This window comes from Amia ocellicauda, chromosome 5, assembly GCF_036373705.1.
Source record: "Amia ocellicauda isolate fAmiCal2 chromosome 5, fAmiCal2.hap1, whole genome shotgun sequence".
Taxonomy (NCBI): Eukaryota; Metazoa; Chordata; class Actinopteri; order Amiiformes; family Amiidae; genus Amia; species Amia ocellicauda.
Window position 1 is genome coordinate 17,137,405 of NC_089854.1, and position 53,879 is coordinate 17,191,283.

The following is a 53,879-nucleotide window of genomic DNA, read 5'->3' on the forward strand; positions in this document are numbered from 1 at the left end:
ACTTTGAGAAATTGATGATCAAACATTGCTGTGTTGATCATGTCTCCTCTATAACTATCTTTTGTGCTGAGTGTGAAGATCATATTTTAAAATCTCTACTATAAAGATCACTCACACGAATTTCCATAATGACCAGATGATTCTCTTCAATATTGACCAGTTTGTATATACATAATTGCTGAGTTGACCCCCTATTTTCCTGGGCCCACATTCAGTGAGGTGTGCTTTACGTTCACCAGTCAGAACCGCTGACTCCCTGTACTTCTCGGTCTCCCCGGCCGGTGTGTGTGTGTGTGTGTGTGTTTGTTGTGGGCAGAAGGGTGGCTCACCCGGACGGCTGGAGGCAGAGGAGGAAGCGGTGTACGTGGATGCCAGCCCGGCCATGATATTCCATTTCAGGTGCGCCCCAAACTACCTGCGCTGCCTCACAACGTTCACCTCCGGCGGCAGCAACGTGACGGTGGGCTTCCTCTGGGGCCACAGGCTGGAGCAGCACCAGGTAAGACCGCACGGCCAGGAGCTGGTAGAGGGTTTTACACAGTGGCGAGTTAGCTAAGGATCAGAGACCAGTTAGTTGTAAACTCCGTAAGTACACAGTAACTCAAGTATTAAATATAGTTTTCTCTCTTAACAAGCATCTTTACTGAACTGGCTCAAGGGGTAGTTTAGGGCAAAACCAAAAGAGAATTAAATATGTTTAATGCAACTGGCCACAGGTCTAATAACCAAGGAGCACAGTGCAGACCAAAAGTAGTCCTTCAGAAAAATGTAGGTTCGTTTTGCCCTGGTGCACTCCCAGTAACTTAATCGACCAAATGGTTGACTTAATTTGACCCATTTTGTAAACCAAACAAACAGCACCAGCTCATCAGTGAACTCCACCGATTGATTTAATGGTGCAACTGGGATCATCTACTCTTTTTTCTAATCTGCTCTGGATTTAATTTCCCAGATTCATAAGATGCACTTGATTAAAGACAAAGTACCTGTATGGGATATGGAGAGTAGAAAATGTGAGTGTTTTATATAAAAAAAAAACAGACTGATTAATATCCCTATCAAATGCAGAGGCCTTCGATAAGAAATATAACTATGATTCAACACCAAGCCCCAACACACCGGGAACTAGTCCACCATGCAGGGCCTGACTGAAGTTTAGAGTCTCATAGGAGAACTGGACAATATTGTTCCTTTTTGTGGGTGGGTGCTTCAGTGTCTCAGCCACAGTGGAGCATAACACACGCTGTCCTGAGGCTCTGTATGGTGTTCTGTGTAGATGGATGTGTGGATTGAGGAGGAGCAGGGGCCAAGGCATAACCAGAGCTTCCCCCTGGAGATGGACTACCTGGTGGAGCGGCTGCTGTTCGTCCCCTGCCAGCGGCTGTTTGTGGGCTACTGCAACGACCTGGCCCTGCGTCTGTACGGGGACCTCAAGCAGGAGATGTCGCTACTGTATCGCGCAGACTGCCCCAGCTCTGTGTTTAGCCTGCACTACAGCCAGGAGAGCGGGGAGATCATCACCGGGGGCGTGGGGATCATTGCCTTCTGGAGCTTCTGGCCTAGCCCCCGGCAGATGATCGGTGTGACCCACGTGCTGGACTGGACCTGCTGCTCCCTTGAGCGGGGCACCTTCATCAAGTGCCTGGCCACAGAGCCACAGTCCTTCTCCCTGTACGCCCTGTGCGACGCTGCCGTCAAAGTCTTCAACTACCAGAGCAAAGAGGAGATGCAGCCTTACTCCGGCACCAGCAGCGGCACTCTGCTCTGCTGCTCCCCCTGCTGGGTGCAGCGGTACCTGTACACTGGAGACTCTGCAGGTCATGTGCAGGTGTGGAGCCGAGACACACACAGCCTGCTGCAGGAATTCAGGGCCCACTCCCGGGGTGTGACCGACCTGGCGTTGTGCCTGGCCGGCCACAGTTACCTCACGGTCTCAGCGGATGGCTGGCTGAAGGAGTGGAGCTACTCCGGGGAACTGCTGCATAAGCTTTTTGTGGACGAGGCAGGGCTGCAACGGATGTGCCAGCTTGGCAATGACCGGGTCCTGCTCCAGGGTCCCTGCGCCTTCTCCATCTGGAAACTGTGCAGCATCTGCAGCCTCTTCAATGCCACTGGCTGGCCCCTGCGCAGGATCTCCCGGGTGCAGGCCGGGCCAGGCCGGGCCAGGCTGCTGGTGATCACGCAGGATGGCATTGCCTGCCTGCTGTCCCCTGTGACGGGGGAGATGCTGCTCCTCTCCTGGCCCTTCCTACTGCTGGAGGAGGCCCTGGACTACGCCTACGACCTGAGAAGGGAGGAGCTGTTTGTGGCCACGGGGTCCCCTCATGTCTTGGTGCTGGACACCTCCCGCTGTCCATGCCCAGCCAAACACTTCTTGGTGACATCCAGGGAGTGGGATGATGGGGTGCTGTGTCTGGAGGCTGTGACCCTGGGCCCCCTCTCGGCCTGCCCTCCCTGCCTGATCTTTGGTGGCCACAAGAATGGCAAGATCGGCCTGCTGTCACCCCAGAAGCAGAGCGTTCCGTCTCAGAAGGCCCACAATGGCGCCATCCTGCAGATGAGCAGCTGTGTGTTGGGGGAGGGGGATCAGGCCCAACTGTGCTGCTATGGCACAGACCAGCAGCTCAGCGTGTGGGCGGTCCGCCAGAGAGAGCACCTAGTGCACCTGCTGCCCATGGCACGCATCCCCTGCTCCCAGCCGCTGCTTCTCACACAGCTGCTCCCAGGGCAGGTGTGCGCGGTGTCTCAGGACAGCACCCTGATGTTTTTCAGCTTGACAGGGGGCTGTGCCCAGGCCGAGAGGCCCCAGACTCCCGAGATCACATCCCTGGATTACTGCGCCTCCCTGGGGGTGATTGTGACAGCAGGGCCCCAGGGGATGATTGAAGTGTGGGACTCGGATGCTAAATTGCTGGCAGAGATCAGCCTAGGGGAGCCGCTGAGCCACGTCTGCTTTGCCAACCCCCGGGGTGACCTGCTGGCTAACTTCCACGGCCACACCTACCTCATCCTCAGTGTCCACTTCCTGCCACCACACTTCCTGAGCGCCCTGCTGTTCCTGGACTTGCAGGACGATGCCACAGAAGCCCCCCTGCCATTCCAGCTAGGCCCTCCTGACACCTGCTGTGAGCTGGTCTTCATTCCCAGGTACCACTTGGACCTCCTAAAGGAGGACAAGGAGCAGCAGCCCAGCCCTGAGGCCATCGCCCCCTGCATGAGCACCACACCTGTGAGACCAGCCAGTATTGTCAGACTGGTCCAGTGGAGGCAGAGGGAGACGGAGGCACTGCAGCCAGCCTTTGTCAAAGCAGGTGAAGGGAAGGAGGACTCAGTTTCAGGTGAGATTGCCTTGATTAAAAACTTGCCTGAAGAGGGAAAACATTTTTATGATTCAATTAATCTCATTAACATAAACAGGAACACCTTGTCAATTTGATCCGTTTAAATGTACGATTAGCTAGTGTATGACTGCCCTGTGAAGTGTTTCAATGTGCTCACATGCATGCTGAGTACAGTGCTCACAGTAGGGGTAATGTTGACTCAAGTTATTGGCAGGCAGCACTTTGGAATTACACTCGATCAACTGGTGTCAACACATGCTCTTGATTTCTCATATAACCCATACCAGACCCCACACGCACACTGTCCTTAGATATACAATACTGTGCAAAGGTTTTAGGCAGGTGTGAAAAAATGCTGTAAAATAAGAATGCTTTCAAAAATAGACATGTTAATAGATTATATTTATCAATAAACTAAATGCAAAGTGAGTGAACAAAAGAAAAATCTACATCAAATCCATATTTGGTGTGACCACCCTTTGCCTTCAAAACAGCATCAATTCTTCTAGGTACACTTGCACACAGTTTTTGAAGGAACTCGGCAGGTAGGTTGGCCCAAACATCTTGGAGAACTAACCACAGTTCTGTGGATTTAGGCAGCCTCAGTTGCTTCTCTCTCTTCATGTAATCCCAGACAGACTCGATGAAGTTGAGATCAGGGCTCTGTGGGGCCATACCATAATTTCCATGACTCCTTGTTCTTCTTTATGCTGCAGATAGTTCTTCATGACTGTTGCTGTAAGTTTGGGGTCGTTGTTATGCTGCAGAATTAATATGGTTGCCTCCCGGATGGTATTGCATGATGGATAAGTATCTGCCTGTACTTCTCAGCATTGAGGATACCATTCATTCTGACCAAATCCCCAACTCCATTTGAAGAAATGCAGCCCCAGACTTGCAAGGAACCTCCACCATGCTTCACTTTTGCCTCCAGACACACATTCATGTACCGCTTCAAATTTTGACTCATTAGTCCAGAGCACCTGCTGCCTTTTTTCTGCACCCCAGTTCCTGTGTTTTCATGCATAGTTGAGTCACTTGGCCTTGTTGCCATGTCGGAGGTATGGCTTTTTGGCCGCAAGTCTTCCATGAAGGTCACTTCTAACCAGACTTCTCCTGGGTGTACCAGGGTCCCACTGTTTTCTGCCAATTCTGAGCTGATGGCACTTCTGGACATCTTCCGATTGTGAAGGGAAGTAAGCATGAGGTGTCTTTCATCTGCTGCAGTAAGTTTCCTTGGCCGACCACTGCATCTACGGTCCTCAATGTTGCCTGTTTCTTTGTGCTTCTTCAAAAGAGCTTGGACAGCACATCTGGAAACCCCTGTCTGCCTGGGAGAGACCTTGCTGGTGCAGTTTAACTACCTTGTGTCTTGTTGCTGTGCTCAGTCTAGTCTTGTCTTGTCTTGTCTTGACTTTTGACAGTAAACTGTCTTCAGCAACCTCACCTTGGTAGCTGAGTTTGGCTGTTCCTCACCCAGTTTTATTCCTCCTACACAGCTGTTTCCATTTCAGTTAATGATTGTGTTTCAACCTACATATTGAATTGTTGATCATTAGCACCTGTTTGGTATAATTGTTTAATCATTCACCTGACTATATGCCTTCAAAATCCCTGACAAGCAAGTGTACCTAGAAGAATTGATGCTGTTTTGAAGGCAAAGGGTGGTCACACCAAATATGGGTTTGATTTAGATTTTTCTTTTGTTCACTCACTTTGCATTTAGTTTATTGATAAATATAATCTATTAACATGTCTATTTTTGAAAGCATTCTTATTTTACAGCATTTTTTCAGACCTGCCTAAAACTTTTGCACAGTACTGTGTGTGTGTGTATATATATATATATATATATATATATATATATATATATATATATATATATATATAACAAACACAGATGTAATTACATAAGATCTGGTTTCTACTCAGACACTGTACCAAGCATTCCACAACCAGAACTCCTGAGAGGACTTTTTAAAGGTTTCCTTAGACTAAATAACTAGGGGAGCAGGGGGCAGCAGTTGCAGTTATACAGCAACCAAAAAAATACATACAATACTTACATACCCACCCAGTTTCTAATGGCTGTATTGAATTTGTACCCTCACAATGCCTCCTGGTAATAGAGCAACAATATAAGCCTAAATGAAAAAAGTTTAATTAGATTCATATCCATTTTGGGGCAGCTTTTAAAAGTCCCAGGGCACTTTGAGAGGAGACAATTAATAAGAGAGTGGGAGCTTCTCATATTCTGGTTACAACTAAACAATGGATTATTTGATTTTTTTTTTCTGTCAAAGCAACCCTGGCTTTTTTACGGTGGCTCGTAGTTATCTCGTGATCATGACATAACTAGTTGTTTTGTTGTGATCATGAGATAAATTACCTCTCTTTAACGTTACCTCTCGCTATCAGAGAAAGTGGAAGTGATGTCATTTTCATGAGGCAGTGCTGAGACTGGGGCAGTGCAGTGTCAACACATTTGGATTTATTTTCAACAAGGCTAATGCAGACACATTGTTTTATGCCTTTCAATAATTGAAGTGATCCTGAAACTGTCGCGAACTTCATTACAACACAACTTCTTGGTCCTCAACGAGCCAACGTACTTTTGACACAATTTTCACCTTTAAAAGGTTTCAAGAAAACAAAATACAATTTTTATTATCTGTGTCACACTTTGTGAATCCCCAATTTCCTAGTGCCCATTGGATCAGTACCCCAACCTGTAAACACATGCCTGTTGTTTCAGACATTGCTTTGAAGAAACTGAATGCTCATTTCAAAGGCCAGTGAATTTAAATTAAATGGCCGCTGTTCTCTTTCAGGAGTCCCTCTAGAGCCAGAGAGACAGGCCTCTCTCCAGGCGAAGGAGGAGGCAGTGTTGGAGGACACCATGCAGCAGCAGAGTGCACCCAACACCCAGACTGTAGACCTGGGCCAGGTTCTCCAGCTGTTGCCCATTGCTGATGGCTACATCCCCAACTCTGTGATAAGGGCCTGGGGGCAGCAGGAGGGGGTCAACAATGATCAGGACAGCGCAGACAAAATGTTTTTCATCCAGAGTTTGGAAAAGCTGCCCCGTTCCTCAAGAAAGGTCCACTCCCAGAGCTCATACAACTTCTTACTGGATGGAGACACCAAGTGGAGAAAGGTGGAAGAGGGTCAGAGCTCAGGAGGCGACTCAACAGAGATAGATTTGCTCACCCAGATCGCCAACAGCCTGTGGCTCGCCAAGAAACCCAGGGTACTTGACTGGGAGAACATGATCCGGGCGCTGCTGGACACCATGGCCCTGTCCTCTTCTCAGGTGTACCAGCAGTGTGAGGAGGCCTTGCTGAACATCATGCATACCTACAGCATACCACCAGAACACTGGGACACCATCCAGAGGGGCTTGCTGGGCCACACCAGACTGGAGGAGCCCATCTGGAAGCGCCTGGAGGGCTGGAGGAGCCTGGACCAACTCACCCTGCTCTCCCCAGAAACCCTGCCGCAGCTGGCCCAGGCCCTGATGGACCCCAGCCCTGCAGTGGACAGGCTAGCCAAGGCGCTCCTGCAGAAATGGTTCCAGATCACAGAGAAGAGCCAGCTGCTGCGCCAGCTGGAGGGGATGCAGAGTTCCCTGTGAGTACAGACCACAAGAGTGATATAGTGTGCATGTAGAGTCCTGGTTTAGAAGAACAGTGTCATGCCCTGACACCTCTCCTTTACGTGCCCAGCTCCCAGGTCTCCTCACAGCTCCTTCAGAGGGTACAGGACTGCCTGACCCAGCATCTGGACCTGGACACAGGAACCCCCTCCCCAGACCAGTCACACACCCCTGCAGACTGGCAGAAAACAGACAGCCAGGATTGGGCCTCAGGTAGCACAGAGCAAATCCACAGCCTGACTGACTGACTGACTGTGTACTCAGTGCTGTTTGAGGAAAACAGCTGTGTATGTGCTGATTGGCTGAGTTGTGAACTTGGACAAAACCAACAATAATTGCTTAAATAAAACATAAAAGAAAAGAAAACGTGGAATTCATACTAATTGATAATTGCATGTTTTGTCAATAGCTTTTAAATTATTTTAAAATTTAAATTATTATAGTTGTCAATATGCTTAGACTGTAGTTAGGCACTTTCTTCTTCAGTGTCCTGGAGCCAATCAGGAAAACCCATATGAAAATCCAAAATGTGACTGCTTATAAGATTTCTAGTATAATATTCCCAATCGACCTTGGTATTTGTTTTTTGTGTTGTTTTATGTGAATTATCTGAGAATATAGCTAGAAAGCTGCCCATCACCAAACATCAAATGTCCCATATCTAACAAATTGAAAGTCAAAGGCCAGTGGATTAAATGAAACGGCTGCTGTTCTCTTTCAGGAGTCACTCCAGAGCCAGAGAGACGGGCCTCTCTCCAGGCGGAGCAGGAGGCAGTGTTGGAGGACACCATACAGCAGCAGAGTACACCCAACATCCAGACTTCAGACCTTGGAGGCCAAGAGCTGGGAGAGGGTCAGAGCTCAGGAGGCGACTCAACAGAGATAGATTTGCTCACCCAGATCTCCAACAGCATGTGGCTCGCCAAGAAACCCAGGGTAGTCGACCAGGAGAACGTGATCCAGACCCTGCTGGACACCATGGCCCTGTCCTCCTCTCAGGTGTACCAGCAGTGTGAGGAGGCCTTGCTGAACATCATGCATACCTACAGCATCCCACCAGCACTCCGGGACACCATCCAGAGGGGCTTGCTGGGCCACACCAGACTGGAGGAGCCCAACTGGAAGCGCCTGGAGGGCTGGAGGAGCCTGGACCAACTCACCCTGCTCTCCCTAGAAACCTTGCCACAGCTGGCCCAGGCCCTGATGGACCCCAGCCCTGCAGTGGACAGGCTAGCCAGGGCGCTCCTGCAGAAATGGTTCCAGATCACAGAGAAGAGCCAGCTGCTGCGCCAGCTGGAGGGGATGCAGAGCTCCCTGTGAGTACAGACCACAAGAGTGATATAGTGTGCATGTAGAACATTGTCTATTGACGACTTTAATTCATGTGAATCACCTTGGAAAAAGGTATATGCCAAATAATAAAAGAACCTACTGATCTACAGAGATCTGGAGTACAGCCCTCCGGGACCACGACTGGGGAGTCCTGGTTTAGAAGAACAGTGTCATGCCCCGACGCCTCTCCTTTACGTGCCCAGCTCCCAGGTCTCCTCACAGCTCCTTCAGAGGGTACAGGACTGCTTGACCCAGCAGCTGGACCTGGACACAGGCACCCCCTCCCCAGACCAGTCACACCCCCCTGCAGACTGGCAGAAAACAGACAGCCAGGATTGGGCCTCAGGTAGCACAGAGCAAATCCACAGCCTGACTGACTGACTGACTGTGTACTCAGTGCTGTGTATTGATTCCCTGAACGCACCCCTGTCTCTCTCTCTCTGTGACAGTGTTGTGTGATAGTGGTGCAGGCAGGGGCTCTTCCCCCCGTCTGCATTGTTTTTCGTGGCCATTGTGTCTGCGAGAGCATTTGCCTTCTGGTTGGATAGCTTGTCGATCTGATGAAGACAGCCTGCCTGATGAAATGATAGGTCTCATTAGCTTGTATTTGCCTGGGAGCAGAAGAAAAAGTATAAGACATATAGCTAGAGTCAGCACTAGGCATAAGCAGACTAAGCAATTCACAGGGCCCCCGAGACGGAGAAGCCCCTCTCACTTTTTCTTATTTTAATAAGACACTACATGGCCTTTTTAGTGTTTTATTTATTTAACAAATATGAGAAGGATAAATGTTTAACAACAGTTTGAGGAAAACAGCTGTGTATGTGCTGATTGACTGAGTTGCTTAAATAAAACATAAAAGAAAAGAAAATGTGGAATCCATACTAAAGGATAATTGTATGTTTTGTCAATATCTTTTAAATTATTTTAAAATTTAAATTATTATAGTTGTCAATATGCTTAGACTGTAGTTAGGCACTTTCTGTTTCAGTGTCCGGGAGCCAATCAGGAAAACCCATATGAAAATCCAAAATGTGACTGCTTATAAGATTTCTAGTATAATATTCCCAGTCGATCTTGGTATTTCTTTTTTATGTTGTTTTAGGTGAATTATCCGAGAATATACACTCACCTAAAGGATTATTAGGAACACCTGTTCAATTTCTCATTAATGCAATTATCTAACCAACCAATCACATGGCAGTTGCTTCAATGCATTTAGGGGTGTGGTCCTGGTCAAGACAATCTCCTGAACTTCAAACTGAATGTCTGAATGGGAAAGAAAGGTGATTTAAGCAATTTTGAGCGTGGCATGGTTGTTGGTGCCAGACGGGCCAGTCTGAGTATTTCACATCTGCTCAGTTACTGGGATTTTCATGCACAACCATTTCTAGGGTTTACAAAGAATGGTGTGAAAAGGGAAAAACATCCAGTATGCGTCAGTCCTGGGGGCGAAAATGCCTTGTTGATGCTAGAGGTCAGAGGAGAATGGGCCAACTGATTCAAGCTGATAGAAGAGCAACTTTGACTGAAATAACCACTCGTTACAACCGAGGTATGCAGCAAAGCATTTGTGAAGCCACAACACGTACAACCTTGAGGCGGATGGGCTACAACAGCAGAAGACCCCACCGGGTACCACTCATCTCCACTACAAATAGGAAAAAGAGGCTACAATTTGCACAAGCTCACCAAAATTGGACAGTTGAAGACTGGAAAAATGTTGCCTGGTCTGATGAGTCTCGATTTCTGTTGAGACATTCAGATGGTAGAGTCAGAATTTGGCGTAAACAGAATGAGAACATGGATCCATCATGCCTTGTTACCACTGTGCAGGCTGGTGGTGGTGGTGTAATGGTGTGGGGGATGTTTTCTTGGCACACTTTAGGCCCCTTAGTGCCAATTGGGCATCATTTAAATGCCACGGCAGACCTGAGCATTGTTTCTGACCATGTCCATCCCTTTATGACCACGATGTACCCATCCTCTGATGGCTACTTCCAGCAGGATAATGCACCATGTCACAAAGGTCGAATCATTTCAAATTGGTTTCTTGAACATGACAATGAGTTCACTGTACTAAACTGGCCCCCACAGTCACCAGATCTCAACCCAATAGAGCATCTTTGGGATGTGGTGGAACGGGAGCTTCGTGCCCTGGATGTGCATCCCACAAATCTCCATCAACTGCAAGATGCTATCCTATCAATATGGGCCAACATTTCTAAAGAATGCTTTCAGCACCTTGTTGAATCAATGCCACATAGAATTAAGGCAGTTCTGAAGGCGAAAGGGGGTCAAACACAGTATTAGTATGGTGTTCCTAATAATCCTTTAGGTGAGTGTAGATGCCCATCACCAAACTTCAAATGTCCCGTATCTAACAAATTGAAAGTCATCATTACCATTACTTTTCAAACTGAGGGGACAGCATGTGATTTGCACCCCTGCATTTAGTGTGACCAAACATTTGACAAAATAACTATACAGAGGCCTTTATGTCCCTTACTCAAATTAACAATTAAATAACAAATTCAAGATGTAGGCAATTAATGTATTGTTGATGTTGAAGCTATGAATTAACTATTGCCGTGCTACCGCAAATGTAATGGATCAATTCTGCACTGCTTCCAGCGTTAAACATGTTAATTAACTAACTGTTGCCCCGACATTACCACTGCGCCCAATCACCCTCTTCCGCAGAAAATGGAGTGACCGCTCTAACTACAGCACTTTAACTACAGAATTTAACTGTTGACCACTCCCTTCCTCCCCGGAACTGCCTGAGTCAGTGTGCTGAAATCGCCCCATCCCATGGAGAAATGAGTGACCCTTCACCTACAGCATTTCAATTTACAGTACAATATATAAAACGCCAAATTAAAGCTTAGGGCTATGAATTATCGATGATAGTGCAACTGCATTACTTAATTATTGCCCACCCCCCGGAATGCCATTGGTCATTTCCAGTTAGTGTGCAAAAAATATCCTCTTCCGCTGCCAAATTCATGACCAGTGCAACTACAGGAATGTAATGTACAATTAAATTAAATGGATCATGGATCATTTCTGGTCAGCATGCTGCAACGCCCCCTCCCCCTTTGACCACTGCAACTGCAGAACTGTAATGTAGAAATGCATTCAATTACATATTTTAGTCATTGGTTATTAATTTACTGTTATTATTTAACATGCCGGTTGCCTGCTCCATCCCACAGACCAGGGTGGGTCATTTCCTTTCAATGTTCTTGTGAAATGCCCTCTCCCACTGAAATAATAGTGACCACTAACCACAGAACATTAATATAGACTGCACTCAATTACGTATGTAAATGTTAGTTCATTTTATTGTCCAAATTGAAACCATATTATTTAAGTGTTGCCCCCCACCACCCATGGAATGGCATCACCCTTCTGCATAGTATACTGTTTAATTCAGCGGGGGCTGCATTTTATTCCAATGTTGTAAGTGCTTTAAGTGAGCTGGTGGGATAGTTCAAAGGTGTTATTGCCACTATTACCTTAAAAACCCCAATGGGCTGTAATATCTCTCTCTCTCCGCCATGCAGAAGCAGCAGACAGAGAGGGTGAGGCTGTCCCTGTGCAGAAGCAGAGGCCCCTGCGTGGGTGCGGGCAGGCGGGGAAGCTGGGCAGGAAATATTTCCCTGTCCTGCAGGTCTATGTCAAGAAGGCCCGGCCTCAGCAGCAGCTCCAGAAGAACCTGATCAAACCAATGAAGGAGGTGGAGTTGGGCAGGAGGGTACTGAAGCCTATCCCACTGCCCACCCCCTGGTACTCCAGGGTGGCCTCCCTGAGTAGCCAGGGCCCCTCTCTACTGAGCAGCCAGGCAGGACCCTGCCTCTCCATTCCAGAAGGGGACCCCCCTGATTTCAGCTGGGGGAGCAAGGTGGAGCCAGGGCCAGACAGGGACCCCAGGAACTGGAGGGCCAACCTATACAAACTCACCTCCCTCTATGGCTTCCGCTCCCCCAGGGCTCAGAAAGGGGCACCTTTGTTGCTGTACCATGGCCAAACCCGCTCCGTTACCCTGCCCAGGCTTACCCCTCCGCCCATGAGTCACGACCCCCTCCCTGGGCAGAGGGTCTTGTGCAAGGTGGGGGTGCAGGACCCCAGGGAGAAACACCCGTCCCGCTTCCAGCATGAGCTGCCCCTGCCCTGGCAGCTCAACAGCCTCACCCTCACGCCCCAGGGAGAGAGCGACTAAGGCCGTCTGAAAGTGAACTGAGTGACGGGGCAGGAGGGGGCACTGAGAGGAGTCCCCCCATTGCAGCTCCCAGCCCCCACGCTGACATCATGCTCTGGATAGAAAACCACGCACATGTATATGAATACAATATCTATATGTAATATGTAATAAAGTTGATACCGTGTGTAGAACACAAGCTCTATTGTGGGGAAGGTGGGAGAATGTAAGTTAAGTGGGTAATATTCTATGCTCAGAGTGAGTTTACAGCTCCGCTAAATATAATTTGATAATTCCCCCATCAATTAAAATTAAATAAGTCTGATAAGTATCTAATTCTTCTTGGGTGTCTCTTAGCCTCCGGAAAGAAATGTAATGAATTAACTCATCTGCACTAGATCGCCGCCTTCAAAATGATTTGCTACAGTTAGCCACGGACAATTAATAAACAGCTCTTCTTTTCATAGAAATATAAAGGGTTTCATCCTTGTGCTTGAAGGATACCTTAGCCCTGCATGATTTATAAGGTGCTTTAAATCAGGGGTTCACAACCCTGGTCCTGGCAGACCCTCTACCCTTCTTTATACAATTCTATACTTAATTTAATACCCCTACTGTTTAAAATCATTAAAAGGCTCTGATTTTGGAAATTATTAGTTCAATTAAGGGTTCATTTAAGTAATTGCAAGCTCGGTTGGAACAAAAACCAGCAGGGTAGAGGTCCTCCAAGACCAGGGTTGGGAACCACTGTTCTAAACTATGTGGTGCTCGAATACATTGGAAGTAAGAACCACCAAGCCAGCTTTCTGTGCAGTTATGCTAAAACAGTCTAGAATTGCCTTCTGATAGTAGAATTGTGTTAAACTCCAGCCCTGTCTCACACACTTGGTGCTCTCACTTCATAGGTGCTTTACAGCGCGCTGTCCAAACACAGCAAGCACATCAGCTCCACTCTGAGTTTGAATTAGGCATCACTGTGGAGTAATGGTTAGGGCTCTGGACTCATGACTGGAAGGTTGTTCGAATCCCGAGTGGGGCAGTGCTGTTGTACCCTTGAGCAAGGTACTTCACTTAGATTGCTCCAGTAAAATGCCCAGCTGTATAAATGGGTACAAATATAAGTCGCCCTGGATAAGAGCGTCAGCTAAATGACAACAATAATAATGACTGGCAATATGAATCCTGAACATGATCTCATCACCAGCTCTGATCAGACTGAAGTACACTTCTTATATATATATATATATATATACACTCACCTAAAGGATTATTAGGAACACCATACTAATACTGTGTTTGACCCCCTTTCGCCTTCAGAACTGCCTTAATTCTACGTGGCATTGATTCAACAAGGTGCTGAAAGCATTCTTTAGAAATGTTGGCCCATATTGATAGGATAGCATCTTGCAGTTGATGGAAATTTGTGGGATGCACATCCAGGGCACGAAGCTCCCGTTCCACCACATCCCAAAGATGCTCTATTGGGTTGAGATCTGGTGACTGTGGGGGCCAGTTTAGTACAGTGAACTCATTGTCATGTTCAAGAAACCAATTTGAAATGATTCGACCTTTGTGACATGGTGCATTATCCTGCTGGAAGTAGCCATCAGAGGATGGGTACATGGTGGTCATAAAGGGATGGACATGGTCAGAAACAATGCTCAGGTAGGCCGTGGCATTTAAACGATGCCCAATTGGCACTAAGGGGCCTAAAGTGTGCCAAGAAAACATCCCCCACACCATTACACCACCACCACCAGCCTGCACAGTGGTAACAAGGCATGATGGATCCATGTTCTCATTCTGTTTACGCCAAATTCTGACTCTACCATCTGAATGTCTCAACAGAAATCGAGACTCATCAGACCAGGCAACATTTTTCCAGTCTTCAACTGTCCAATTTTGGTGAGCTTGTGCAAATTGTAGCCTCTTTTTCCTATTTGTAGTGGAGATGAGTGGTACCCGGTGGGGTCTTCTGCTGTTGTAGCCCATCCGCCTCAAGGTTGTACGTGTTGTGGCTTCACAAATGCTTTGCTGCATACCTCGGTTGTAACGAGTGGTTATTTCAGTCAAAGTTGCTCTTCTATCAGCTTGAATCAGTCGGCCCATTCTCCTCTGACCTCTAGCATCAACAAGGCATTTTCGCCCACAGGACTGCCGCATACTGGATGTTTTTCCCTTTTCACACCATTCTTTGAAAACCCTAGAAATGGTTGTGCGTGAAAATCCCAGTAACTGAGCAGATTGTGAAATACTCAGACCGGCCCGTCTGGCACCAACAACCATGCCACGCTCAAAATTGCTTAAATCACCTTTCTTTCCCATTCAGACATTCAGTTTGGAGTTCAGGAGATTGTCTTGACCAGGACCACACCCCTAAATGCATTGAAGCAACTGCCATGTGATTGGTTGGTTAGATAATTGCATTAATGAGAAATTGAACAGGTGTTCCTAATAATCCTTTAGATGAGTGTATATATATATATATATATATATATATATATATATATATATATATATATATATATATATATATATATATATATATATATATATATTATAATTTTTTAAGGACAATTTGTTCTCTTCAACCCTTCCATTCAAGTTCTGCCTCATTAACAGGTAGTTTTCTCTTTTCAAAAGCAAAGAGGTGCTGTTCATGCTGGGGTGAAGGCAGGCTTTGTGTCCAGTCCCCTCCCCTGCGTCTCAGAGCTCAGAGCACTCAGTCCAGACCACCCACCTGCTACCCCAGAGGCTCCTGCCCCCTCCCCTCTCTCTCCTCCCCTGCCCCCCCCTCCACCCCCTCTCTTCTTGCCCCTGGCTCTACTCTGGCTCTTTATGTGCACTCAGCAGGTCAGCCAGGCTGTCTTTGTGTGCTTCCACTAGGGAGCACCTGTCTGCAGCACAGGAACCCATCCAGTGCCAGCTGTCAGGAGCTCAGCACACAGAAGCCAGGCAGCTGCTTGGCAACAGAAGAGACAATAGCTCCCCCTCCGGCCTGCCTCCCCCCTGACAGATGGTAGGCAGGGGCCACGACCTAACCTGTCTCCCCCCGGTGTTCCACCCTCTGTCCTGCTGTACACTGCTCCATCACACTGACCATCACCAACCACCAATGGCCCAGCCGTGCCCGACCAGATTCGTCATTCTGGTAGAGTCACTGGGTCATAAGCCCATTAGTAAGCATGTACAAGACAGGGGGAAGCAAAACGACAGGGCCAAGCTGGACAATCTTACTGACAGAACTAACACAGCAAGGACTAAGTATCTAGTAGTCATATAAATATATGTTACACCCAGATTCTTCTTCCCAACCCATAAATACACTAAATAAAGCACACCCTCATCCAACCCACCCCACATGAAGGGCAGACTGGAGAAAGTCATTCGACATGCCTCCCATCACATCAGATTAAAACAGATAACAACCAAATACTTTCGTGCACTTCTTTGCAGGTTTCAGAAGTACTTGTATACACATAGACCGGTGGAGAAGTATACCAGATCAAATAGGTACTGCAATCAGGCTGTAACATTTCAGCCAGTTTCTCGTTTTCCTAAAATGGGAGGCCTCTGTTTACTTTTGGGTCAAGGAAAAGGAGATCTTATAATGGAATCAAGATTTTGTATTCTGCTGACACAGGCAGGTGACAACATGGAGCTTGATCCCAGCTAAGATTAGATTGCCTCCTCGCTTGTCCACTATGGCGGCTACTTCCTGATCACCTGTGTGGTGCTATCCAATCTCAAACCCCATCTCTTCCTCTCCGCAGACAGTGCCTTTATTGTTCAGACCCATCTCTGGCTATGCTTCTTCCCAGTAGTCGATTTCCATGTCTCTCCCTCCGAATGCAAATCATTGCCCTGCTGAGTGACGGATTCATCTATTTGAAAAAATGCATTAGCTTCCCCTTTATAGCAGGTGTCAGACCATTTCAGCCCATTTCCCTGTACACTGGGAAATCAAATGAATGGCCCTTACATGTATTTGGGGATTTTAGGGGGCACTTTTAGGGGGAACGCAAGTTAGAAAGAATGGAGACAGACAATTGGTCTGTTTTTACATTTGGTTTTCCTTTGCACAGGCTTCTGGCAGATCCAAATATCCACCCCTGCAAATTTGTGTATTTATAATTTTAACATTTTCCTAAAGTATTCATATCTTGATGCCTTCTGCATCAATGCCTGTGGAATATAAAGTACATAAGAAAGGTTAAGAGGGTGTCCCTTCATTTGTAGCATATTTGGTTGCTAGCATTCTAGTAATTAGCTATTCCTAGAAGAATCCTAGAGTGTCTACACAGCTCCCCTCGCATTATCTTCTGCATAAAGAAGTGCCTTGTGTTTTCAGTCCTAAAAGCACTTCCCCTCAATTTGTACTCACACTTATCAGGGTGTTGCTGTTGCTTGTGAAGATGGGCTACCGTTTTGAAGTCCTTTCAGGATCATGCATACTTCAATGATGTTATAGACTAAAGATATGCAGTTCCTTTAACCAATGTGCATATGAGAATCCTTTAAAAACCAGCCATCAACCTCTTCATTCATATATGAAGCCATGTCTGAGTAACAAGGTTTTATTTATATATGTATGCATGCATGCATGTACTTATTTTCTAATGGCGACCAAAAAATGTACATCACACTCTAAAAGGGGTCTGACTAGAGCATTGTAAACATTTATGACTTCTTCTGATTTAAACGATAGCGAGTGCGGAGGCTGAAGCTTGTGCAGAGATGGCTAAAAATGAAGTCTTGTCTCCACCTGCTCGCTCGCTCCTTCACAACTGCACTACAGCAGCCAATAGGCGCCGGCGCGGCCACAGGCTCTGGACCAATCAGAGAGCGCACCGCCCTGGACTCGCCCCTGCCGTCGGGTCCGAGCCGGGACGCGCGTCGGGCCGCCCGCCCTCATTGCAGTCCCCGAGACGAGCCTTAAAGTGACAGCTCTGGAGAAGGGGGAGACTGGGAATGGAAACGTAAACAGTAGCAGCCGATGCCCAATAAACAGGCGTAGCTGGAGGGCACGTCAAAGAAAAAACAAGTGCAGCACAAAAAGAGGTGTTTAGAGCTGATCTACACCTTGGCGCTGGACCTCGACAGTGAATCCGAGCAAAGGTGACGCACGGAAGCATAGCAGGAAGTGACACAGGTGACTGGACAAGGTGGCAGGTAGCCGGCATTCCCTTACTCTCAACCTTTCAAATCAGACTGCGCGATGAATTAAAACTTGCTTATTAAAAAATATACATTTGTTCCCCGCATAGACCGGCCACTTACACACCAGACGCGTTATTGTCGCCCTCTGTATTAATTTCTGTATATTTCCCTCACGGGAGCGCTGTATCCGGGCAGAGTTGTGGAGCAGCGCCTGCTCGCTTTCAGGACTACATCTCCCAGCATGCCCTGCGCCCGAGCCGGTGTATTTGGATACAATGTCAGCCGGAGCAGCTGACAGCTCGGGCGACTGAATGGGACATCAGTAGAGCCCAGTGCCGCTGGACAGACGGGCCACCGTGGATCTCAAACGGTTAAAGACTTCACAAAGACGGCTCGCTTCTTTGTTTTGAGTGGTGTTGGCAGCGACAGACGCACGCCCGTGCCTGGAGAATAGAGGGATGTGAGAATTGAAACGGGGGATCTGAAATGCGGCATCTAATCGGGAGGGGGACGGCGACGAGTAAGTCATTGGGGATGACATGCGGGTTGATACCGTGAAGATGGTGGAGCCCCTTTCCCGTGACTGCTCGTTATCTCAAGGAATAAATGGGCCACGCTGTTACCGGGAGGATTTCGTTAGGCAGCAACCAGGCGGCTTCGGACCGGGATACAAATAGTGCCCAGCGCCAGACTCAGGAGCCCGCAGCGTCTCTGTGAAACACGTCCTGGATGTACAGCGTCTGATCTCGCCAGCCCCGTGAAGGAAAATAACTTGAGGGGATGATCGCTGCGTTTGCAGGAGGGGGGCCAAAGGAGATTGATAATAATCAGAAGGGCAATGGGGAAACAACAAGCCGCCAACACACTGCTGTAGTTTTCTGTGGCCCCATCCGTGCAGTTGTTTACCTTTCTCTGTGAATCAGGTAAATATTAATCTCAGGGGCCGTGCCTGGTTTGCTCTACCCAGTGCTGAAATAACAGACGGCCGCTGTGCATACATCTACACATACTGTACATACATGTACATGCCTAGGCACTGTAGCACTATGGAAATCGACGAAGTCAAAGTGCGAGGTTTCCGCCGTCATTGCCAGTCTTAAAATGGACGTGTGATTTCTCTCTCTCAGTCGCTATTTAAAGACATTAAACTGGCTTACACTTAGTAATGTATGGGCTTTATCAGGGTAATTGTTCAGTTTAGAAACGTGTTTCACCAGCAACGTAAAGGGAGTGATTGTCTTTTGGAATAGCCCATAGGCGAGATGCTGTGCTCCCTGTTTGACAAGCTGGTATCATATCCTTAAAACAATAACACAACGTGCCAGCGCTGGAAAGGCATTGCAGTGTAACACTAACTGTACCTCTGGTTATTTGATCTTTACAATATACAGAACAGATTTGTTTTTATTGGGCTCTGCATTTCAGAATGCTAATCCTCCGTATCAGATAAGATAGTAAAACGGTGGTCGGTCAGGGTGCTGTCTTTATATGCTTAACACTATTTATTTGGTTTTAACGGTACAGGGGGAAGTCTAGTCATTGCAAATGCATGTTTTAGATAATGGAGCGAAAAATGTAGCCGTCAAGGAAATATTGCACGTTCAGTGCAGAAAATAGTTATTTATTCTTCTGATGCTTTTGCAGTGTCTCTCTCTCTCCCTGCTGTGCAAGGTGTATACAGGCGCATTTGTAATGTGATACTCCGACCGTTGCTATTTATTTGGTCCATAGTAAACAAAGTGATAACTAAAGACAGGTTCATGGTATTGTTGCTGATTATAGGCCACCGTCAGCTGCCTGTTCTCCTCCTCTTATTTGTAAAGATTAACATACCACCGGTTTGGGGCTGTGCAGTCTCCTATGCTCTGACTAATTGAAACGGCTGAATGGAATAGTTGTATTCATTATTTTAACCCTTTTTCTTTTAATGCTATGACAGAAAGGCACTTAGTTTCTGCCCACTACCAGATGGATGCTTTGAAGAAAAAGAAAAAAAAGTCAGGATTCTTATGAGATTTTATAAGCACAGCCGCTCAGAGAGCAATGGAATTACCCTAAGCACATTTCAAGACAACCCCCCCCCTCCCTTTCCCCTCCCTTAGGAACTGTCATCAATAATAAATGCTAAGTGATACTGATACAAGATTTAAAAAAATTATAAAAAACAATAATAATGGATCTGTGAAGGCTGTTTTTACTGAGTCGCCACCATGGATTTTACAGAGCACGCTCATGTCAATGCCCGGCAGGCCTGAGATTCTCCACACACTCGCCATCGCCTCCCGATGGATCAATCCGTCAGTAAAATGAGCTGCGGCTCATCCCAGTCCCCCTGCTCTAACTGTGGCTGTGGACCGGCACGTGGGGAGGGCCCCCACTCAGGGGGGGCGGAGAACGGCAGCTGGAATTCTTCTACGCTTTCGTCCAGCTCCCCGGACTGCAGCCACCACCCCCCCGCCGGGAACCCCTTCTGGACAGCAGTGTTCGACTACGAGGCCACGGCGGATGAGGAGCTGACGCTACGGCGAGGGGACGTGCTTGAGGTGCTCTCCAAGGACTCCAAGGTATCCGGTGACGAGGGCTGGTGGACGGGCAAGATCAAGGACAAAGTGGGCATCTTCCCCAGCAACTACGTGACCCGTGACCCCAACTACACCAAGATCCAGGGCTCCCTGCTACGTGAGTGCCCTGTGCCATTGGAAATCGACTTCTCCCAGCTGCGCCTGGAGGAGATCATTGGCGCTGGTGGCTTTGGGAAGGTGTACAAGGGTGTGTGGGGCGGCGAGGAGGTGGCAGTCAAGGCGGCCCGGCAGGACCCTGACGAGGACATCAGCGTCACGGCTGAGAACGTGCGCCAGGAGGCCCGGCTCTTTTGGATGCTACGGCACCCCAACATCATCGCGCTGCGGGGCGTCTGCATGAGGGAGCCCAACCTGTGCCTGGTGATGGAGTACGCCCGGGGGGGAGCCCTGAACCGTGCACTAGCCGGCAAGAAAGTGCCCCCCCGTGTGTTGGTCAACTGGGCCGTGCAGATCGCCACCGGTATGAACTACCTGCACAACGAGACCATCGTGCCCATCATCCACCGAGACCTCAAGTCCAGCAACAGTGAGTACCGCAAATTCCCCCACTCCAGGTCCCGCCGTGCAGTACATCACACTCCGCTGAGAATAGGCAGTGTGTAGGAGAAGAGCCTCAGGGCTTTGAGGTGAAGGAACTTCTGCAACACATGTGCTATTTGGGTTATAAAGCATATAAAACAATTAAGGCCACTGCTTCTTGTTAAGTACATTGCAAACTGCTATCTTTTGTTTTTCTTCTGTTGTCCCAGTGCTTTTGCTAACACAGGGTAAAGTCCACTGCTATTGTGTATATAGAGTGGAACCTCTGCAATGCCACTGGTAGCCTAAGTATCCCTGTAACTGTCTGCAGTCCATAGAACAGATGTTGTGGTGGTATTGCTCACTCAAAGACTGTGCACTTCTCTGGGATTTAAACTGTGACACAGCCTCATCTTGGAAGGTAGCTTTTCACAAGCCTTTATGAAAGAGCAGGAAAGAGGGTGGGTGTGTGGTAACAGAAATGAGGGATGGGAGAAAGACAAGACACTTAGATACGCTATCAGTACTGTATCAGTAAGGCCATGACGTGTATTAGCTTTATGAAACCACGTCCATTTCTTGATTGAATTATGCATGTATCAGAGGATAAAACATTTTTCCAAAATGCAAATGCAAAATAGCAATTGGACTGAAGAAGGAGGAGTTTTGGTGGGCTAAAAAGTGGAAAGCTGGCAGCTCTGTTTATTGCATAGCTGTGTAGTTTGTGTGATTTGTCATTCCCTTAATCTCCTTGGTGTCACTGTGCTCCCCCCTTAGAGGCATGAGGAGCCCACAAACCTCTCTAGATCCTTAGACTACAGGGATACGAAATCCACTGGGGTTTATGAGACCCACCTAAGCAGAGTTGATGATTTTAGCAGGATACCTTCAGGGGAGGGGGGCAGCACCCATACACGAGGAAATGCATTAGCTGGTCTAGGTTTATGTTTTATTATGTTTTACCAGGAGGGGCCTGTGGTTGCTTGGCGTGGGCATGGCAGCTTTCCACATCTGTGCTGAGCCACAGAGAGAGCTCCTCAAGATCAAACTGCCCTAAGCCCATCTTCAGACTTGCTGCACCCCACAGGCAAAGGGGTTACTCACTGGGTACAGCAATGGAGTTAATCATCCCCAGCCATCTAGGGGAAGGGGATGCTTGTGGTAGCTGCTTCCATGTCTCTAACCTTGATAACGCTGCTCCCTTTTTTCAAGTGCCTTTTCCTCAAGGATTACACACCCGTTGGTGAGCTATTTAGGTCCTTTGTGCTACTTGCAGTTTAAAGACACAGTCGCAGTTCTAAAACAGGAATAATAATCAAAAACAAGCCGGTGGACATTGAATCATGAGTTGGTTCCTAAAGCTCTTTGCATAGGCTGCGCTCTTCTTCCAGCATAGCAGATATTACACTCTGGGTTTTGGAGACTTAATTATTACTCTGAATTCAGTGTAAAGTGGGGGGGGTCCAGGACTGGGCACTTCATCTGTTCCAATGCAGGTCTTCGGGTACATCCACCTTACTTCTGAAATCTGAAATCGTCTAAGAACTTACAAAAATGGAACCGAACAGTCTGTAAGTTGACCACCTCTAGTTTAAAGACCTCTCCATTGTTTGGTACCATTCTGAATTGCTCGACCTGTAAGAGCTGGGGCCATATTACAGACACATCCTGTACTGTCAATCTTACCTAATCTAATATGTTCTGAGGGGATCAAATTCCTTCGTTATCTCTCTTTTTTTTTTTTTCCTAAATATCCACTGACAATTTTAAAGCAGAGAGTGCAACTTGAACGGGGAAGGATGCCGGTAACCATTTGGTCATTTCATCGTGACAGGTTTCCTGTCCTTTTATTTGTTGACATGGTTTTGATAATGACAAAGCATCTTGGGGAAATCCAAATGAGAGAACAGTGCATTCCATACAGGCCAGCGTCTTTCCTCCACTGGACTGTATACTCTGTTAGTTGTTTATCGATTCCATTGACAGTATGATGAGAGAGAAGCGGTTTAAAAGTCACTGAACTACTGTACCCTACTCATCCCTTGACCTCAGAATCAGTGTTCAGATTCCCTCATTCCCATCCTCATACTGTAAAAAGTAAGAGAAGGAGAGAGATGGGGGGGGGGGGTGGATTCAGTACCTGTAAGAGACACTTAACTCCACCTTGTATGCACTTGATCTAGGATATTAATAGCCATCCTTAAACAGCCTTTTTGGCTCACAGTATTGTTGTGACTCTCAGCTGAAGTGCGTCGCTGTTGTATTGGAATCCGCAGCCTGTATAGAAATGAACAGCGATGAAACTGTGTTCTCCACTCTCACAGGTTGAGCCCATGAGTCATATCCTCTTTTCCTAAACAGTTAGGACTGCATCTCTCAGAACACAAATCGGTCCTCAGCCTTAACAGGCAGCAGTCCGTCATGCTGTTTTAGTGTAGTCCAAACAATTTAAGGACGCTCACCCCACTCGCTGCTCAGAATGCCACTGGGGGCATTAAACCTTCAGAGTTGCCAGGCTGCAGTTTATATTACTCATCCTAAAAAACACTGCCCTTTAAATCTCTTGTGCCAACAAAACAAATCATTTAAACATGGAGACTGACGTCCAAAGAGACTCATTCACTTCTTTGCTGGAAAAAAGCAACTGATTGACTGACAGCTTCCTTCTGTGTCATCCGATTGCAATTTGAATGGGAGTCCCATAAAACACAGAAGGCTTAATTCATTGTTTCTTTGCTATTTTTGGAATTCCGCTTTTGGCTTAGTTTAGCAACGGGGGAGAGACTCCAAAAGAAATATCTTCTTTAATTGTGGTGTGTGCTGAGTGTAGTCATGCTCCTGAGAGTATGGTTGTTTTTAACGGGAGCCCAGCTAGAGAAAAACTGTAGCGGTTGCTTTGTCCATTATCAGATGTTCTTTTTTAATTTAATTAAACGGCTGTGGATTAACAATGCTAATCACAGCTTTAAAAGGATGGCTTGTGAGAAGTGGGGATTGAACTAAGGGGTAACCCATACCGGATACCAGCACGCCAAGTTAATTAAAATCGGGCAGATCCAAATTTTGGAGATATAAATATATTTACATAAGTCCTTTAAAAATAAATGAAGTAGGACACAAATCCCCACAATAAGAGTGTGCTGTTATTTCTGTTATCTGACTTTGCTTTTATGGGGCTAAGTTAAGAATCAAATCCTTGTTTTAGTATATCCTCACCTACCAGCCTGAGGCTCTGCTTGAACCATCTCCTCAAGAGAAAATACACGCACAGTGATCTGTATTGTCTCGGTCTGAGTGTAGCTGAGTGTAGCTTTGCTTTGAAACATAGCTAGCTGACACTAAAGTGGTATCTGGTATTATGTCAATCTGCTTAAGTCAGCCCTTGAACCTGGCAAACCTAGATACCTTCGATAATAGTAACATGTCACCCAGAGGATGAGAAGGACCCATCTCAGTGTCCACAGTAATCACACTGGTTTGCCCCCTTGGTGCTGTAAACACACTCACTCATGCACTCACTCACTCACTCACTCTCTCACACACACACACACTCTCTCTCTCTCTCTCTCTCTCACACACACACACACAGAAAACACTCAGGAGTTTAAAGTTACACTGCCCCTCATTGTCCAGGTGTATTGGTTTCAGGTGTCCTTTTCAACTGCAGCCAAATCACCCTCTGTGAAAAAAACTCAGGGGAAGACAAGTATCATCCCCCTCTTATGGTTTCAGATGACCCCCCCCACCCCCCCACATCTCCCTCTCCCTCTCCCTCTACCCCCAAATTCCTGGAAATATCCCGGCCTGTCCGTGATTAAAGCTCTCCCTGCTAACTCGAGTTCCACTGCCATGTCAGTGATCTCATGGTGGGTGATTGTGGTTTCTTCATTCCCGTGAGTGAGGGGTGGAAGTAGGAGCTGCTCGGAGAAGTACAGCCACACAATAGTAATGTATATTGATGATAATAATAGGTAGAGGTAGGAGATGAAGTCACCTAAGATTTTATCAAAATAGACATACAGAGATGTGGGGGGGCAGGACTAGGCCTCATCACGGCTGCCGTAGAGACACTTAACTGTAAAACAGGATCTGAGTTTTAAGTTTTCACAGCAGGACAGGTACCAGGAAATAGTATTACCAGGAAAGGAAGGTGTGTTGCATACACAAGGGGGTTAGCTGAGAACAAACAAGAGCACTTTTTGGTTGAGTAGAAAGACAATAACATGTGAACATTCAGAAACGTTATATGTGATAGTAGTCACTGATCTCATACAGCTCATTCTAGAAGGAATGAGTCAGCGTCAGCTCTGAGGCTGGGCCCAGCTTGTTCCATACCTCCACCACCCTTTGTGTAAAGTACCGCCTCCTGTTTTCAGTCTTAAACATACCTGCTGTCCACTGCTCAGGTCCACTTATGAGTGCAGGTTTTATAATTGAGCATGCCACAGTCCTTGCATTGGATTTGTGCATTCAGATGAAGGAGAGGTTGACTGGTCTGGTCACCAGACTATTGCAGGGGATGGCTGGAGATGGCCACACACTGCTACTGCAGCCCACTCAGCAGACATCAATGCCCACCCACCCGGAAATTAAGACAGAGATAGGTTGCCCAATTACTCAGCTTCTGTATGGTATATCTACTGGACAAGTCACAGAGCCATGTGCAGGATGTGTTAAGAAGTAGCCTGAAGCGGCCTTAGGATCAAGCAGCTTATCCAGAAACTGAATAAGCATGAAGGTTTTAGTAGATAGGCTCTTGTCAACCATTCTTGCCCTGTTAGGCTCAGTGAATTGTCACGGGTAACGGTGCCAATGTATCAAGTGACTATGCAAAGTGTGGGGGGTATAAAAATCTAAATCATTGACTCTCTTCAGTTATGAAGCATCTATCATGACTAATATCTCCAGGCACTGTACAATTGAAAGTACAATAGTAATGAATAAATAAAGAAAACTGATGTTTGAGTACAAAATCAGGGAGCATTATTAAGAGCCTGAATTATATAAAATATAAGGTGAGCCAAGGCTTGGGAGGCAGTCTCATCTTAAAAGAAGGGATGGGATGATAAATTTACTCCCTTCACTGACTTGAAATTACTGAACTCTTAAAGATGCATTAGAACAAAGACTGACAGTGGAACAGATAGAAAAATGAATTATTAATTTATTAGCAGACTTTGTTTACCTAAGAAACATTTTAAAGCATTACAAAAGGGCAGTAATACAACATACAATAAGCATACATCCTAGTACAATGAGCTGACAAGTGCAGACATAAGACAGTTAAGTCCTAGGATTGAATCTGCTCCTCTGCTGTGTTCTGTGCAGCTACAGTTGGGAGTCTCTGATTGGACAGGCTGGTTTGCCGAGGCTCACCTGCTTGGTTGCCACCCGGCCGTTGGTGTTGTGTCTGTATCCCAGCAGCATGTGACCCCGGCCAGCTGACAGACCCCACAGTGTGGCCGAGCTGGGCCTAGGCCAAGGGGACAATGACTCCTTTATCATGCCTTAAAGACAGGACCAGGCTAACAATGACCTTCGTCGGGGAACAGCACGTCTGGGCAGCACACTAGCGCACAGAGGCAGGTTCACAGACCTCGTACTGGGTGTCCCTGACATTAGGAAAATAGGAAAAGCGAAAAAACAAAAACAAAGACCAAGCAGGCACGAAAACAAACGGGGATGAAGCAATATTTGCAAGAGAAACACACAGAGTCAGGCAGGGAATCAATAAATAAATACATGTGTGCTGTGTGTTCACGATGAGCATGAAATCTGGATTAAGGTTTCAACTGTATTTGTTTTTGATTCCCCAAACTACTAGATTTCCATCATTTATAATGTTGCAATATGTCATACAACTGTGGTGCCCTGACTGAGATGTGCACCTGAAATTAATCAGTAACTGGCTGGGTTGCCTGCTTTAGCACAGCGTCACAGTTCAATAGGCAGCCAGAAGCATAGGGGGCAAAAAACAGTGTCAAAGTGACAATACATTGAAGATCGAGAGAGTGGGAAATACAGAGGGAGATCTGCTGACATATCCGAGATACACTGTTCCTCTCCTTCAGGGGGACTCTGTTGTCTCTGCTTTTCATTCCACCTGGGCTTTTCCCTGAGTCACTTTAAATGCTTGAATGACTTGATTGACTAAACCCATTTCCCAGGTCATTAGCTGCTGAAGTGTTGGCCTCAGCTGACCTGGGTCAAGAGTGCAAGAGAGACAAACAGTGAACCACACCCTACCACCACCCACTGCAGTTCGGATAGCCCAAAAGCTGGATCACGGTCATCATCCAACCAACACCTAATCTGTTTTGAGATCTGCATGGCTTCATGTTGTGTAAAAAGCACAGTCTAGTACCGGGGAGTGTTTTCCTGTAGTGGAAAGCTTTGTAAAATGAATGACTGCAGTGCTGGCTAGGTGAAGAAGCTGGGCTGTGGGGTGGCGATGTCCAGACCAGGAGCTGAGGAACCCTACTCCACAAACACAATGCAGCCTCATAGAGGGCCTCAGCAGCATCTGTGCAAGGGCAGCTTTGTTGTCGCCCAGCTGGCGGCTTGGGCACCGGGGGGGAGCAGGCATTCTGTGCGTGGTACCACTGGAGACGGCCGGGCAGCGCGTCTGTGATCCGGTCACTCCACGGCGACTGATGTTATGCGCGGTCGACAGCAGCACACAAGTATAGGAGCCTCAACTGGGCCGTCCACTGAGCCCCCGCTTTCTCCCCGGCTTGACAATGTGCAGTCCATCAATAGGGGGAAGGGCACTTCATCCAAGATGTGCGTACACACCAACCACTCTTAATGCCCTTTGCAGCGTCCATAAACCTATACAGGACTGTGAATGAGCAGGCATACCCAAAAACACTCTTGTGAAAGTGCGAACTTCTGTCTCTAATCTCAGACCGGGGTTTATGCACTGCGTTGCCTGTGTATCACTGCACATGTATATATTTGATGGTGTGAGGGCAGGTGGAAGTGTTCTAGATCCTTCCAGCATGCAGTAAGCGTTCTGTGTTGCTGAGCTCCAGCAGTGAGCTAGCTAGTGCAGCACTAAAATGTTACGTCACGACTGCAAGCACAACAAGCTTCCGCCACTAATGGAATCCTACCTACTGTCTCGCTCTCCCGTGCATCATGAGAGGATGTCACTGAAGCCCATATTATTAATCTGCTGTGGGGCAAATGCCAGTGATTTTATGGCTGAGAAAACAACGGCCTGTTACAGAGTTATGCCATTTGTTTTCACTGCGTATGCCTTCATCTCCACACTGGCCCCATGTCATCTCATCTCCAACCATCCCAAGTAACTTAAAAAGCATTAGTTCAGATTTATTGATCTGACCCCTGACAGTGCACATCCTATTACAAGCATGAGTTTTAATCATCATCTTTCTTTCATAATGGACTTGGCAGGACTCCCACCTGCATTGGCTCTGAGTGAGCTGTGTCACTGTGACACTGGGCTGTCAGTTAGCATTTATGATCCAGCTGTAGAGGTCTTATCAATTAGCAATGGTAATCCAGCTGTGGGAGTCCTGTAAGCGAACCCCCCCCGGCCCTCTGTCTGTCTCTCAAACACACACACCTTTGCAGGATATTGTGAAATACTCCCAATCCCCACCACCCGCAAAAGAAACCTGTCATCCCCCCCCCCCCCCACCAACACACACACACACACACACACAGGCAGGATACAGTTACATTTATTCAACTGAATTCCGGAAAGCTGTCAGACCAGTCATGGGTAATATGAAAGCGTACAAGCAGCGCTGACTGGCAGTGAACAGGAGACAAAGGAATCATATGAAATAAAGTTGCTTTTCCCAGCAAAACCACTCACCTCGCCATCAGAAAAGAAAAAAGATGAACAGCTTCTAATGAGCTCCTTAACACCGGGCAGAGGGAGGCGTCACGGCGTCTGACGACTCCCATTCACTCGTGCTTGGTGATTGCTCTGTATCTCCCGATTAGCAGATACAATAGCGCCCATTGAGATGCAAATGCTGAACCAGTCCTCTCTGTCACTTCTCATCTATTTCTTGCATCAGGGTTATAGGCAAAGTCGAACAACAGGCGTATCTTTCATGGAAGGAGAGGTGTGCAGTGACTGCGTCTTCCTGAAAGCACAGAGAGAGACAGGCGACTGGTTTTCTTAAAAGAATATAAGGCTAGAAAAGCATCTGAGCTGATCAGATAGATGGGGTCTAGTTTATAACCTAACAAGGTTTCAACAGGTACAGAGAATATGAGTCTGCATCAAAAAGTTGGCAGCCTGAGCCTATACCAAGTTAGTGCTGAGGTTTACTTTCCTCGTCTCAAATCCTGCCTCTAGGCCCACTTTAATGAGATGGGCAGACCAGTTGATACAAAGAACCCCAAAGAGATTAAGTTGCCCCTTCTGGGTTAAAGACTGCAGCCATTCTGCAACTTCACAGTATTATGTTAATACATTAGAACACCCCACATCGATTCTCTAGTTTTGGTTGGCTGTGCAGAGGTACTCAAACCACTGAGACTGACAATCCTGCTAAACTAAAACCATGTAAATGATTGAATATCTATATGGATTGGATTATTTTACAATAGCACACACACAGGCATTTTTATAAAATTGTGACATATATTCTAAGTGAGGAAGTGCAATTAAAGTTAGCCTTTTTGTGTTTTGTGCCATTTACCCTGTGTTTGTATCATCTTTTAAAATGGGGGCTAAACTTCACATGACATTAAACTTTTATGAATATGGACCATAGTGACTTAGTTAAGATAGAAACACAAGAAGCAACCTGGCCACCAACAATAAAATGCATGGGACCGTTCAGAAGATACCTCATTAAAACTTAAGGAAACCAGAATCAAATTACAGTGGATGGGCTGATATCTAACCTAGACATGCTGCCAAGAGCACGCTGGTTGCTGCTGATGCTGAAGGCTAGCCAAACAAAATATCTACAGACGAGGATTTGAAAATTATAGCCTAAGCTGTGTTTTTAGCTTCAAATGAGACAGAATTATTTCCCCCCCCCCCAAAAAAAAAGTTAATTTTATATATATAGAGAGCTACAGGCAGACAGTGCTTAGCTACCTCTATACAGCTCATCCCAGCTTGTTTTGCGTCTGTGTCTGGGGGCCACCACAGCACAGTACACTGCCTTCTAAAGGTAGCCAAATGCGTAATATAGGTTTGTAAAGGTTAAAATTAAATTAAAATGATTAATAATAATAACTAGAATTTAAAGTATCTGAAGAGACTGTGTGCATGTGAGGATATGTTTTGCAGTATATGTTTTATATGTAAGCCTATTATTTTTAAACATGGCAAACTCATGGTAAAAATGTGTTAAAACCATAGTATAAATATGGTACAAATGTGATAACCACAGTAGAAAAATGTTTTACATTATAGGGAATGGACTAAGGTATTTAGCCTAAGTTACCTAGTGCAAAAGTGGTGACAGGAGTGATTGCTGGAAAGTAGTAGTAATAATAATAATAATAATAATAATAATAATAATAATAGGTACTAAAGCCCTGTAAATACTAATTTTCTTTCACATAATTATTATTATTATTCATAGTAGTAGTATAAGTATTAATATAGTATTATAAGGGGAAATCAAATAATCTACAGTATTAGGACTGCAGTGGGAAATCACGGTGCAGCTCAGCAATGCATAGAGAATCAGCACTACTGACAGGGAGACAGAAGCTGTATTTCCCATACTACAGATACTACATACCAACATTTCAGTAATGTTGAAATGCTGATTGACTGTAAAGTGATGGAATGCCTTTGCACAAGAATGGAATTGTAAGGGTTCCACCATTGTTGTCAGTGAGATTTTGGGGGGTTTTGATCGATTATAAATCAAAAACTGATCATATCTCTGCAAAAAGCATAAGCAATGTAATTGATATAATGGTGAATTACTAAATTAAGTTTTGTATGTATATCACCCTGTATGAGGAGTTTGGACAAACAGAAGAATGATGATAAAGATCTTGCAAGAGAACAAGACTCTCCCTGTTCTCAGACTAATAATTCACACTGTTATAACAAAATAATGACCATATCTTTGCTGTTGAAAGACATTACACACTCCCTTAATCTTATTGGTGGCAGCTGTGTAATCTGTCGTGATGTGTCTGTATTGGGATCACTTGCAATGACACCCTCCTACGCTGCTGTGTATTTACATTGCAGTTATGTTTTCCAGTGGGTCACCATGCTATGCACACAAGCCAGCTTCACACCCAGTTCTGTTCATGATTAACAACAAATTGCTTTGCTAGTTTTAAGCAACATAGAAAACCCCATAAATTGGTCTTTTCATTCTTCACACCCTGATGAGTCCAATACTATTTCCTTTTAAGATGCCAGCTAGCATTGGGGCAAGAACAAACAATCCAAAAAAGCAGGTTTAGTTAAACAGTTGCAGCAACACATGGCAATCTACAAGGCAAAATTTCACATAACCCCTATATGCAAACACATGCACACACAATGTGGCTCCCATAATGTCTGTTTCTCAAAAATGTTTTTTGAATAGCCCGCAAAGCTATAAAACCAGTCACCCAAACAAAAACACACACATTTTTCTTCAAATACCCCCATCCAGTGACACATATGCAGGCGAGCAGACAAACTCACTCACACACACACACACACACACACACACACTAACTCAGTCACTCACATGCTTACAGATACACTGCCACTCCCACCCCTATCACTTACTCATATACAAGCAGACACATCAGTACATTAAATGTGTGTCACAAAGCATCGCTAAACTCCTTCTAGCCTTCACAGTGCTAGGTGTAGAAGGTCTATAAAATGTATTTTAAATGAGAGTCTGTCAAAGAAAGACCTCAGAGATAAGAGTGGGGGGTCTCGGGAGAGATTCAGTCTGCAGGCAGGGAGAGGGAGACAGTTTGAGCAGTCGGTTCCAAGTGTCACCCTGATCAGTCATGAGGACGGGAAGCGTCAAGGTGTCTGAAATACTCGGAGGCGGATGTGTTGTCAGGTGAGGCTGCCACTCTGAAGCAGCCACGCCCTGTACTGGTCAACACACACATACACACACTCTCTCTCTCTATCTATCTCTCTCTCTCTCTCTCTCTCTTTCACAAGCACTTGCACAGCTCTTAATGCTGCAGGGGGATCTTAGACAGCTGTCCCTCACGGAGAGAAAGAAAGAGAGAGAGAGACAGTACAACGACCCATTCTGCAGCTGCTGACTGTCGGCTTCTATCCCCTGCTCTCTCTCTCTCTCTCTCTCTCTCTCTCTCTCTCTCTCTCTCTCTCTCTCTCTCTCTCTCTCTCTCTCTCTCACTTGCTCTCCTTTATCAAAGGTCCACGCAAAGTAACTGGGCAGCCATCAGAGCTGGGAGGACAGGGATGGGGGGTGGGGGGGCTGTGGTGTTCTACGCAGGCCACACATACACACCAACACAGGTGATCACAACTATGGGCCACATCTACCAACTAGATATTGAACAGGACAGATTTCAGTGTTATGCAGAGAAGGTTGTCTGAGAAGGTTCAATATTCCTCAAGCACATCCGGCAAGGGGATCACCTGCAAGGGAAATGGAGACCCGAAAAAAATCAGCAATTTGTATTATGTATTATTTTTCCCTATAAAAAAATGTATGTAATCGAAAGATAAATGACCAGCAATACTGCCAGGAATAAATCCAGACATGCCCAGATTATAAGAGTCTCTGCAAGTTGCTTTGCAGGTAGTTGCAGAAGGCAGTTACTGTTAGGACTAACAAGCAACCCTCAGGGTCACAGAGTCCAGAGGCACTGAACAGGGCAAGGGCATGACCATGCAAACAGACGTGGGGCGTCTGGAGTTCCGTGGCTGTCCTGAACAAAGGCTGCAATAAGCCCAGTTCTCTGTCTGCTTTTGCATAGACTTGAGAGATAAGCAAAGCAGGCACACACACACAAACACCCTGCCTGTTTACAGTCCAAACATTTCCATAGGCTCTTTGTGGAGAAAACTAAAGGGCTGCCACTCCCCCTACAGAATACAAGTACGCCTGGCTTCTTCACCCTGACATCTGATCTCTGACCTCTGACCTCAGACCACTGCCATGTGGGGAAAATCCTGTGGTGTAACTGAACTAAACGTCCCTCTTCTGCCCGAGTAACCGGCTTCCATCTCAACGCTTGCTCACTTTTACCCTTGCATCACCTTTTTAGGTGGTGACTGATCATATATGGTTTGCATGATTCATAATCCCAGCTCTTTCCCCCCCGGCTTATAGTGTGTAGTTTGACTCAGCAGGCTAGCTATTTAGCATTATCTGGTCCCTTAATATTTGATGCAATACAGCTGTGCTTTATGCTTCTTCTGAGTATCGTTACTGTGGATCATAGGCCCTCTCACTTTGCCAAGTAGAGAGAAATGTTTTCTTTGCTTGGTAGTTACAAATTAATCACTCTCAAATAATTAATGTAAGGCTCTGGGTTAATGGTATTTCATTTTGGGCAAATTGTCTCTTTAGTGCTGTAATTGAGAGATGCTAAGCTACTTTTTTTTTTTTTTTTTTTAAGGTTTACAGAAATTGATTTTTTATTTTATGCAGAACTTTTTTTTCCATTGAGCACAATCTGTAAGTGCTTTGCTGTCAGGTAAAGGGAGGGGGGGTAGAGGGTAAAGTTCAGTGCAAAGTACTGGAGCTGAGTAATGCCAGGAATCAAGTTCCATACAGATAATGTTCAACTAACAGTGTATTTTGGTCATTATCCTCACATTTCCAAAATATAGCAAAATTAAGGAGGAGTCACTATATTGGTTGCAGTGAAGGTTGTGATAAAGGGAGACTTTAAGGCCAACAGATGCATCTATAGTTGAGAGAAGGTTTGCGAGGTCAAGTGATCTTGGTACAGGGATAAAGGCAGATCAGGGCCCATTTCTGTGTCATCCTACACAGTCACAGAGCTTGTGAATTAAGCAAAGTTGGCTGCTGTAATCACTGTCATTGTTTTGGGAAAAGAAAAAGGGAGGGATGTTTAGGATGCTTGCTGCTTAAGATGGAAAACAAACTTGTTTGCAGTTTCTGTAGCTAACTGTCTCACTGTAGACTCAGTCAATTGAGGCTGCTGGAGCACTGAAAACTATATGCAGAAAAAATCTCCCAAAATCAAATCAAATAATCTTTCATAAGCACACAGTTTGTACTTGATGGCTGAGTGGTTTCAGCTTCCCTTCTGCACAGTACTTTGATCCAGTTCAGGACTTAGCAGCTGCACTGCTTTTGTGCATCAGCCAATACCAACCAGGTGCTGGATATATCAGCTTTGTTACTTTACTTTGAGTAAATTTGCATTGACAGACGTGCGCAAAGTGAATTTCAGAGCGTCTTGGTTTTCTGCCTCATCACTACAATGCAGCTGCTGGCGTAACCCGAGACAGATCGGGCTGCTGTGCAACAGGGAGTTAAGCCATTTCCCTTAGCCGACACATTCTTGCTCTGCGGTCACGCACACAGGGCAAGATGGCTTCCCTGGACACTGCTGACTCAGACAATGCCTGATCTTCTGAAAAGGAAGTAGCCATGCCCCTTTTTGCTCTCAGCCCAGGGCACAGGGGTGCGTGGGCACCACGGAGTCAGACTCACTTGCAAAGCCTGAGTCTTCTTAAAATGTGCTTCAGGTGCACATGTCAGTTTGCATCAGTCAGCGCTGCCCTCCCCAAGCGCCTTGCCAGGCCTGCAGGAGTTCTTGTCACTGTTCTTGCAGTCTGCCCTGTGCAAATACCTGGCCACCCCCAAGACAAGCGTCATCACAGCCTCTCGCACTTTGCCCCGGCTCACCCTTCCTCACTGCAAGCCTGTCCCTGTGCCCGTGCCTCTCTGTTCGGCCATGCAGTTTCTGCTGAGAAAGCGTGTTCTCATGCTGACTGGCTGAAATGACTTCAAGAATGAATTTCTCAAAAGCACACCCGCTGAAGGAATTAACAGGAGAAAATAACTCCTCCAGTCTGTGGACAAGACCATGTAGTGAAGTCTGGGTGACACCTACAGCAATCCCCTTACAGTTTTTGTATTTATTTTTTAAGTTGGAAGAGGATGTAACTTCAGCAGAAACAAACTAAGAATGAAAGCATGTGTGTTGAAAACTGGACTCTGTGGTATCACTCCAGTCAGAAGCTGAAACTCACTACCTCGTAGGTCCCTTAAAATGTTTATCTGAATAATTCTATATATGTCTGAATTTCCCCAATTTCACATTTTTGTAAGCGGACAGCAGTCACTTCCATCCCAAGGGAAACTGGTATAAACTTGCCAAATTACTGTGAGCTCTCCTGCTTCTCTCTTTGCTTTTCAAATTAGGTCCAATCCATAATAATCAGCCAGCCATTTCTGACTGCATCACACTCGGATAATGTCTAGGTGCTTTTCATTTAGGATAATTCACTATGCTAATCAGGGGTGGAGTCCTTCTCTTTAAAATAATGCCCAATCCTAACAGGATATAAAGTGTACACACCCTGTAGAATAGAGGTAGGAAATCTTGACATTTCCATCTATTCCACAGTAGGCCTATTCTTTCTTCCTCAGGAATCCATAATTATTATTGATAGTAATCTCCAGCACGGGAGACAGTTCAAGGAATAAGGTGCTGGGTGTCTGGAAAATCCAGCAATGGAACATCAGGTTTCCAAAAGACCGTTTTGTATCGATGTGTTTTTCGTAGATCAGTAATACTCTAGATCATCTGCTGATCATCTGATAAAAGCATCCTGATATATCCCCAGGCCACAGGCTAATGACCACTTCTATACACGGCTGTACACAATAGCTCAGAATGGCACGATGCTGACCTGCTGTGTCGATGTGTATGCTGAGGTAGAGCACTGCGCTGCTGGCTAGTGTTGTACACGCTGCACTGTGGAGCTCAGAGCCGGCCGGCCCAGGGGTGGCATGCTGAGTGGAGGGGCTCTCGTTTGTCAGTCTTTCAGGTGCAATCCAGCTGCCCTTTGGCACTCAGAACCGCCCCCCAGCACACCATTATCTCCATTCCCAACAACAGGCTGCTCTCCGTAGCCCAGGGCTGGCCAGCATAGCACTATTGTGTATGCCTTTGTTCTGGCTCATCCTCGCTTGTTCTGTGAGATCTTCTACAGCAGGTTCAGTGAAGTCGTTAAAGGGGAATTACTGCTGTCAGTGCAGTATTCATTTATGTTTAGGGTTAGGGTTAGGACTAGGGGTTAAGTTAAAACATTAAAAAGACTCAAATGTACTTAGATGAATAGACCCAACAAAGGGAAGCAAATAAGGGAATACAGCCCTGGTTGATTCCTCCAATTGTGTCCACGCCACATGATGCAGAGAAGGAGAAACACTACACCAGCAGTCTAAACGAACCGCTAAGAGGCTAGAGAGACTTATTAAGATATGAATGCTCTGGGTCTGCCACTGACTCACTGTGTGACCCATAGTAAGCTACTTTGTACATGACATTGCACTGAGATCCAACTGAGAGTGGGATCTCTCTGTCTGACTCTCTCCCTCCCTATCGCTCTCTCCCACAGTCCTGATTCTGGAGCAATTTGAGAATGACGAACTGTCCTGTAAGACCCTGAAGATCACGGATTTCGGGCTGGCACGCGAGTGGCACAAGACCACCAAGATGAGCGCAGCGGGCACATACGCCTGGATGGCCCCCGAGGTCATCAAGCTGTCGCTGTTCTCCAAGAGCAGCGACGTGTGGAGGTATGGGCACCTGGCCATGGCCACACAAGCCACCCACGCTGCCCCGGCACTGTCTGGACACCGGCCTCTACATATGTACAACCTGCTGTGCAGTAGCTCAGAATGAGGACCACACACACCAGTTTAATTGACTAGGCGTTTTGTACACCAGCTAGTGTTCCTGCATTGGTGTGAAATACAAAGAGACATCCCTGCAAAATAGGCTATTAAGAGTAACTAAAATATTAGAGGAAATTGTCACCTTGTGTTTAATACTTTCATACCCTGACGTTGATTGAGAATGTTGATGTTTAATAGTTACTTCAGTCACATTTCCCCTTTGTTTTTCCCCCTTAAGTATTTATTGATTTTAATGGTGAGGCACAAAGTCCCTTAAACCCTTTGCCAATACCCACATTAAAGAAACAAATGTAATATTTAACACCTAATTCATACAGTAGATAAGGTATTTTGATCAAATGGACTTTGGTCTCTGCTTTCAGTAGAATTTTAGTGGAAAAACAAAGTCTGTGCACCAATTGTTCCCTCAGTTCAGGAAATCTTGAATTGCCATGTAATAGATGCCCATATTGACAAGAAAAGATTAAAATAAACCCTAAAAATACATAGGAAGCAGATTGTACTTGTCAGATATAAGAAACCCCCTTAAGCGGGTCACAGAATGGGGGATGGGGGTGTTTTTTGGTTTACTCACTGCCTGATGTGTTGCCTTGGCACAGTTTCGGCGTACTGCTGTGGGAGCTGTTGACAGGAGAGGTGCCGTACCGTGAGATCGACGCGCTGGCAGTGGCGTACGGAGTGGCCATGAACAAGCTCACCCTGCCCATACCCTCCACCTGCCCCGAGCCCTTCGTCAGGCTGCTGGAAGGTAGGACGAGCCCAGTAGTGACTGATGTTACCTGATGAATTAAATCAGTCTTAGAGATGAACATCAAGTTCACACATGGGTGCAGGTGGTTCAGTCCATCTTAGTAACCTCACCCTCAAGCTGTTGAGCAGATCAGAACATCAGTCACCATAAATTGCCCTACTAGTAAAAGTAAAGGGAAAAATCATTGCTACCCCCCAATTTATTTTTTGTTTGTTGATTTGCTGAGAGCCAAGCCATTTTTCTGCTGAGGGGGTTACATATCCATCTAATGTAATCTGAAAAGTCACTCTCTTTTTTAAAGTGACATTGCTCCTAAACTAAAGGAGATATTAAAACAAAAAAGCTTCAGGCCAGTCCAATAAATGTTACTGTTTCCTTTATTACAAAAATTAATCATTAACATTCCTCTTATAGGCGAAAGGAACTCCTCTACCCTAAAACCAGCAAAAACTGCCACATTTTGGGTCAAGGACTGCATTTCTGCCATACTTCAGATCTTGATGCAATTTTTGTTTATTCTTCTAAGCTTACTTTTTGAGTCATTGTTGACCTGGAACAGAAATGGTAATGAATAATTGTTGAACTTTAAACTGTAAATAAAGTGCTTCGATGAAGTACAATATACAATTTAAAAAACACACTTTACCTGAAGTGCACACTACACAAGTGGAATATTGATCGAGGCCCAGCCAAGCATTCTCTGCTGCACTCTCATGGGGAGTTGCCTTTCCCTGACATCCTCCATTCCCAGCGGCTGCGGGTACTGAATTGTTGTCCCTGAATAATGAACAAATATGCACTTGCAGCCGGTCAGACAGTATTCCTGCCCCGGTCTGTGTTTTGGAGCTCCTCTCTGAGCAAACCCCTGGCTGATGACAATCCACTGTCCTATCCCCCCTCCTCCTTCCCCCCAGCAGGCATGAAGATCAAACAGGGCACACCCACACACTTTGACTTACTCTCAGATCCCCTTGTTTCCAGAGAAATGCTCTTTTCAGTGCTATGGCCTGGCAGCATCGCCCTCTCACGGTCACGGTTGTTTGTTTTAACCATGCAACACTTTGGATCGCATAACATCCTGGGTGTTCTGCCCGCTTGCAAAATATGGCACCGTTACACTGGGTTAAGAAAACGAAGGGCAAGAATAAAATGAGATGGACTGATTGAATGATTCAAAACAAAAATGTTTTCGGAATTTGATTAAAAAAATAATAATAATAGTACTTCTGTGATGATCACTCCTGACAGTGAGACAGCTGATGATTCAGAGTCACTGGCCATCAAAACTAAGTCTTGAAACTGACTGGATCCAGCCAACGATTTGCCCCTTGGTTTCCTGTTCTGGCTGCTCATCGCATTGTATAGTTGGTTTTAATGCAAATCCTGCTGAACCAGAAGAAGGCTTCTGAAAATAATGATCCAGAGTCCTTATTTGTTCTGTAATTTGTACTGGAGCCTTATGAAAATATATGACATAAATTGTTGAGTCCATGGGTCCATGCATGAGGATCTGGGGGTCTGCAGCTGCAAACAGGTTTAGAACCTCTCCTCTAAACAGTTGAGCTCCCTGCCCTCTGGCCAGACCCATTCTGGACTCTCTGATGCCTTGGGGTGTTCAGGATTTAATTCCAGCTAAACTCTTAAATACCAATAATAAAATCATTTAAACTAACTATTAATTCACACTAAGAACACAGTGTCTTTGGTTTAGTTATACAGTGACCAGGTGTGTGGAATTTAGGCTCTGGTGTCCATGAAAAAATTACTATACTTACAGTGGCTCTCAAAAGTATTCACCCCCTTGGACTTTTCCACATTTAATTGTGTTACATCATGAAATCAGAATGGATTTAATCAGGAGTTTTTGCCACTGATCAACACAGAAAATGTCCATGATGTCAAAGTGACAAATACAATCTGCAAATTGTTCTAAATTAAGTACAAATACAAACAATTATAGTAAAGTCTCCCCCTCTTTCCGTGAACCCTATGCACTCTATCTCAGTGTATCGACGCATCGTCTCTGCCTCAGGGAACCTTGTGTCTCAATGCCTCTCCCCTGTGTTACAGAGTGCTGGAGCTCAAACCCTCACAGTCGCCCTTCATTCAAGACCATCCTGGATCAGCTGGTGTCCATCGAGCAGTCCGCCATGTTCCAGATGCCCCTGGAGTCCTTCCACTCGCTGCAGGAGGACTGGAAGCTGGAGATCCAGCAGATGTTTGACGAGTTGCGAGCCAAGGAGAAGGTGGGCTCCCCCAGATTTCCCCCAGCCCCCTCGCTAGTCCGGACGATGACAAGACCCCCCCAGCCCCCTCCTTCTCTACTCTCTGCTTTTCTGCTCCTTCTCCTTCCTTCTGCTGTGTGATCTAGACAATGGAGCAGACTAATCCTGCTTCTTCAGAGCCAACAGGCTTTGAAGGTCCCCCTACATACATTTCAAAAAATTAAAACAACTTTATTTTGACCAAGTAAGCTGTGGATTGATTCAGCGTTTTGGGGCAGGACAGGCCTGAGCACTCTGCAGCCTTCCTGGAGCACAGCTGAGCCTGACCTGACTGGATAGATAATCTCCACACGTGTACCCCTACAGGAGCTGCGCTCGTGGGAGGAGGCCCTGGCGCGGGCGGCAGAGGAGCAGCGGGAGCAGGAGGAGGTCCTACGGCGCCGGGAGCAGGAGCTGGCAGAGCGCGAGATCGACATTGTGGAGAGAGAGCTCAACATCATCATCCACCAGATGTACCAGGAGAAGCCCCGGGTGAAGAAGCGCAAGGGCCACTTCAAGAAGAGCCGCCTCAAGCTGGGCAAGGACGGCAACCGCATCAGCCTGCCCTCAGGTAACCCCCCTGTGCCTGGGATCACACACACACACACACACACACTACATCAGCTAAATCATTTGGTGAAAAACTAGGTCAAACATCCCCATACTGAGCAAAACTACGACTCAGCAAAGCTGAAATGGGTGAATTGTTTCGACTTTTTCAGGCCCTGATTAATACCCAGCCTTCTGCATGCTGCACAACGACAAGCTGCCGGACAATTCCATTTGTGCTCCATTTTGTGCTCAGTGTTGTGCAGGGGAGAGGTGTGGAATGGCTATCCGATCCATTTCAGACACTGAGCTGTTTCTCTCTCCGTCTCTGCGCAGGGTTTGAACACAAGATCACGGTGCAGGCCTCTCCCAGTGTGGACAAAAGAAAAGGGCAGGGGGGCTCGGACCGCACCACCCCCCCCGGCAGCCCCGTCATCATTCCCCGTCTGCGAGCCATCCGCTGTGAGTACCACAGCACGCCAGCACTGTTGTTCTATATCCCTGCGTGTCTCCACTCAATTATATCTCTCCTGATTAATGGCGGTTTTGCTGATGAGATGTATGCAGAAATCACTGTTCAAGTACATAGAAACAAAAAGACAGGATATCTGGAATCTTCAACTGTGTTTAACTGTGTTTTGCATGTGTTGCTTGTGGCTAATTGTCCTACTGCCACTGTGATAGACTAACTGACTTCTGCCCAAGACCTCAGTTAGTACAGACTACACCTGAAAGAAACTTGAGAAAAAACACAGCTGGAACACAGGCAGACATTTCAGCTACCCTTCTCTCAGAACTGCCCAGCTGCACCTGAGAAAAGGCAGTGTGAAATGAGGCAGCAAGCAAAAGGTATAAATATATAAGCCAACACGCCAGGTGCTGGATATGAACTTACCGCGTAAAGCCTGAAATGGAGCTAACTAACAGATGTGCAATGGGAGCCTTACTGCCTGCCTGCCTTGTTGCACTGAATGTGAAGTGTAGGCATCTGTCCCATAAAAACTCAGGCAATCAACTTACCACCCTGGTCGGAGTCATCCCTCTCCACCAGTCACAGGGACAGGCCTATATGCCCAATGATCCCTGTGTATGTCCTGTTTAGGTCAGAGAGAATATAGGATCAGATTAAAGAGTTTCCAATTTATCTTGAGGGATGGGTTTTGTATCCACGCCCTCTCCATTTGTACATCAATTTTGCTAAATCAAAATCTAATCTGAGTAGAGCAATTGACAAATTCTATTACAATGTCTGCATGTTGTTGTTTTTATTAATTTATTTATTGGTTTAGACGGATAACAACCTAAATATATGCAGAAGTCTATTTCTATCATGATCAGTACCCCTAATTAAATGTTACCAATGCCAGATGTTCTAATATTCAATTTTCTTTTTTTTCAGTCTCATTATTTCAGTTTATTCATATATATAGCTCTGTGAACTAGCCAAACACCCACACGATATTCAGAATCTGTATCCTGAACTGTGAAACGATCCTCATAAAATATTTTATACCAATCAGTTGTACCCTCAGGAGTAAATACAAAATGGTGAAGATGGATCTGTAAAGTATCACATAAATCATTCAAGGTACTACTCTTAACAGTCCTTTAAGAGGCAGTTACTGACCAAGCGATTTTCCAAATTCTTTCAACACACAACCCAAGCATTAGCAGAAAACGGAGCACATACTGTATCCTCTGGGCTCAGTAACAACAGCAGCGATAAATCAGTCTAGTGCTGATTCACAAGCATTTTAAAAACCTGCAGATTTAAGGTCTCCTGCATGCTAAGGTGAAATGTGAGTGACTATAACGATCAGATTCACTACATGTATAACCTGACTTCTCAGTGCACTGGACACACATTGTTATTTTTGCATTTTATAAAATGGACGGTTCTGTTAAATACATTTGTTATTAAAGCCCCCCTCCCAACTTCCTCCCTGTGCCGTGTCGTTGTCAGTGACACCCAGTGATGGCAGTAAGACGTGGGGTCGCAGCGCAGTGTGTAAGAAGGAGGAACTGGCTGCCAACAAGAAGAAAGGACGAACCTGGGGACCAAGTTCCACACACCAGAAAGAGCGGCTGGGAGGAGAGGACAGGTACACACACTAGAGAGACAGGGGGTAGAGAATAGACACGCACACACACGCACACACACGGTTTTCTCTTAAGGAATTGAGAGCTCAGTTGGATTAAAACCAGCAGGACCAGTCAGTCCCCAGGAACAGGGTTGAGAATCACTGCACTAGACAGACAGTTACAGAAAAAAAATAAAAATTAAGTATCAGTATGTCTTCCAGTGTGTATTACAATGGTCAGCCTGCACATGCTGATGACGCCACAGCAACAAAACACTGTTTTTACTTGTGAGTTTAACCTGTATCTTGTCTGTGCGTATCTCTGCTTGTGTGTGTGTGTAGGCTGAAGTCTCTGGGTGAGGGGTGTAAGCAATGGTCTTCCAGCGCCCCAAACCTAGGCAAGTCCCCCAAACACGTGCCTATGAGCGGGGGCTTCGCCAGCCTCAACGAGATGGGTAAGACATTGATCGCTCTCCCCCCCTGCCCCCCAGTCTGTCTGGTCTCATCTCGGCCTCTGCCTTTCTCGAGCACACACACAGTACCTCTGTCTGTGTTGCCTGACTATAGGGCATCCTCCGCACATCGGCCTCTGCCTCCATCTCTGCCTGCCCCCTTATGCGTACGTCTGTCAGCCTCTCTAAGACCATACAAACTGTCGCCCGTCTTCTCCATTTCTGCCTGGGCGTCTAGGTTTCTGTGTGTCTGTCAGCCTGTCCCTCCCAGACTACACTATTTAGTGAGTCCTTGGCTTTATTTGCAGGTCTGTGTCTTTCTCTTTCTCTTTCTCTTTCTCTCTCTCTCTCTCTCCAACCAATGATCTATCTCCATGTCTATGGCTGCCTGTCTCTTCCTGCAATACAATGCAATGATTTCTGAGCTCTTTATCTCTGTCTCATTCTCACTGCCTCTGCCTGCCCACCTATGTCTATATCGATGACATAGGTGGGCATCGATGATTTATCTGGTTGGCGTCTCTCTCTCTGAATCTGTATTTCTGCCTGCCCACTTTTCTCTCTCAGTCCTATGTCTGTGTGTGTCTGTTCTCACAGACAATATGTAATGACTGGACCTACGGCAGGGGTGTCTCTCTAATCACTTGAATCATACAATTTTGTCTGCTAGGATTATTGCAGATTTTAACTTCACATATGTTGTTTACTCAAGAGCTACAAAACAGAATTGGAGAGAAGTGTTAAATGAATCCATTTAAACATTAGAGCATTTAAGGAGCTGAGGGCTAGGTCAGACCAAAAACTAGAAGACACTCCAGCTCCTGACATTTAGGTTGGGTGACAGGTAGGTTTAAACTTACAAAACATATTTTAGAAAAAGTATTGGGGTGACTTAAACTAATTGAGCCCTTTTGCCTCTGACTTCCTTCCCATCTCTCTCTCTGTGTGTCCAGAGGAGCACTGCGAGGCCGAGTGCCCGCAGTCCCGGCTGCCCCTGCCCCCTGGAGAGGTGGACAGTAACGGGGCCCTGGAGGACAGCGGGGCACCCCTGTGTGGTGCTGGCTACGGGACACCCACAGACTCGGCACGCCGCTGCGCCACGCGCAAGAGGAGCGACCTGCTGCTGCTGGGCTGCGCCTCGCTGCTCGCCTCCGTCGCCCTGGGGCACGACCTGCTGCAGCTAGGCCGGCAACAGGTACAGTGCGCCCCCTGCTGCCCACAACACCACTGCATCGCCCAGCCTGTGTTCTTCATATCCAGGCCTCCACAGGACCAGAGCACTTCCTAAATATGCTTTCCATTCATTAATTTAGTTAGTATAATTATTTATTCACTGAACTGAGCTAATTAAACCCCTTTTCTTAGGTCTAATGCAGGAGACGTATAAAACCTTGAGAAATGGGTCTGAAGAACACTGCCCTATACCTTAATAGATATTGGCCACTTTTGAATCAGCCTCATTTAGAAAAAATTACCATTCTTGTATGAAGTTACTGGGCTTCCACATTTTGAAAGTCTTGCTATAAAAAATATTTTGCCCTCCATTTATCATAAAATACAATATCCCTCCTTTACACAAAATGACTGCATCCCCATAATTGCACTTGCTTGACAAGAATCGCCTAATCAGGAGAGAAATATCGGTTCCCCTGTCCCACTGTGTCCCGTCCGTCTCCCTGCAGGTGAGCCAGGACGAGCAAGATGCCCGGGAGGAGCGCAAGAAGAAGGAGGGCCTGTTCCAGCGGGCGGGCCGCTTCCGCCGCAGCACCAGCCCCCCCAGCCGCATGCTGGCCCAGAGCCGGGCGGACTCTGTGCTGCCCTCCCTGGACCCCTCGCCCTCCGTCACACTGCTCTCCCTGTCCTCCTTGTCCGACTGCAACTCCACCAAGTCCCTGCTGCCCTCTGACCCCGAGGACCCTCCCGCTGCCCCCCCCGCCCTCAACCCCCTGCTGGACCTGCGGGCCGAGAGCTTCAAGAGAGACCCCAACCAGTCACTCACGCCAACCCACGTCTCGGCCACCATGGCGGTCAATCGGGGTCACCGGCGAACCCCCTCGGATGGAGCCATCAGGCCCCGAGCACAGACCACCGGGCACCGCCGCACCCCGTCGGACGGCAGCGCGCCCCTGCCCACCGCAGACACAGGTACCCACCTGCCCCCGTGATACACTGACTGCCCCCTCACCAACCCTCCCCCGTCACCTCCTATGGACGCTTTCACACAGACAAACTCTACCCAACCAAAGAGGTAAAGAGACAATTAATAGGGAGTTACTAGGGGTATTTAACCCTTTGCTGTCCATTTCTTTGGGACCTCTCTTGGATTCTAAGGTGCAGTTTAGTTACCTGAGAAAATGACCTCATAAGAACCTGCAGGAAATTAATAATGCGGGTGCTAAGAGGTACTACACTGTGGAAGGACAACCCCTGGAATAAGCAACTGTGAACATTTAACCACCTTCTTGATATTGATTGCTAGAACATCTCCAAGACTGGCAGTTTGTCTCTTGTTATTACACAGTCACATGTCAAAACCGCCATTTTATTTGGGAGGTGAGTGTACACCCTGCACTCTGTCTAAAGATGGGCTTCTCTGTGCTGATACACGGGCGCCCTCTTCCACGCGCATGCCTATTCTTTCCTGTCCCTTTCTTCTACTTCACACAGGTTCCTTTTTGTGGGGTAAGAAGCAGCACAGACTCTGCAACAGCAAGTCATTTTGTGATGCCGGATGACATCCCATACCTGGCTGCAAAGGGTTAAATATCATATATGGGACTTCCAATTAGATTTCTAATGCTCAAATGGGCTGTACAGCATAAAAACCTGGATTAGATCAGCTTTTCAGAGCCATTTCGGCTTTGACCAAACTGACACTATCAGCCCCTTCAGACATCTTGGTAGTATTCATGCCAGATATAGGTGGTGTATACTATCCACACCTTGACCTCATAGTATAAACACAGAGATTATATGCACCGGGTTTAGAATCTCTTCAAATCCACAGTGTAGCCAGGATCGGTGTTTCTGAGGTTGCACTTTGTCAAGCAGGACAGGGTGCAGAGTGTATAACCCTGTATCACCAACTGCCCCCACCTCCTCCTCCCCGTGTCCTCCTGCAGGTTCAAGGGACCCCCTGGAGTTCCCCCGGCTGCCTGACCCCGCCACGCTCTTTCCAGGAGTCCTGCGCCACAAGCCCACCCCCGAGCGGGACGGGGCTGCCCTGGAGCGGCCCAAGACCCTGGAGTTCGCGCCCCGCCCTCGGCCCACCGTGGCCAGGGCACGCATCGACCCCTGGAAGCTGGTGTCCCTGGGACGCACCCACAGCTCCTCTCCGGGCAGCAGCTGCGACAGCCCCCTGGGCTCTGGCGAGGGGACCCGGCAGACGCTGCTCGACATGGACATGGAGGGCCAGAGCCAGGACAGCACCGTGCCCCTGTGTGGGCAGCATGCCACCCTCTGCGGGCATCACTTCTCTTAGCCCCTAGGTGCTTGCAGACATTCCAGGCCAGGCCTCTGTTGCGGGGGGGGAGCCAGGTGGACCTTGGTTTAGGGGCAAGGCTTTGTCTTTCACGCCAGCCCACCTCCCCTTGGGAATGTGCCCCTTCGCCCCAAACCCCTCGTTAGCGGTCTAGTGGTAGCACAAACCCCCACCTCCCTATCCCTGGTCCACCGCACCTCTCTCCAGCTCTATTCCTCTGGTTCCTGTTTTGTCACAGCAGGAAGGAACGATCTCCTGGTTTCTCCCTAGCTGCCCACCCCTGTTAGGTCCCCCAGCTGGAGTCATTTCAGTTCAACCATCTGAATCTTAACTGCAGCCCACCACCCTGTTACACCTGCACCCTTCAGCTCCCAAAAACAAAAAACAAAACAAAAAACACAAAAACAAGCACACACACTGAATCGCAATGTCTTGACCAGACTCTCTCTCTCTTTCCAGGGCTCCCCACCACCCATTGACACGGAGCTGCTGAGGGACAGTGTGGGGGGCCCCACAATTTATGTAAACACAACGGAAACATTTAGAGCAATCCCAGAGAAATCTCCACAGGAAAAAATATCTTGTGAGCTAAGAAGTTGCACACACTCTATGTGCCTGCCTGCCTGCCTGCACTGTCGTGTGTCCATCCATCAGGTAGCATGTGGCGATGAGTGTGTGTCCACAACCACCAAATCGATCACAAGAATCAACATTTCAGAGTGTGGGAATGAGTGTGGGTGAGGGAGTGTGGGTGTGTTTGTAAGCATCCCACCCGCTAATGATATAAGACCACATTGCTGAAGGGCCTGGATTGGAGAGAACTTTATTAAATTTCTACAGTCCTACTGTATGATCGGTTTGCTGAAGAAAAAAATATATGTGATAATATTGAATGCATTTCACGTGTGAATGAGTGCATGAAGGCTGTCGAATGAACGTATGCTTGGTAAATGATTGCAGGAGAGGCAGGGAGGGGTGTATAAATGTGTGTGTCTGTCTTAAGAAGATAGACACCTCACACACCTACCTGTGTGTGAGTGGGTGGGTGGGTGGGTGGTTGGCGAGTGTGAATTTCTCTGCTGTATTTCTGAACTGAATGAAGCTGATTTCATTTCAATACAAAGGTGCAGGATAGTACCTCGGATTGCACGGACTACACGTGTCGAGGAAAGGAGACCATCCAGGGGGGGTGGGGGGTGGGATTATTCTTCACATCCCGATTGCATTGAAAAAAAGGAAGCAGAATGACACTGGCCCGCCTGACACTCAGAAAGTGCGTCACTCTCGGGGACTGGGGCTGGGGGAATGTATAAAACAGCATGACCTTTCCGAATCTTATCCATTCTGCCCATTACCTATACACACACACACACAAACAGTAGAGAGCTCCTTCTGGGTGTTTCAAGAGATTTCTCTGTCTATACTGTCTAAAAACAAGGTGACAAACAAACAACGACAAAAGCAGACGGCTGTAGCAGGGGTCAGGACTATTCTCCCTTATAGGGAAATCTGTGGAGGAGACCACACAACTGCAATCAGTCAGGCAAGAACCAAGAAGAAGTGCCCGGACTGTAAGTCCTGCAGAGGGCAGAGAAAGAGCGGCAGAAACACAGTCCAAAAATAAGAGTGTGGAAGGGGGGGGCTGGGGAGTTGTTAACTGCATGGCCGATATCTCTGCGGCCACTTTCGAAGGAGAGAAAAAAAAGATGAAACAGTGACCTCTTGATTAGAGTCTTGATCTGTATTTATTTATTTATTTAATTATTTATTATTTAACCTGGTGGTGATTCCAGGCGTGGGCGGGGACCGGAAACACGCACGTTTTCCATTGGTAGATAACATGGACCAGAGCAAAGCAGCAGGGGGAGCTGAGGGATGCCTCAGCCCCGGTGAATGGAGTCACTGTGTCTGTATGAGAAGCGAGTGTGGAGAGTCAGTGACTGTGCATTCCCTGGTTTTTGACTCAAAAGACTATGGAGGTGACTGCCATGTTCTCTTTTTCAAGGTAGTGAAAAATATACCGTCAACGAGAGGCATTTTGGTGGCCCTCCAAAAGAAAAGACTAGCAAAAAAATAAATCTGCTCTTCTCCATTTGTATGGGACGTGTTGAAATAGCACGGCCTGAAGGAAGATACCCACAGACTGTTTCCATCACCAGCTCCTATCAAGAGGTTGTGAGCACCCAGTTTATTTATTAGCCGACCATCCCCTCCACACCCGGGGGTCTTTGTACATATTTGTAGATATACTGAGAGGAAAAGAAAAAAGTTGACTGATTTTAATTAATGAGTTGTTAATTTAAATTATGATGTCGGGAAAATAAATCATATAAATAAACAGAAAGAACCAAAGTGCTGTGTGTCTGTGCTGGGCTCATCATTTGCCGTACTGAGGAGGGATGGGGGCAGAACCAAGGAGGGCACATAGTTGTGTACAGCACTTTTATTACTCATGTTCAGTTCCAATTCCAATCCCAGAACGGATAAGGCAGAAAATAAACCCCCAAATTCAATGAAGTGTACAGATGTAGGGGTATGGCAGTGTGCATTGGGGATTGAACCCTAATTATGGAGACGGCTGACTGCTTTGTTACAGTATCCCCAAAGAAGCCCCACAGCAGTAACTAGTAAATCAAGTCATTTTAAATTAAATGAACGTTTTTGCACTTCACTTTAAATATCATGTTCCTGTGTAGTTGGTCGTTTCCATCCACTAGATGTCAGTATCCTCCCAACTGAAGCATTTTGAATGAGGCAGCAGAGTTGATGATGATATAAAATGTCCTTCATATTGAAAACAAAATCTGAAACGGAAAATTACTTTTTAATTTTCTTATATAAAACAATCCTCCTAGCCCCCAAGCGTTTGTGGTTGGATGATCAGGTGCAATTTGATTACCACATGATAATGTCTGCTAGTAATATAGCAAAGTCTACACCAGGCTAGTCTCACAGTAAAATGTAACTGGTGGATTTGAGGTTTCTGAAAAATGTACCATAACCTCTTCGGTCACTACTTGTACAATTGTGCGCAACATGTTTCAGTAATAAATGCTATAATGCCCAGGAGCTAGTGTGTTTTCAGTGACACACTGGCATTCCTGCGTTAAATGTTGCCACGTTATTAATTCAACTGTATAATAAAAGTGAATGAAGGCGCTTCAGTTTTTCGACACCAATAAAGTAGCTACTATCTTTAAATCGGGTTTATCCACTGTAAATTATATTTGTACTGTACAATTAAAACGATCATAAATACAGGTTATTAAATGAAAATTGACATTGTTTACTCACAGGTAAAAGCCAGTCAGTAGTGCGTCGCCGTATTGTCATATCCCGGTAGAGTCCCCTCTCCTCACACAAACCAGGTCGTATTGAAGTCTTCCCTTCCTGGGTTAGTGTCCTCATGTCATTAACTCAAGCATCGTGACTAGGGGCTAGACAAAATCTAATTTTTAACCCACCCGCGAAAAACCAAATTAGCCAGAGAAACCTATCGCACTTTGATTTATAAATAGTATAAAGTGGCTTTTCCTTTGCCATTGGCGGTAGGTAGGTCAACGTTTTGATTTGGTCTAGCCCTAGATCACCCTTCACAATGGTAAAAAGTCTCGACAAAGTTTTTTTTTTTTAATGTAGGCCTATATTAAAAAAAAAAACGTCTGGACACCTCTATCAAAATGAATCTGCTGCCCTGACATACTTTCAGCAGCTTGATCTACAGTCCCTAATAAAAGACTAAAGACTAATTGTTTTTATTATTAAAGACATTGCAAACATTGCAAGCATGATATCATGCTGAAAAGCAGAAAACCTCTAAACTGGAAAACTATTAAAGTGCTATTGGAAAAGGCCTTCTCACCAGTACAGTGTACATTGTAATAAGTGACTTTTGCAATGTCCTGAAAATGCATTTATCCTGACACTTAAAATGTTCCAATCACCTCCAGCACTGTCACATGTACAGGAAAATACAAAATTAAACTGTAGTCCTCGCCTTTAAATGGTATTTTTCAAAATTTGTCTTGCTTTTTTTTACTTTTGCTTTCCTGAGAGGGGGAGTACTGTGGAGCACCATGGCAGACCCATAAGGGACATATAGGACCAGCGCAAACTGTTTATAACTCCTGTACTGTGGTGAATCAAAGACTTCCTCTAGGATAAATAGAAGATTAACTGCCCCTGCCTTTCACACAAAATAAACAAGTCAATTGAAATGTTTTATGTTCATGTGGCTGTAATTCTGGTGTAGACAGAGCTGCAATTGATTTCAGCTTTATCCTTGAGGAAGAAGAAAAACGCAATGTGAGTAGATCATGCTAAATACAGTCTCAGTACATCACAAAAGCCACTGGGTGTAGACTAGGCTCCGGAGGAGCAGGCCTTTTCTAATCTTGTAGGGGGTTCCTGGTTCCATCCTTTCAAAAATGATAGTGGGTTAGACAGACAGACAGACAGGTTTACAGCACTCCATTTTCTTCCACCACACCCTCCCCTCCAGCCATCGGCCTTCAGTCCTGTCAGCCGCCACTCAAGTGCACTGCCAGACGCTTGCCTGTTGCCTAGCAACCTCCCATCAGTATGTGGCGGTGCTATTTAAGGAGCCGGCAGGAAGAGAAAAAGGCTGAACAAAAGGGTTGAAAATGATTCACCTGCCTAGCAAAGGCAAACCAGCCACAATTACCCCCACCCCCCCCCCCCCCAAAAAAAAAAATACAATTATACTTTTGCCCAATTTTTCCTAATTCAATTGTGCAATAACCCATTTCATAATGTTAAAAGTATGGGGGGACCATTCCCCGGGGTGAAGGCAAGGGGAAGCATTTTAATGTGACACCATCTGCCCTTCCCCTGCTCTGGTTTAAAAATATTTCCCCAGGGCACTGTGAAGGTCAGTACCACACTGTTGTGAAGACATTCCATATTTCTGCCGATTCATCCATGTCATACAGACCTAGCCCAGGTCCGCTCTTACAGAGCTAGGTTTGACATTACAGATGGGATTAACAGAAATTGTCACATTCATGTGTGGGCATATCAGTAGCCAGAACCCCTGCCAGAATCTGAAGCTCAGCCATTCCAGAACTGCACGACTCTTAGTTGGGGCGATTCAATTTCAAGGTGGTTGGCAAAATTCTGTCTGTGTGGGTACAAGAGTGCAGTGCTTTCAAAAGCAGCCATCAAAAAGAATGGGAGTCCTATTATGACTAGACAAAAAGCCATTTCTGTTTCTCTCCCTCATTCCTTATCCATCTCTCATCACTCCTCGCTCCTTCCCGATCCCCCCGTCTCTACCTCCTCCTTCTTTCCCTCCATCAATCTCATGCCTCTTCATCAAACTCTCCCTATGTCTCTCTCTACCCTTCCTTCCACCTTTCCCTTCCAATATCTCCCTCCCTCCCTCCCTCCCTCCCTCCCTCTCTCTTCTGCTACAGGAAGCTTCTCTCCCTAGTCAGGCTGTTGCAGTGGGAGCCATTAAGCAGGGCAGTCAATAGTGACAGGGAAATTATTACCTCTGGAGCGAAAGCAAGCCTTGAGCAGCAAAATACACTGATGCTATCTCAGGGACAGAGGGACAATTACAGCAGGAAACTGTGGGCTGGGGGGGTGCACAGTGCTTTGAAGACCAGAACTTGATTGCAATGGCTCCTTGGAGTGAGTGAGTAAGAGTGGCAGGATAAGGATGCTTTAAGCCTTACCTCCACACAGCCGCTGTGTTCCTCAGTCTGGTCAGCATCAGGAATTCTGAAAGCCAAAGAGGTTTAAAAGACAGCCACTGTCAGCTATCCCCTTCAGTTTTGCAAACTCCAAGTTTGAAGGTTGAAGCCTCTGTAGCACCAAATTCCAGGAAAATGGTCAAAGCCAGCATCGTCTGATTTGACTGGAATACAGTGTGTGTGTGCGTGAGTGTTTCAGTATTTCAGTCCCACATCTTGAAAGAAGTTAAGTCGAATTTTATCCTGCAAGAACGTGGACACACTGTTTTAATTGGGATTTCGGTGAATGTAAGATGAGTGTGTAGAGGGTGTCCATTCCAATACAATCCATTTGCCCAAATCATAAAAGTAGGAACTGGAGCAGGTAAACACAGTGGACATGGCAAATGTGTATCTATTTATATTCGTCACTGACTTGGTGAAATCTCAAGAATAAACAAAACATAAGTTATCAGCAAGAAAAGAAGCAGACTGGAGATGTGTAGCAATTTTAATTTTATTTTGATTCATCAAATATCAATCCATAGTGCATTCATTTGCTAGCAGTTCTATTACCACCACTTTGTTTTCAAATTTTTGTTTCTGTACTTTCCTTTATTTTTTTTTCTTCTAAACAGTTAAATGCATGGTCTACTTCAAATTCGATACGGATTTTATATGAAATGATTATCGTCACTTTAACAATGCTCTCAGTCAACCCCACCCTCTGTCCAGAAGGCAAATCCCATACAGTTCTCTCATTCTGATCGATTGTAAAAACCCAGCATGGCCAGCTTTCATTGGATATGTGACACTTCCCAGAAAAATAAAAATTGGATAGAATGAACTTGTGGATGAAAGGCACGACCTAGACCTCCAGGCAGGAGTTTAAGTCTCTGGAGGCTAGTGCATTAACATTAACAGCGACCCTACTATAGACTCCAGAATGGACCACAGGCTTCCATAGGTGAACAGGTGATGTATTCATTCTACTACAGATGCCCTGAATGGAGAGCCCTGGTGTCCACAGTTGATACGGTAATGCACTAGCATTGCTAACGTTTTTGTCCACTGGGACAGCAAATGCCTACAGGGTTTGGTTGTCCCCTAATACACAAGCATCGATAGATTTCGCTCACAGAGCTCACAATTCAGAAATATTCAGCCCCATGCCCACCCCTCAAAACAAAGAAATTCAGAAATAACATAACATAAATAAAGCTTTCCTCTTTTTTAAACCACAAAACCCCACTTTCACAGTCAGACAGTACCTCTACTATAAAATGAAGAAAATAACATTTGAATAACACTTTCCACATTTTATCCAGTTGTGCTTTTGTCCCCTTTACAGCAGATTTTCTTCTTTCTTTCAGTCTTTCGCTGGGCAGTCCGACCTGACTGGTCTTGACACAGAACCAAGACAGTTCTCTCTGTCGCTAGGATGGTCGGTTATAGGATAAAGTGTCTCTAGGAAGGAATCTACAAAGTCCTTTGGGGGAGACCAGGCATTGATTGATTTTACGGTTCATCATTTAGAATCCAGTGGCAGGGGAGGGTGGTTCGAGGCTGTGGCGACTGCTTCATGTTCGGTCAGAACCATTAATAACTCCCCTCCTCTCCCCAGTGGTGTGCCAGTGCTGTCATTTCCACACAGCCTGGTCCCCTTCCTTGGCACAACCTCAAGCGAAAGAATAACTGCAAAGAAACCATTGGACAGCAGACTTTTTCACTATTCATCTAAGGACCATAGTTTTCATTAACCAGGCTTAAGTTACCTCAAGCATTTCACGACAAGAAAATACAACACAATGTCTGACAGAAGACATCAGCGACTCCTCCATCTTTGATTCAGGTGTGACAGTGCAAAGCAGATATTCATGCTCCCCCCACCCCCCAAGCCAGACTGGCATTTCAAAGCCCAAGTTTGGTCACTGCAGCCTTATTTTGCTACGTCT

The 53,879-nt window shown here is 46.2% G+C and overlaps 1 protein-coding gene across 2 annotated transcripts; it reads left to right on the top strand.

The window, feature by feature from the left end:
• Nucleotides 1-17,422: 17,422 nt before the first annotated feature.
• map3k10 (mitogen-activated protein kinase kinase kinase 10) lies at nt 17,423-48,980 on the top strand. 2 transcript variants are annotated; one of them, XM_066704032.1, is made up of 12 exons: nt 17,423-18,615; nt 19,632-20,800; nt 36,350-36,530; nt 37,250-37,398; nt 39,472-39,647; nt 39,993-40,236; nt 40,551-40,676; nt 42,178-42,316; nt 42,638-42,750; nt 43,701-43,942; nt 44,430-44,892; nt 45,870-48,980. In XM_066704032.1, exons 2-12 carry the CDS (start codon nt 19,978-19,980, stop codon nt 46,226-46,228), a joined length of 3,015 nt encoding a protein of 1,004 aa, XP_066560129.1. In that variant the 5' UTR covers nt 17,423-18,615; nt 19,632-19,977; the 3' UTR covers nt 46,229-48,980. The 2 variants fall into 2 exon arrangements, with proteins under 2 accessions (XP_066560129.1, XP_066560131.1); XM_066704034.1 differs by having other exon boundaries at nt 19,916-20,800.
• Nucleotides 48,981-53,879: the final 4,899 nt, after the last annotated feature.

Excerpts from the sequence above, each read along its gene's own strand:
- map3k10 (XM_066704032.1), top strand. The coding sequence starts at position 19,978 with ATGGATCAATCCGTCAGTAAAATGAGCTGCGGCTCATCCCAGTCCCCC. Across the intron at positions 42,317-42,637 it reads CGGCTGGGAGGAGAGGACAG|GCTGAAGTCTCTGGGTGAGG; the intron begins GTACACACACTA and ends GTGTGTGTGTAG. Across the intron at positions 43,943-44,429 it reads TGCAGCTAGGCCGGCAACAG|GTGAGCCAGGACGAGCAAGA; the intron begins GTACAGTGCGCC and ends GTCTCCCTGCAG.